We start from the raw sequence: 60,948 nt of genomic DNA on the forward strand, positions 1-60,948 counted from the left end.
TTTAAATTTTATTTTATTTTGCATCAATATTTGATTAGATTTTTAGTGTTCATGGATGAGCAGGTTTCATTTGGCACACAGTAAATACACATTTGATTTGCAACAGAATAAGTTTACATATGTAGTGTACATGGAGGAAGCATTTCACCACCATCACCCACCTCCCCACTCTACCCCTACCCCAGGTCCTACACCCCCAACCCCCAAGCACATTAATCAATTCAGAAAAATAAATAAATAAATGAATTAATAAATAATAATAATTGTAATGAAATCAGATGAAATATAATGAAGTAAAACAGATGCAAACAGCCATACTAAGACCTGCAGGTTTGAAATGTTTTTTATTATTCACACACAAAATAAGACATAAATAAAAGTATGTTTTTCTATTAATGATTCCACTGTGGATATGATCTATTCAACTATTAATAAGAAAATGAATGTGTCACTGGGACACTTCTGTAAAGATCTAAACCAGATCAATAATCTGAACTCATGTGCATTCACCTTTAGACTAGTGTCACACAGACCAACAGCTCCTCAGCTCAGTCTACTGTAAAGACCACAGACACAAGAGATGGACGGAGAGACACAGAGAGACAGAGAGAGAGAGACAGAGAGAGAGATGGATGGCGAGACAGAGAGAGAGAGAGAGACAGAGAGAGATGGACGGAGAGACACAGAGAGACAGAGAGAGAGAAACAGAGAGAGAGACAGAGAGAGATGGACTGAGAGACAGAGAGAGAGACAGAGAGAGATGGACAGAGAGAGACAGAGAGAGAGAGACAGAGAGAGAGATGGACTTAGAGACAGAGAGAGACAGAGATAGAGAGAGAGAGAGAAATGGACGGAGAGACAGAGAGAGACAGAGAAAGAGAGACAGAGAGAGAGATGGACGGAGAGACAGAGAGAGAGACACAGAGAGAGAGAGAGACAGAGAGAGAGAGATGGACTGAGAGACAGAGAGAGAGACAGAGAGAGACAGAGAGAGATGGACGGAGAGACACAGAGAGACAGAGAGAGAGAGAGAGATGGACGGAGAGACAGAGAGAGACAGAGAGAGAGATGGACGGAGAGACAGAGAGAGACAGAGAGAGACAGAGAGAGAGAGACAGAGAGAGAGATGGACGGAGAGACAGAGAGAGAGAGAGACACAGAGAGAGAGAGACAGAGAGAGAGAGATGGACTGAGAGACAGAGAGAGAGACAGAGAGAGATGGATGGAGAGACACAGAGAGACAGAGAGAGATGGACGGAGAGACACAGAGAGACAGAGAGAGAGAGAGAGATGGACGGAGAGACAGAGAGAGAGACAGAGAGAGAGAGATGGACTGAGAGACAGAGAGAGAGACAGAGAGATGGACGGAGAGACACAGAGAGACAGAGAGATATGGACTGAGAGACAGAGACACAGAGAGAGAGACAGAGAGAGATAGACTGCGAGACAGAGAGAGAGACAGAGAGAGATGGACTGAGAGACAGAGAGAGACAGAGAGAGATGGACTGAGAGACAGAGAGAGATGGACTGAGAGACAGAGAGAGAGAGATGGATGAGAGACACAGAGAGACATAGAGAGAGAGAAACAGAGAGACACTGAGAGAGAGAGAGAGAGAGAGAGAGATGGACTGAGAGACAGAGAGAGAGAGACAGAGAGAGATGGACAGAGAGATGGACAGAGAGACACGGAGAGACAGAGAGAGAGAGAGATGGACTGAGAGACAGAAAGAGACATAGAGAGAAGCAGAGAGACACAGAGAGACAGAGAGAGAGAGACGGAGAGAGATGGACTGAGTGACAGAGAGAGACATAGAGAGAGAGAGATCAGAGAGAGATGGACTGAGAGACAGAGAGAGAGACAGAGAGAGACATAGAGAGAGAGAGACATAGAGAGAGACAGAGAGAGAGAGAGAGAGACAGAGAGAGATGAACTGAGAGACAGAGAGAGGCACACAGATAGAGATGGACTGAGAGACAGAGAGACACAAAGAGAGATAGACTGAGAGACAGCAAGAGAGAGATGGACTGAGAGACAGAGAGAGAGAGACTTAGAGACAGAGAGAGACAGAGAGAGAGAGAGATGGACTTCGAGACAGAGAGAGAGAGACTTAGAGACAGAGAGAGAGGTAGAGACAAAGAGACAGAGAGAGAGAGAGAGTGAGAAGAAGAGGGAGACACAGAGAGAGAGAGAAGAAAAAGGAGATAAAGAGAGACAGAAAAGGGGGGAAGAGGGAGCGAGTGAGAGACAGATGTAGAAGTCTGGACCTGGTTTGGATTTGGACACACATGAAGTTTTCAACCGGTTTGGCCTCTGTGACCTCATCTCTTGTAAATCTGTTAACCTCACCCATTTAACCCTTTCACTACAACACTCTGAAGATAAACACTGAACAGACACCATCCCAAACAACAACGGGTTATCATGACGACATACACATTAGCCTTACTGCTGTGGTGCTAAATGTTGATAATAATATGTATATGGAGACAGGAATGTGTGTTGTGATGCTTGTAAATCATGTTAGAATATTTTAAATTGCAAAGATATACACTTACCTGCATTATGGCTGAATTTGTTGAGCTATTCACAATTAGGCCAATGTGGATATGAAACCAATGCATTTTGTTATTTATCCAATATAAGGAAAATATCTGTGCGACAGTGGCTCAGTTGGTAGAGCATTTGTTGGCAGTTGAAATCCTGCTCATCAGTAGAGCGGTCAGATCCATTGACCCACGGGTTGGCGGTACGATTTCAGCTCACACAGATGAATGCTGCTGTTGTGTCCTTCGGCAAGACATGTAACCCACCTCATCCTTAGTGTCTGCGTACACTGGTGTATGAATGTGTGTGTGAATAGGTGAGTGGTTCCTTGATGTAAAGCGCTTTGAGCATTGAAGTTGGAAAAGTGCTATATAAAAATGTGACCTTTTACTATTTTATGAAACCTTTAAGACTCTTTTTATTAATACATATTCTTGTGTGGGGTCCTGTTCAATATCTAGCTATACATATATTGAATTTATGCAAAGCAAAGCATCAGATCTGTTGTATCTGTTGCAGCTCTTGAGGTCAAAATAAGTCTGCTGTGCATCTAATTATGAAGCGTTTTATTGTCCGAGAATCAGGAAGTGCACTGTTAGCATACTAGTTGCTGTTAGCACTACAATATACACAGAGCATCACATTCTGAAAATCATGAAAACTGCCTATAAACTCATCATGGTGAATATTTAGGATGCTCTGAATGCATAAAGTAAGGTTTGGGAAAGGTAAGTTCTGTTTTTCATGTTTTTAAGACGGTAAAAATCAGGAAGAGTGCCTTTAATACTTTTACTGCCGTGACCTCGTAGTCTGAACAGGTCTTGAGACTTGACAAAGGTAAACACGAGGTCTGTAGTTGGGCGTTGTCCCTGAGCAGACCTCTATTGTCTTGCAGCTTATGGGCCTATACACTTCGGTCTGTTAATAGAGTGTTGACTTTCTACCTACATTTATTTAGAGGCGGGGCTACAATGACGAATAGAATAATCATAAATAACAAGTTGACTGTTTAAATCATTGTAAATGTGTTATGTGAATGTTTTATCTGGAATGTATGCACACTAAAACACGTAACAAATTAGTTTTTATAATGACGTCAATGGCATTAGGTCAAAATGTCCGTGTTTTAGTCTTTATTTGGTTAAAATTGTGTATTAAAAAAAATCTCACATACAATAGAAGTTATTCCAAAGACAATGTTATTCATGATTTTCTGTGGTATTCTTTCTATTCTTTTCACCAGTCAAAAGATACAATAGTTTGATTAGATTCATTAATTGCTATGGAAACAGGCCTAATTTTATGCATTGCCTATGTGAAAATGCCATCAAATCCCATTGGGATGGGACGATAATAATAATATGGTTTATCGTGATAAAAAGGCACAGCAATATATGACTGTGTTTGTAGCATAAGAATATTCATTCTATCAAAATATTTTTTTATTTATTTATATTTTTTTACTATTTGTCTGAGCAAATCCCATGCATAAAATTGGAATGAATAATGATCATTTTGCAGAGTAAATATACCACATACCATATCGTTCCATGCCTAAACCAAATACACCTGTGGTTTATTATTTTGTTGTTGGTTTTACAGAATTGACCTTTTGAGTTTTCTCACCTTTGACCTTTCATATTTTGTTTGGTAGTTTTTAGGTTCAGTGTTGTGTTTACATTCTGCTACCTTGACTTGGAAACTACTGAAAACTGTTATATCACTGCTAGTTCAGTAAACTTCATAAATCCAGCTGTTTCAGTCAGGCTTCCATTTGGGTTTAACTGATGTTTACTTTTAGCAATACCTTGACTTGACTTGGCAACTTTTGGAGATTGCAATTGTTTCATAAATACTTCTATTCTTATCTGCCACCTCTTCAGTAACCTTTTGACCTTTTGACCTTTGGAATTAATTTCAGTAGACCTGCTTTTTGAGATACATACACATCGCAATACTTTTTGCAATACTTTTTGCAATACTTTTTGCAATACTTTTTGCAACATTTTTCTCATAAGTCATCTAGGGCCAATCTCTTCAGTAGCCTACAGTTTTGATACCTTTGAAACGCCTAAACTTCGCACAATTCTGCTGTTTTGTCACCTTTGACCTTTCATATTTTAGTAGGGTTCTGCTTTTTGAGGCACACTTTTTAGGGTCAACTTGATCAGGCAAATTTTGAAGACGCAGGACTGATAAACATTGGTTATATCTATATACTAACCACGTTTGACCCATTGAAACAACTGTAGACTTTTTAAACTTTGGGGTCACCCACATCAGTCTCTGTTTGTTTTTTTGTTTTTTTCATCTTTGACCTTTCATATTTTAGTAGAACTACTTTTTGGGGTCATCTTGATTTGGCAACTTCTGGTGACTGCTGTTTTGACAAACATTGGTTATTCTATATACCAGCCTTTACAGTAAAGTTTTAACCCATTGAAACACCTGTAGACTTTGTAAACACTGGGGTCATCTGCACATCTCTTCTGTTTTTTCACCTTTGACTCTAGTAAAACTACTTTTTGAGTCCTCCTTTTTGTGGTCAGCTTGATTTGGCAACTCTTGGAGATTGCTGAATTGAAAAACATTGGTTTGTCTATATAAATCTTTACAGTAAAGTTTTGACTAATTGAAACACCTGTATACTTTGTATTTTTTGGGAATATGTCCTGCACCATTCTTAACTGACCTTTGACCTTTTGTATTTTAGTAGAAATACATTTTGGGCGCCACCTTCTTGGGGCCAACTTGATTTGGCAAATCTTTGAGATTGATTGATATACCAAACTCTACATTCTAGTCTACAGTAGTTTTACAGTAAAGTTTTGACCCATTGAAACATCTGTATACTTTGTAAACTTTGGGAATATGTCCTGCACCATTCTTAACTGACCTTTTGACCTTTTGTATTTTAGTAGAACTACATTCTGAGGGTCTTCTTTTTGGGGCCAACTTGATTTGGCAAATCTTGGAGATTGATTGGTTAATATACCAAACTCTATACTCTCGTCTATAGTAGTTTTACAGTAAAGTTTTGGCCCATTGAAACACTTGTAGACTTTGTAAACCTTGGGGTCATCTATACATCTCTTCTGTTTTCTCACCTTTGACCTTTTGTATTTTAGTAACAACTTTTTGGGGCCTCCTTTTTGTGGTCAATTTGATTTGGCAGCTCTTAGAGATTGCTAGATTGGCAGACATTGGTTATTTTACATACCAGCCTTTACAGTAAAGTTTTGACCCATTGAAACACCTGTAGACTTTGTAAACTTTGGGGTCACCTGCATCATTCTATGCATTTTTTTCACCTTTGACCTTTCAAAATGTCCAGGATCTCCTTTTTGGGGTCGTCTTGATTTGGTAAATTTGGGAGATTACTGGATTGGCAAACATTGATTATTCTGTATACCAGCCTTTACAGTAAAGTTTTGACCCATTGAAACACCTGTAGACTTTGTGAACTCTGGGGTCATCTACATCTCTCCTCTAAGATCATCCCATCACATTACTTCATCCATCCCTCATGTGGACTGTAGTTATGGCCGCTTGTATACAGTGCCCTGCGCGCGCATACATGTAAACTTACCAACCCAAGTCATGTGGCGCACACGCACGCACTGCGCACATGTGACGCCTCCTCTCTCTCCCTCTCTGCTGTATCTCTCATTTTGGAGTTATGCTTATTGTAGGATCTCTGTGTGGTGACTATTATGGGATGGCAGATCAAGGTGGGAGGGGCTCGTGGTGGTGCGCGTATCCATGGCAACCTTTGAGGGAGGGGGGGGCGCGCGCTGGAGGAATGGGGAAGAGAGTGTAGTGCGTGCACGAGGAAGGGGAGGGAGGGGGTGAGAGCTGATTATTATGGTCTGTACGGTGCAAGGTAAGTATGCAGAGTGGGGGAGGGGTGGCCGAGCGAGCGGAGGGGGGTATTATGGGATGTCTGCCCCCTGATCTCTTTGTGTGTGTGTGCGCGCGCACTGAGCGAGGGAAGAGAGACAGAGGAGACACGGCTAGTCGTGCACACACGCTACCACGCATAAAACACGGAAATATACGGATAATATTAACAAAAGCGGCAGCCGATAAGTATTGATTGATTGACAAAGTGAGGCTGGAGGAGTTACTGTCCCTGGAACCAAGTTGTAAGTACCTCAGTTTTGGGCTTTTGTTGTTGGAGTGCGCCGTGGTGGCCTGCTTGGATGCCGGGTTCTTGGCTCGCTTTCTCTTTACTGTCGATTAAACAATTCCCCATTTTTGTAGATTTTTTCACGCTTTTGGCCTCATTTTGTATGCTAAATTCGCTAACTCGTTTGCTAATGAAACGGGAACTAATCTGTGATGAGATGTCAGATTACAAACACCTCCACACTGCGCGTTTTTGAACTTGAAAACCTTATAAACTTAAAACAATTGCTCTTAAATCAACCGGGGCATAGTTCTAGTTTGATGTGACACGCTGTACTATTAGTTTTGAGACGAATTAACTGTTAAATATTCACTACTCTCATCCCGTCTTTTTGTTCTTGCTTCTTTTCCATAAACAGACTCAACAACTCTGGATTACACAAAGATTATCAACTTTATTTTGGTTAGCTGAAGTCTTCGGCTAACTAAAAAGTTGGGTGCTATGTCTGGAAGTGAGGATGATCGCGAGGACTACGGAGCCGCAGAGGATCGCTTAATGCACGGTAAGACGAGCCTCGTTTGTTAGCCTGAAGTTGCTAATGTGAGACTGGTTAAAAATGCTAGCCCGGGCAGATGTTTTGACGTTCATATCAATCATGTTTGGAGAGCGTGAGCAATGTGCCGGCTATGGACGCACTAAATCCAAGGCATTTCGACCGGGGGTGTGTCTTCTGAACCCTCCTACGTCTCACACTGCGCGCGCTCAGTTGAATACAAGTGTAAGGTTATGTTGAAATGAGCATCCTTAAGTTATTTAAAACTGTTTATTGATTGGTATATTTAGATTTTATGTTGCATATGATTTCGCATGAACAAATTTGATGCTCCCAATTGCCACTACCTGTGTGCAAGTAGTTTGTTCTATCATAATTAAACATTCTCTATTCTTAAATTAATTGATAATGCTGACAAATTTCGTTCAGATTTGGGATGGATATCCTTAACTGATTTATGTATTTTTTTTATTTGTTATGGAAATAATTACGATTTTTATTATTTATTTATTTATTTTTTGACTGATTATGTTTATGGTCAGGACTCTGTTAGGGTTGAATATCGAAGTTAAAGTTGAGGAATAGGGATAGATTTTGATAATTTACAGTACAAATAGTGCTAGTAACATTGCATGTCACATTTCCCTTGTTTACTGTCCTGAAAACAACAAATTGCTTAACTAAACACACTTTTATACCTTATTTTTACTCTGAGATCCAAATTTATCGTTTTAAATGTTTTTCCTCTAACAATAATAATCATCATAATCATAATATCATAATCATAATAATAATCTTAACACAAATTGCCAAAGAGTAGAGCGTGAGAGGTGACGCGAAGCCCCGCCTCGAATCAAATGCCTGGGATCTGGAATGCTACGTGCTAGGCTAACTGCCGGTATGCTAAATGCTAATGTTGGCGGCTACGTCAAACTCGCAGATTTCGTGGTTGCGCTGGACACGTTCTGGGCTATGTATGCTGGAATTAAATGGAATGAAAAGAAAAATACCCGAGTAGGTGTTATAGTAAGGAAGAATAAGGCAATTTACTCTGAAACCGGCTTTTTCCCGGGGCCTAGCGTTAGCAGCTACCGGTATATTTTACGTTGCCGATGACAAGATGGAGTCAGCCAGTTAGCTTTACGGACCGGAGGATGACGTTCACAATCTTATTATTTTTTCTATACAGTTTATTTTTTCCCGCTTTCCTATTGTGTATAGACCTTACAAACATCATCTACATTGTGGGTTCCGTTATATCACATTGTAGAGTTTGATAGAGTTGTGGTAGCTTGATGAAAAGTCCCGTAGCTTCGCGAGCCTGCGACCACGCGCTCGTGTTGTGAAGAAAGCCTAATACACAAAAGAGTGCACATTTTGTCAGACCACGGGAGAACTAGTTTTGTATTGTATAAAATGCGACAGTTCAAAGAGTGTTGTTTGAGAAAAAGCGTTTTTCCAAATCTCGCGTTGTTTATTGTTTGCATAATGAGCTCCTCGTGCACGCGCATCAAACAAGGCCAGACCGCAGAGAGAACAGATAGTCCTAAGAGTCTTCTCCAAGTGTTACAATGGGTTATCAATGCCTTGGGGAAAACAAATTGACAAAACAGTAGCCCTAGATGTGGCTTTAAGTCGCTTGTTTATTACTTGACGAAGTTTGTGACCCAAGAGTGATGCTAATGGACTTTATGTTCTTTAAATGAACTGTCGTGGAAATTAGGCTTTGGGCTGTCATACAGTATTGGGAAGTCACTGAATAAATGTACCGAAAATAGGAATTCTGAATGAGCAACTGTGTTCCGGTACAATTACTTTTTCATTTGGTGGTATTCAGAATGCAGTTACTTTTGTAAATCAAAGGAATACTTGGCGGTACTCTGCTGTTTTGACTTTAACTGCACAATTGATGAGGGAAAAAAAGAAAACACAGATCTTGCTGTGTGATTGTTCCTCTCTAATTAGACATAAATTACTGTATAACAAACAGTGGAACAATAATAAAGCAGTTTGTAATTACATGTCATGTTTTTTACACTGTAAGATTCAGAATACAGCACTGTGATGGGACCATGCAACCAAACACGCTACCAAATATATTTTAATTTGCAAGTGTACTTACAGAATACTAAATACCCAAAGTGTTCTTCTCATCAGTGTTCATAGATTTGTCCATAACTAAACATTGCCTATAATAGCATAAAATGTGTTTATAGTAATTCATATGTTGTTGTTCTAAAAGCATTTTGTTTCTTATATTTACATGTATTTGGAGGAAAGTTTCACATGGATTTTGTTCAGACCATGATGGCACTAATAATTTTCTTTCATACAATTTGTGACGTTCAAATGTCACTTAATGTTTGTATTTAATATTTACGCTTTTTGAACAGTGTAGTTGTTTTGTTATTTATGGAGTAACAAAGTAAGACTTTGTTATGCCGGTGTTTCGTGTGTTCTTTGTGGACTATGAGGAGGCCTCCATAGTCTATTCTGTCAAAAAGAAACACTACATATCATTACATCAGTTTTTGCTGTAATCTTAGTGTAGTTTAATTTCAGTGGAACTGTTTTGGAGCAGTGCTTGCCTGGCCCACTAGTAATGCCCCTGCTTCAACCATCCCCACTGTAGTTTGTCAATGTAAACCCTTATTTGCATTGGTTAAATAAAACAAAAGCATCCGACCCACAATTTTATATATACACAAACTCGGCAGTCTTCAACATGACCTAAAATCTATCCTAGGCTTCAAAGTTCGCGCTATTTTTGCACTGTTCTTTGAGTAAGTGCGTTGCATTATGGGTTATTATTGTATTTAATCAGTGGTAACTTTTATTTGTGCAGACGATGAAGAGGAGGATATTTCAGAAAATGAAACACCCAAAGTAAAAAAGAAGAAAAAGGCCAAGAAGAGCCGTGAGAGCAAAGGCGGCAAGAGGCGGTCGAGGCGAGAGGTGAGTGGGATCATGCTGTGATGCTAGCATAATGCTAAGATACAAATGTGTAGTGTTGAATGGGGCAATGAATGTTAGTGCACAGAGCACAGAGGTCTGCAACCATTAACAGCAAAAGAACCGCATTGGCACATTTCAGACCAAATGAAAGAGCCAGAAAGAAAGAGCAATGTTTTGTTTGGGTTTTTTTTAAGTGTTTTTAGGGGTTCTCGGGGTTTTGAGCAAATTACATTTAATTTCCTGTATTCTGGTGCATTTTATGTGTAAAATTTACTCTACAAAATTATCATTATTCTTTCTGATTTTATGCATGGAATTTGCTCAGACAAAAAAAAAAAAAAAATATATATATATATATATATATATATATATATATTAAATAAATAAATAAATTTAAACAAATCAATAGAATAAATACTCTTTGGCATGCTATAAACACTGTCAAATACAAACTTAATAAAGTATAGCCAAAAAATCCTAAAGTTTTTTTTCCTCAATCGAAGTGCAAAGAGCCTCCAGTGCAGTGGCTCTTTAGAGAGTAGTTGCAGACTCCTGTGCTAGCGTAATGTTAAGATAGGAATGTATAGTGTTGAGTGGGGCTGTAAACTGTATTCAGGAAAATGGAAGTTAATGGGAGAAAAGAAAATGCTAAACTAGTTCAAGTTCAATTGGTGTGGTCTGAAATTGGCTCTTACAAATGTATAAAACATGTCCAGGTTACTCTGGTCATCAGGGCACAGCATGTTTCAACAAACGGTCCAGTTTAATACTTGGCTGAGCCTCACACTTTTATTTTCTTATCTGGCTTTTCCAAACCACAAAAGTATCACAAAAATATAATCACGCATTAAAGTATATTACAACTTTCAACTGTCACCACTTCCCTGCTCACAAACTTTCGCAAACAGTATTACATTTTTATAATTTTACAGCTCAAAATAAAAGCTGATGTGACCTCAGAAATATTATACATCTGCACATTATTGTTGACATGAAAACCAGGGCAGTGTTTTTGCTTTTGCCAAGTTCCACATTACATCAGTTATGTGTTTTTATTGCTAAAAATACCCTGGGAACACATTCTTTTTGTGACTGGGGTTGTCTCTCCACAGTTCTGACCAGTAACTTTGCCTGGTTGCATCACCTTCTTATGTCCATGGCGATCGAAAAGTTAGTTAATTTAAAGGCGCTCTACCTGATCTTAAAAACGTGAAAAACAGAACTAGTTAATTTTAAACAGTTTGCAGTGGTCCGTTATTTCTCACTTACCTTATGCATTCAGAGCAGTCTAATTATTCACCACAATGAGTTTGTAAGCACTTTTCACAACTTTCAGAGTCCAAAGTGGTAATTTTAACAACTAGAATGCTAACTTGCCCTTTCTAATTATTGGACAATTCTTTAAAATTAGATGCAGACGGTGCATAGAAAACTTACATTGTATAAGCAACTGTTGAGGTCAAAATATGTGTACTGAGGCAATACATTTAGCTTAAAAGATTATAAATAACTCTGTCTCTTGTCCTTCAGGAGTTGGCCGTGAGTTCCCCAGAGCCCATGGACACGGTGGGGACAGAGGAGGCGGAGGACGGAGGCGCAGTTCAGCGATCGGACAGTGAGGGCAGCGATTACACTCCAGGACGCAAGAAAAAGAAACGCGGCAGCACGGGGAAAGAGAAGAAGAGAAGCAGCTCCAGTAACGACCGCAGCTCGAAGCGCAAAGACCCCGAACCGGAAGATGAGGAAGATGACGATGATTCGGTGAGAAAAATGGCCGACATAGCAGTTTGTAAAATCTCAGGATGTGAAAGTGAACCAGAGGTATTGAGTAACAGTAACAGTGATATCCATGGGGTTCAGAGTAATGAAGGAGATAGGACCATTACCATGGTGATTATCAATTTAAAACAAAATATATGCAACATTTGAGGACTTTTGCCCATTCAAATAGAGATAATGACAGGAAGCTTGAAGAATATATATACATGAATAGCTCTGCTTTATGTGATATAACACTATGATAATGGAGCTGTGGGTAAGAAATGTAGGGTAGAATTTGCCTTTTAAACTAACAATGTGCACAGCTGTTGACCTGGTTAATATCTTTGTGTCAGTTTTTGTTTCATGTCGATAAGCCCAATAATTACAAAGTTCAATGTCTTCTCTGTTGCTCTTTTGCTTGCTGCTGTGGCTGATAACTGATATTTACATATTGCGAGATTTAGCTTTTAAAATCTACAACTAGGCCCACATATGTATCTTAAGCTCAAACACTCTTCTATTTCCATTTTGAGTCATTGGTCTGTTCAAAAAGGGCACACAGAGAATGGAGCAATGCCAGAAATATTGGTTTCGAATATCAGTAATAATCTACAGGCCGATACAATATAGAAGAATTGGTATCGATATAGGATGCCTCCTGGACGCCTCCCTAGGGATGCTCTGGGCATGTCCCACTGGGAGGAGGCCCCAGGGAAGTCCCAGGACACGCTGGAGGGACTATGTCTCTCGGCTGGCCTGGGAACGCCTTGGGGTCCCACCAGAGGAGCTGGAGGACGTGTCTGGGGTGGGGGAAGTCTGGGAGTCCCTGCTTAGACTGCTGACGCGGCGACCTGGCCCCGGATAAGCGGAAGAAAATGGATGGATGGTATCGATATCGACCGATACATGAATCGATGCATCGCCAACCATAACCAAGTGTGAACAATGTCATATTTTATTCTTAATACTTAGTCTTTTCAATGGACAAGTTTATGGACTGAACACCAATTTGGATAAATGTGTAAAAACATCACCACATGTGTAACAATATCGACCTCACCAAAAAGTTTCATTATGTCATTGTGACATTTTGCAATTGTATGCCAAGCTCCAGAGCTGTTTGTGGCATTAACAGAGAAAACTACATGAACCACAATCCTTTGCTCTTGAAGTCCTGGCGTTACTTTTTGAAGATGTTAAAGTAGCTCCTTTTTTAGTTATTATTATTACTCCATAGGTACAGACCATTTTTATTTATTTTGTTCCCCACAACAAATATTAAAATTTAAAGGCATACTTCAATATTTGGAAATGTATCTATGTTGTTTTAAACAAGAATCTCCAGTGTCCCATACAAATTGATGGTTTTGGCAGTGTTCAAATCCTGTATACTCCGGGTTTAATCCTCTTCTTAACCACATAAAATCTTGCATTTTCATGACTGAGAAACCATTTTCCCTACAATTTTCATTTGAGATTTGGCTGCAATGCTCATTAATCAATAATACAGAAGACACCATTTCGCATTGCGTCCTCGCCTATTCTATTTTTAGCTCAAAATGGCCGTATTTCAAGCTTTTTTTTAAAACCTGCAAATTGTAACATTTCCAAAAAGCAGCAGAAAAGCCAAACAAAGCACTCCCTGCACCTTAAGTGCAGTCTTCTTACAGATATTACAGTTAACCATCAGTGCAGAGTGTGATATGCAGTTTCCATGACAACGCTGCACCACTTTTGCTGCTTTTGACCCCTTTTTTTACGATTACGTTTTGATTCATTCGTCTTGGATTAAAACGACAGCTAAGAATCTTGCAGTTGGTAGATGTTATAATGATTGGTAATGAATTGGGATTAAAATTATGGGATTAATTGGCTAAACATTGCATTATGTTTTGATTATTTGGTCTTGGATTTCAACATTTAAGGATCTTTACAATTGGTGAATAATGGCTGATAATGAAATGTGATTAGAACAAGGGTGTTTGCAATTGGCTGAAAATGCTATTTGAATCATTAAGCTTTTAGAACAGCTTTAACTACCTCTAAAAATAATAAAATATCTTCTCTCCATGCGGCCTTATTCTGTATAAAACCTACAATCTGGTTATGAAATGCATGGGGTGTTGCAGTGAGTTTAATAGTTAAATTTTCAGTATTTTTGCAAATGTTCAAGGGCTCAAATTACTCTATTTTCAGATTCCAATCTTGTGTCCTCATTGCAAACATACCTAGAGTTGTTTTGTTTCATTCACACATGTTTAACACACAAAGCCTGCATATTTAGGCTGAGTTCCTCTCTCAAACGGAAAACACTTTGTTCCACCTTGTGATGTCACTGTGTGTTAATGCAAGAAGTGCTTCACTGTGTTTTTAAACTCCAGACACCTTCACTAGAATCATTTGAATGATTTCAACTCCTGGATTTGCCGATCTCTACTGAACTAAATGTGAAGGGCTCTGTTAACTTAAACTACCACTTCATGACATTTCAAGGTGGAACAGAACATTTTGAGCTCTGGAGATGTAGACAGACTAATAATAAAGGGTGACTCAAACATGTGTTAATTAAGCAAAACACAACTCCAGGTCTGTTTTTGATGAGATAACAGCATTATAACATGACTAAAAACTCACAAGAGTCAGTTTTTGAATTTTAAGTCATCATGATGCATAGAAGTAAAAAAAAAAAAGGCATCTCTTACAACAGTATATGTGTGTTACTGTTGGGTCATATGACTGAAGTTTCTGATGACATAATTTTCTTGTGAGTATCAAATTTAAACTGAGCTGTTGACTCAAACTGCTAAACTGCGCTTACTGTAACATATCTAAAAAATGTACTTGAGTGGACAAAAAAATTAATCTTGTTGATGACTCTCAATTTTCCTTTTTATTTTGACTCAGTAGAGCAGTCAGACACAGTGACCCACACGTTGGCGGTGTGTTTCCAGCTCCTACAGATGGATAGTGTTGTTGTGTCCTTGGGCAAGACACTTAACCCACCTTGCCCCCAGTGTCTGTATATACGTGTGTGTGTGTGTGTGTGTGTGTGTGTGTGTGTGTGACAGCGCTTTAAGTGCCTTAAAGGTAGCAAAGTGCTATATAAAAAGTGTGTGTGTGACCATTAAAACAAATTAAAATATTTATTTTCTGAACATAAACGGTACAGACTTGTCATAACTTCCATTTTAAAAAACAAACGTATCCTGATATCTTAATCCAAAGTCTGAACTCTGCCCTAAACCACATGTTTCTACTGACAGAGGACTGACTGTGGACATCTCCATTAAAGACCAAAGTTGATCACTGGCAATTAGAAATGACTGAATCTTTATTGAAATTTGATTAGTAGCACATCCTTACATTACTTTGCTTCCCCCCGCAGTCTTTAAAATGGCCTTTTCCAGGTCAATGATGTAAATTTGGGTTAACATGTTTATTCTTGTGCTGTATTAAAGATAAGTACATAAGCGTCTCTGTGTGAGGCGTCCCATTATCCACTTCAAAATTCACCATTATAATGAACCAAGACCTGCTCTCAAATGCAGCTTGATTGCTCCATTTCACTAAAGGCTAAATGCGTCACGTCTACAGTTATAGTCGCTCTACAAAAACAGCCAAAAGAGAGGGGTTTTGGTCAAATGTGTTTATATTTATACCCTCCAAAATGCCCGACATTGCTTTTGTCAGCTCAGAAAATGTTATTGTTTAGCCCATGTATTTTTGGGAAAACTGAAATTTGAATTACTTTGTGTACAAATTGTGTACAAAGTGCTTTACAGAATAAGAAAAACATTAAAATCGCAATACAACAAATCAAAACATACAGAATCATAGTAAAATTAACTTCAAAGGAGAAAAGTGCAGAATAAAAACCTTTCAGTAACATGCATAGCTAATTTAAATTTTTTGTACTGTGACAACACCAATTAAAGCAAAAGTTCAGTATGCATTAATTAACCTGCCAAACTAAACCAAGATCTGAAGTTTTAGTCTCATAATTCCAAAGCCCATCTAGATTTGGGTTTGGGAATTATGAAACACTCTGGAAAAAGTCCTCAACGTTGCATATAACAAGATGCTGAAACCCATGAATAACTTGTAGACCAATTCTGGGTTTTAGTGTTGTTCCTATTATATATTATCTACTGTAGTCTTATGTGAGTTATGTGTCTTGTATTTTAGGAGCCTAAGACTTCCTCACAGCTGCTGGATGACTGGGGCATGGAGGACATTGACCACGTGTTTTCTGAGGAGGATTACCGCACACTCACAAACTACAAGGCCTTCAGTCAGTTTGTCAGGTAAATAATGCTATAAACCTGTGTGTAACACGTTCTGTGGTTTTGGTTCTGTTGATACTGTGAAATGTTTAAGGTGGAATGTTCAGCAGTTACCATGGTAACACAATCCACACATTAGTACACACTGACTAAACACATTTTGAATTTTTTCTTGAATTTTCACTCAATCTAAAAACTTTTTAAAGAGCACATTTTCAGGAGCCTGTGATCAATCTGAGCATTCATGGCCCTGTTTAGGAGTTTGATTTTCGAGGTGCAAGTGACTAACTGAAACTGTCTAATGCTAGCTAGTTTGTGAATTTGTGACTGTAATGTTATTTGAGAGGGACTTGTTTAACAGCACAAATCAGCTCACCTGTTGTAGTTCAGATAGGTCAGTTATTTATGGTCAGATTGTGTTAAAACAAAGCTCAGATTAAAGTCTAACTCCAGATAAAGCAGTGCCTACAGTTAGCATCCATCTGGGAATGGGCATCAAATGGAAATCAGCTGCAGAGTATCAATATAGAGTTTATGATGGTATCTCACAGAATTTTCAGTTGGCCTTATTTATAACCAATAGGGATTTTAGAATGCTAAATATTAAACTTGGCATTCATACAAAAGTGATCTGAAGGAACAAAAACATGATGATTTGTTGAATAGTGTTAAAGGTCCTATATTTCACAAAACTGACTATTATGATCTTTAAGCCATGTTATAATGTGAGAATGAAAGAAAACACAACTCCAGTTATGTTTTTGAGGACGTAACAACATGTTTGAGTAACCCTTTATCATTGGTCTGTTACATCTCCAAAGCTGAAAATGTTCTGTTCCACCTTGTGATGTCATGAAGCCGTAGTTTTCAAGTTAACAGCTACGTTTTAACTTTAGTTTAGCAGAGATGGGCAATTCCAGAGAAGGTGTATGGAATTTTAAAACACACTGGAGCACTTCCTGTATTACCACATGACATCATGAGGTGCAATGGAGTATTTTCTGTTTGAGAGAAGAACTCAGCCTAAATCTGCAGGGTTTTTGTTAAACATGTGTGAATGAAACAAAACACAACTCCAAGTATGTTTGTGATGTGGAAATAACATATCAGATCAGAAAATAGTGTAATATGGGCTCTTTTAATAAATACATTCCCAATCAGTTCTTCATGATTAGAGTTTGCCCAACCTGTTTAGCATTTAAAAACACAGTAACATGTCAATTTCAACTGCAAGGGAAGGATGACATCTAGGCAAGACTCTCAAAGAATGAAAAAATAATACAAAACTCTCTCTCTCCTCAGACCTCTTATTGCCGCAAAGAACCCAAAGATCGCCGTGTCGAAGATGATGATGGTTTTAGGGGCGAAGTGGCGCGAGTTCAGCACGAATAACCCTCTGAGGGGAGCGGCCGCGGTTAATGCTGCTCTGGCAACAGCTAACATCCCTTCCACTGTGGACAACATGGTGTCCGAGTCTGACCCTGCAACAGCGCCCCCTGCAGCCCCAGAGCAACCCGCCCCTCCACCTATACGCAAGGCCAAGACCAAGGAGGGCAAAGGTCAGTGTATTAAAGGATTAAAGGATGTTGGCATTGCATACTTCTGCGGTAGGCTAGCTTAGTTGGTACATTTGTTTTTCTATACCTCTGTACCTCTTCTAAAATGAGTCCTCATCAAAAACCCAATCCTCCTTCAGATAACTTCAGATTTATTTATTTTTTTTATTTTTTTAAGTTTCTAATAGCTTTGTCAAAAGTATAAAATCTGATACTAATTGATACTAAAACTAGTATCGAAACTAGATACTCATTTGAGCACGTTTCATTACTAAAAAAGTTACAGAACTAGATAAAATTTGATGTTTAACTTTGGTATAATAAACAAATGCTATTATATTGTGTTAAAAATTACAATATTGTCTAAAACCGGTATTGAGTCCTTTCTTAAAGGTCCTATATTGTGCAAAATTGACTCTTGTGAGCTTTAAGCCATAAAGCCATGTCACAATGTTGTTACTTCATCAAAAACATACCTGGAGTTGTGTTTTGTCTCATTCACACATGTTTTGAGATGTAGATAGACATACACACAAAGTAGTTTTCAAGTTAACAGCTCCTTTTACCTTTACTTCAGTAGATTGGCAATTCCAGATCTGAAATCATCCAAATGATTCTAGTGAAGGTGTGTGGAGTTTAAAAACACAGTGGAGCACTTCCTGTCTCACCACTCAATGACATCACAAGGTGGAACAAAGTGTTTTCTGTGAATAAAACATGTGTGAGTGAAACAAAACACAACTCCAGGTATGTTTGTGATGAGGAAACAACATGGATAAAAAAAAAGCGTAATATTGACGAAATAGTCACGATACTAGAATTTCAGCCCCTACTTCCTAATATTAATTTCAACACAGCAGATGGTTTAAAGCAGATCATCGATCACTTTAGCTCAGAAAACGGCCGAATTATTCAAGTTTTTGAAGATGGTATATTTAACCACCACTTCTACTGGTTTAAAATGTTTGTACAATCACAACTTGACAATGAGATGCCATCAGCTGCCCTAAGATGTTGAGGACACAAACCTGCTTCTTTTAGCTGTAGAATCTGGCAACCCAAAGGAGCTGCTAATTTCTTGATTTTATTAATGAATGTTTTTAAGAGACAAAACACAAAATGTAAACAAACACTCCCTTATTTCATACACTCCCTTTATAATATTTTTATTCTAACACAGTTTGAAGTTTTGTATAACGCTTTTATTGTCTGTTTCAGGACCAAATGCTCGTAAGAAATCCAAATCTGCTGCTAAACCTCAGGAGAAGAAAAGCAATGCCAAAACCAAGAAAGTGGCTCCGCTCAAAATCAAACTGGGAGGATTCAACAAGAGGAAACGCTCATCGGTACAGAAACAGATTCATGCACTTAAGATATTGTCTGTTACCATGGCCTTTCTCACAAATTATTTTTACCTTTCTGGCATTGATAATTGGATTATAGAATCACATTTTTGCAATTCATCTGAAATTTGCTTAAAAAGTTCCTGTAAATGTCTTGGTCCAGGTCCAAATATTGCAGAAAGTAAATGGACTATACTTTAAAAGTGCAGAAACATCAGCTGCTAGTTTCATTTTATTTTTAATTGGGTGTTTCGCAGCGTGTTTTTTATAGTCCACATACTTGATATTTTAATTTTGTTTTAATCTGGCCTCTTTCGGTCATGAAAGTTTTTTTATTTTTTATTTCTAGGGATGCATCGATCCAGTCTTTTTAGTTCTAATACCAATGTCAGCTTTGGCTTTTGGTCTGTCGATATCAGATAAAAACCAAACCAAATGGAGGGACTGAAAAAGGCATTTATTTATATTTAAACACAACTGTATAAATCCGGTAGTACATTAACTGTTAAGTTGGAGCCATATATGGGCCATTTTGGAGCCAAGTTGCATATTAGGAATTCCAACTGGGTATCATAGCAACCAAAGAGCCAATCTGGAGCAAGGCTGTGAATCAAACCTGTTGCTAACGCTAGCATGAGCGATCTCTGGGAAAGAAGGCACCTGATTCATCTGTTATTAATGTTCATATCCTGATTTACTGATACAATAGGGAAATAAACTGTTCTTATTAAGCCGCTCTACATGATTGTGGTATTTTTAAGACCACAATGATGTGAAAGTGAATTAGAGCCAGAGCTGATGGGGCCGAAAGCATGCCCATGAGCACTTCCTATTTAGAACACGGATAGCACGATGTCCATTTATATGTACAGTCTGTGTTGTTGTTCTTGTAACTGTTTGTGGTCACATACATTAACAACAAAAGGTGCCAAGCCTAAACTTAACACAAAATGTCACATAATTTAGCTATAGTCAGATATTAAGTAATAATGTAGTGAAGTGAACTATTACATATTTGAAGTAACTCAATTAAATGTATTTGTGTTGTTCTCGCCAGAGTGAGGAGGATGAGCCAGACGTGGAGAGTGACTTCGATGACCTCAGTATGAACAGTGTTTCTGTGTCTGAAGGATCCAACAGCCGCAGTGGCAGAAGCAAAAAGAAGCCTGCCAAGAACAAACCCAAGAGGAAGAAGGGTGAGGGGACGTTTACATCATCAGGATGTTATAATAGGGAAGGTTGTGTTTGAAGAAGGCATACTGTCATTGTTTCGTTGAGCAATACACTGGGATAGAAGGATCGGTTGTCATAGGGGCTGAATGCACAGATTGGCAGCCATGTTGTTCAACTCCAGGGCAACTGTGGCTAAAGAAATGGCTTACCTTTGAGAGTAGGGAGTAAAATATTAAAGCCTCACTTTGTATACTTTGTAAAAAAAAAAAAAAAAAAACACGTGTCCATAACCTGACTCTTACTTGGCCTGTAGGAGGGCCTTCACCTTCTTGTCTCCATGGAAATGTTGTTCCTTTGGCGATAATCTTCACCAGTGTGGCATAAAACGTATCTGTACTCATACATTGCAGTGACCTCACACTTGCAGCGTTCTACATGCATCTCTATGGTGCAATGTTCAGCACTTACCATGGTGACACAATGCACACATTGGCAAACACTGGGAAAAACTTGAGATCATCTGAAAACTCATGGAAAAAACACAGAAGTGATTTAAACAGCACAATCAGGAGCCTGTGATCAATATGAGAGTTCATGGTCCTGTTTAGAATTTTGATTTTCAAACAAAAAGGTGAGAGTGACTAACTGAAACCGTTGGTTAATGCTAGCTAGCGTATGACAGTAATATTATGTGTGAGAGGCTTGTCTAAGCACACAAATCAGCTCACCTGTTGTAGTTCCAACTTAGCCAGCTCTTTCTGGTCACATTGCGTAAATCTAAAGCTCCGATTAAAGTCTAATAGAGCTTCAGACAGAGCAGTGCCTAGAGTTAGCATCACACCCACAGGGAATGTTGAATGGCTTGTAATATTGCTTTAAGAAAGTGAGGTTTGCAGAATCTAATGTTGTGTATTTGTATGTTATTTAGACGCAGAGGATGGAGATGGTTATGAGACTGATCACCAGGACTACTGTGAGGTGTGCCAGCAAGGAGGAGAGATCATCCTGTGTGACACCTGCCCCAGAGCCTACCACATGGTGTGTGTGGACCCCGACATGGAGAAGGCCCCCGAGGGCACCTGGAGCTGCCCGCACTGTGTAAGATACTGCTAAATAATGCTTATATGGTACATTTAATGTTTTATACTTTTTAGTTGAACATTGGTAAGACTTTGTTTAATAAAGCTTAAAACAGGTTGTCCTGTCCATCCAACCTAATATTTAGTAAGACTTGTAGAAGCCCTGAATAAAAATGCTCAACTGCAATTAAATTATAAAAACACAGCAAGCTATTGGCTTAAATCTTCTTGCGTAATATAGGACCTTCAAACCCATGTTATAATATTGTTACTTCCTCAAAAACGTACTCGGAGTTGTTTAGTTTCATTCACACATGTTTGAATAACACTTTATTATTTGTCTGCCTACATCTCCAAAGCTCAAAATGTTACAGCTCAGTTTACCTTTTGTTCAGTAGAGATTGGCAATTTCAGGGCTGAAATCATCCAAATGATTCTAGAGAATGTGTATGGAGTTTAAAAACACAGTGAACCAGTTCCTGTATAACCACATGACATCACAAAGTGTTTTCTGTGCGAGAGAAGCTCCTAAATATGCAACTTTTAGTCTGTTTATGAAGAGGAAACATTAGAACAGAGATCGGAGAAGGGTATAGACTTTTTAAGGCTGTGAAAGAGTAGTTTAAAAGAGAAAGTGAAAATACTTTGTGTGTGTGTAACACACATACACATATACATACCGGTACATACATTTTTTTATCAACCAGTCAATTACTTCTATTATATATTGAGATTTTAAAGATTTTTAGCGAAACAGCTAGTATTTACAAATTACAGTGATACATTGCAGCCCTTTTTGTTTAATACCATATCTAACAATCTACCTTTTTGATAGAAGCTTGAAAGTGTGCCCATGGATTTCAAAATGATGAAAATTGAGGATGGCTACCATAGCAATTACTAATTTAAAACCAAATATATCTTTTGAATATTGAAAAAAGTCTTCAAAATGTGAGTGCTTCCCATAGATTTTGTTAAGATTATGATGGCACAAAATTTTCATTTGAATTACTCCTTCAGTTTGTGGAGTATAACTGTCACTTAGTTCCTCTTTTATCCAGGCATTTTGACCAGTGTAGTCTCTTTTTTTAAGTTTATGAAAATACACAGAGAGCAACAGGAGTCTAATTTTGTTATGTGATGTCATCTGAAACCCAGTCATACCGATATTCTGTGATATAATTCTCTGTACGCCCTTAAAATGGAAATAGAAGGGGATATATGGCTGTATTTTACACAAATATATAACAAATTATTTTATATAAATGCCTTTGAAATTGGTATCGGCAAATATTAGTTATTGGCTCAAAAAAATCAGTATTGTCCCATCCTTACATTCCTGTGTGTTTTAGGAGAAGGAGGGTATCCAGTGGGAGGCTCGTGAGGAGGCGTCTGAAGGAGAGGATGATAACGGAGAGGCTGGAGATCACGAGGAAGACGACCACCACATGGAATTCTGTCGCGTCTGTAAAGATGGAGGAGAGCTGCTGTGCTGTGACTCCTGCCCCTCGTCCTACCACATCCACTGCCTCAACCCCCCTCTGCCCGAGATCCCCAACGGAGAGTGGATCTGCCCGCGCTGCACGGTCTGTACACAGGACATGGTTCATGACTCAAACCTTTTTTTTTTTCTTTTTTTTTAAAGCATGAAGCTGTAAAAGGTCGAATTATCACTCTCTTCTCGCCTTTTTTTTTTTTTTTTTTTTTTTGGTGAAATTGATTGAACATAGGCAGCAGAAATGACATATTCCTGTATTTTTGTGCTTCTCTTTTTCCCACAAACTGATATAAAACTGTGATAAATATTTACCAACCTGCTAGTCTTTGTTAGCTTAACTGTGATGGTAATACAACTGAAAGTTGTGAAAAGCACTTATAAAACTTATAAATTCAATGCAGTGAGTAATTTGGGTGCTAGAGAGGAACTTTGAAACTAGTTCTGCTTTTAAGATGGTAAAAATTAAATATATCTACTTTTTGAATGACCAATCCAACTACCACAATGAGAATAATGTTGAATGTAATTGTTTTCAGCTGGTTAAAAATGGAACTTTCTCATGGTGAAAATACTTGTGGAAATGAATAGTTTGATACGGTTTGATTTTGTAAAAGATTATTATGACTTTATATATGAAGCATGATTTAGATATAGATGGAAGTGTAGGTGGAGACAGAAGACGTCAACACTCCGTACAAGTTGGTGTCATAGTTACAAAAATTGACATGATGTAGTTTTTTACTAAATAACTTTATGAAGCCTGATTGTTTTAACTGTTCCTATAACTGTTCCTTTAACTTCCTCTCTCCTGGCAGTGTCCGCCTCTGAAGGGTAAAGTGCAGAAGATCTTGACGTGGCGTTGGGGCGACCCTCCTCCTCCCACCATCGTGCCCCGCCCCCCTGATCTCGCTCCAGATGCCCCTGACCCTGCCCCCCTCGCCGGACGCCCCGAGAGAGAATTTTTCCTCAAGTGGTCCAACATGTCGTACTGGCACTGCTCCTGGGTCACAGAGCTTCAGGTAAACCATGGATTTCATATCAGCTCAAGCACAGAATTTAAATTTTTGTTGTTGTTTTTTTTTTAAATAGAGTGGTCTATAATGGATCTTTTGAGTATCCTTTGCTACATCTTCTGTCACACCATCTAACCTGTAGGCCATATTGTACAAAATAAAACAAATCAGTGTTTTTTTAGTTGCCAAAAAAAACTCTGACCGTCTGACCTCCTCCTCTGCATCCTCTGCTTCGTCTAACCCTCTCCTTTGCATCATCTGCTCCGTCTGACCCGCTCCTCTGCCCCATCTGACCTCCTCTCTTTGCGCCATCTGACCCTCTCCACTGTATCCTCTGCTCCCTCTGACCCTCATCTCTGCTCCCTCTGACCCTCTCTAGGCCTCCTGTTTCCCATCCCTCTACTCATATATTCATGTCCAAAAAAATTCAAAATCTGGAAACTTTATTCATAAAACATCTTGAACTGTCCTGTTTAATGCATTAAACCTTATCTTTCCTCACAATGAACAAAAAGAGCAAAATCAGTGCAACCCAACAATTTTCCCTTAAAACTGTATTAAACCAAAGTATTTTTCTATATTTCTAGCTGGAGCTGCACTGCCAGGCGAAGTTCAGAAACTACCAGAGGAAGACGGACATGGACGAGCCTCCACCCATAGACTTTGGAGAGGGAGAGGATGACAAAAGCTCCAAGAGGAAAAACAAAGACCCCATGTACGCTCAGCTTGAGGAGAGGTTCCTTCGATACGGCATCAAAATGGAATGGCTCATGATCCATCGAATCATCAACCACAGGTCACATTTTTACACATGTTTTTGTATTTAAACTTATAAAAAGATACTTGACTCACTTCAACAATACTTGCAATACAACAATCTACTTTTACTGCTAATTCTACTGTAATATTATGTATTTTTACTCCGTGTAAAGTCAATTTTTATTCATTTTCTTTTAATACAGATCATATTTTACTATTATTCACTGTTTTATGCTGCCAAAAATATAGCCAAAAGCATTCTTAGTTTGTGAATTTGTTCTCGATAAAGTTTGTCTGCTTCAATTTAAACCACAAGTGCACACTAGCAATCAAAAAAATCTTTCCACCATTTTACAGTTTAAATTGGATTCCTTGGGCTGGTTTTATATTGTCATTAAAAGCTGTATGAAGCCGTGTTCTTTTTGAGAGTTCAAACTTCACTGTGATTGGTTAACCTCTGTCTTGACCTGAATGAGTGAAAGGAAGACTTAAACTATGGGCAGAATGGATGAGGCAAAGTTATGATGTTTAAATGGTTAGCTATACATGCTACCTGATTCCTATTAAAATGTATTTGAACTGTGAATTTTTGTTCCATATTTTATGTCTCTAAAATCTCTTCCAATTGACTTTGATCTCTGGGATAAAACATAGTAACCACTCATAAACTACTTTTAAGAAATGAATATTTTTATTTTTATTTATTTTGCCAACTTTTAAAAAATATTTTTCAGTGTGGATAAGAAACACAATGTGCATTACCTGATCAAATGGAGGGAGCTGCCGTACGACCAGGCCACATGGGAGGCAGATGACATGAACGTGCCAGAGTTCGACCAGTACAAGCAGCAGTACTGGAACCACAGGTCAGAACTGTTTTCAAATGATTCTGTGTTAGGCAAAACTTATAATTTTGGAAGTGTTTTGGATGGAAGTGTCTCAGCACATACTTAGTACCTGCACAAAGCTCACATTCAGACTCATCCGGTTGTTGGAGGAGCTGTGGTGTTTAGGGAGCAAATCATTTTCACACAATACAGAATACAGTCTTCGGTCAGAGTTGAGAGTAATATTTTACAAATGTCTTTAAATTGGGGCAAATTATTATTTTCACTTTTAGATTCTGTGGACACAAGCACTGAGAGTAAAAGTTTGTTCGGTATGTTGAGTTTGTGCTATACAAATAAACTTGCCTTTCCTAATTTGTGCACAAAGTAATTCAAATTGCTTTATAGAATAAGAAAGACATTAGAATCACAATACACCAAATCAAAACAAATGAGCTCCCTAAAATGAACATAAAGAGAACATAAACAGTGCAGAATTAAACCCTAGCAGCACAAACTCAATTCTGGACGGCTGGTACAACCTGGTAAACTCAGTGTTTGACATGGGGAGGATTACAATGTACCATAGACTTCAAATGGATAGACACATTTGACAAGATATGAGAGAAACTGAAATCTGATCTTATGCTTAGAAGGACAGAATGCGTCTGATCATGTGACCTTTATTTTGTGTGACTGTAACTGTACACCCTTTGTTTGTTAAATGTTGTTGTGTTGGTACTTTTTTATGTACCGGTATGTAAAGGAAAATTATTGGAAACAACTTATAACTTTAAATTGAACCTGTTTATAATGTTGTTGTTTTTTTTTTTCATGAAAACGTGTTGCAGTTTATATCAACTGAGAAGATTGTGTTTAGATGGTTAAAGTGTTTTGTTCTCCATTCTACATAACTAATGTTCTGTCTTTTGCAGGGAGCTGATGATCGGAGAGGATGGAAAACCAGGAAAGAAAATCAAAGTTAAAGGAAAAGCAAAGAGACCAGACAGACCTCCAGAAAACCCAGTAATCGACGTAAGTTCATAGGTTTAAATTTGCAAACACCTGATCAATGCATGTTATGACCATAGACTGTATAAGAATTTTTATAATTTTTGCTATGCCCGTTTATATAAAGGAAAAAATATATATCATTTAAATTTACAAAAATATATTTAAACACAAGGCCAACAAAATGTAAACAGAGCAACAGAAGTGGAAGAAAAACCAGGAGACTTTGATTTACCCAATTATGGAACAGTAGCTCTGTTGCCATGGTGATTAACATTCTCAAACAAATAAATATATGCATAATTGAGGATTTTTTTTCCACAGTTCTGGGTAAAATAAAAAAAATGCCACAAGATTTTGCACAAGGTCATGTCTCATCCCTTCAAATAAAAGCTGGCTCCTTGATTCAGACAGTTCTAAGGCAGTGATTCTCCAGTGTCCGGCCAGAACCGGAAAAGGCTCTTGGGACAATCATTTTCAGAGTGAAGAATACATTTCACAACTCAATCAATTTTTCCTATTCAAAAGATATAAACAAGAAGCTAATGGGGCAGCTTTTTGATTAGGAGGTAAGATTAAAACCTGAAGTGAAATTCTAGTAATTCTTTGCTTCTCTCCTTTAGCCGACGATAAAGTTTGATCGACAGCCGGACTACCTGGACTGCACTGGGGGCACTCTGCACCCATACCAGCTCGAGGGGCTGAACTGGCTGCGTTTCTCGTGGGCTCAGGGCACAGACACCATCCTCGCAGACGAGATGGGACTGGGCAAGACTGTGCAGACGGCTACCTTCCTCTACTCGCTCTATAAAGAGGTGAGTTTGTGAAGGTTTAAAGGAGCCATATTACGCTATGTTCTGATCTATGTTATAATGTTGTTTCCTCACCACAAACATACCTGGAGTGTTTTGTTGCATTCACATATATTTGACATACAAACTGCATATTTAGGTAGAGTTCCTCTCTCAAACGGAAAACACTCTATTCCACCTTGTGATGTCATGTGGTAATACAGGAAGTGCTCCAGTGTGTTTTTAAATTCCATACACCTTCACTGGAATTGCCGATCTCTGCTGAACTAAAGTTAAAATGTAGCTGTTGTCATGAAGCCGTAGTTTTCAAGTTATCACAAGGTGGAACAGAACATTTTGAGCTTTGGAGATGTAAGACACTACAATCATCTGAATGATTCACTAGAATCATTTAGATGATTTCAGACATGGAATTGCCAATTTCTACTGAACTACAAGGTAAAAGGAGTTGTTAACTTAAACTACCGCTTCATGACATCACAAGTTGGAACAGAGCATTTTGAGTTTTGGAGATGTAGACTATGTGAACGAAACAAAACACAACTCCAGGTGTTGTTTCTGAGGAGGGAACAACATTAAATGTGTTATATTCACAGTTATTATTCTGAACGTTGGACATGGCAATAACGGGATCTCATCTATCTTATCCATTTCGCCTGGTATTTACAAGACTTGGACAAACTGTTGATTCACAAGGGAAATTACTCAGACACAGTAGCTCACATTTATAGAATACAAAATACAATATGTAATGCAATATAATAACAGATGTTTTTATAATGTGGGGTAATAAATAGCAAAATTGGTAAGATGCTTCAAATGAGGTACAGATGTGTAAAAATATATTTACTTTTTTTAAACTTTTATTCTATCAAGACTGTATACACGAGGTGGGATAAGGAGATATAATACAATTGAGAGCCAATTTTATTATCATTTAACATTTCATTGACCACAACTTTTTCAGTAATTCGTTGAATAGTTGCAATTGTTTTATTTCATTCAAATTTTTTATAACCAGTATCTCAATACAACCAGTGGAGGAAATTGGGAATCACTGAAAACACTTCAAGTCAAATCATGTTAAAGTATTTTTATTATTATGATTTTTTTATTGTTTTTTCTCATTAAGATAATTTGTTCTCTGACTACAATTTGGCAACAATGGCTTCAAAATGTGATCTTTTTTTATTTTTTTTTATGAACTGATTTAACAGAAAATTAATTCCAGTTTAAGGAGACTAAACAATTTATATATTTATTAAAACATTTTCCTACGACTTTTCCATGGCTTTAAAATATTCTACTCATTTTAAGCTATTTAAGTGTTTAGTACCTATACTAAAGTTTGTCTTGGTGCTCTCCTCCACAGGGTCACTCGAAGGGGCCGTTCCTGGTGGGTGCTCCGCTCTCGACCATCATAAACTGGGAGAGAGAGTTTGAGATGTGGGCTCCTGACATGTATGTGGTGACGTACGTGGGAGACAAGGACAGCAGAGCGGTCATCAGGGAGAACGAGTTTGCATTTGAAGACAATGCCATTCGAGGGGGAAAGAAGGCCTCGAGGATGAAGGTAAACGAGCTCTGCAAACTCTTTAATTTAGGTAGAGAAATATGATGTATTCTTTTAATAATTTTTTAACAGATTATTACATTTTAGATATTTTTTGTCATATTTTAATACAAATTATAAATACCGATCCTAAAGTGGCCATAATGGGTCTTACCCCAGTGCAGATGAATTGTAAAATCTGCTCTTAAAGTCAACACAAGTCTGCATCTCATTCTAAAGTGTTTTATTGTCTAAGAGCCAGGGATTAAGCTGTATGTTAGGCAGCATGCTGGTTGTTTTTTGAAGTACCGCAATGGCAAATCTCACTTCTAAACTCATCATGGTGAATAATTAGGATGTTCGGAATGTGTTTGCAGTGATCCAAATTTATTCCTCACTTAACAAAACTAGTTCATTTTAAACAGTTTGTATTCATATTTTTAAGACCAAAAAAATCAGGCACAGTGAGTTTTGTTAAATGCAATATAAATAGAATCTGATTTTGTATGGGTTTTTAATTTTATTTGGCAATGGCTTTACAGGCTCAATTTTGAAAGTTTTGGTAGTCAGACAACATGGATTTTGTTGTAAATTTTTGATTGAAATACTTATATTTTTGAAGGACAACTGGATTATCTACATCAAAAACTAGAACTGAAATGGTGGGAAAAAAGCTTTTGGTTATTTTTCTTCCCAAAAATGGAATACATTTCAAGGGCACGCATAACTGGATAGATTGGTGCCACTAATGCACTTGATAAACATTTATATTCACACCTGCTCCTGGCTTTAATGTTCGAAATTGACCTGTGTAGACATTTGGTTTGTTTGTTTTTTGTTTATCCTGTATTATGCAGAACTGACTCTTGTGAGCTTTTAGCCATATTCCAATGTTGTTCCCTCCTCAAAAATATATCTGGACTTGTGTTTTGTTTCATTCACAGTTTGAGTAACTCTTTATCATTAGTCTGTCTACATCTCCAAAGCTCAAAATGCTCTGTTCCACCTTGTGACATCATCAAGTAGTAGTTTTCAAGTTAACCTTTACTGTAGTTCAGTAGAGATGGTCAATTCCATGGCTGAAATCATCCTAATGATTCCAGTGAAGGTTTATGGAGTTTTAAAACCCAGTAGAGCACTTCCTGTATTACCACATGACATCACAAGGTGGAACAAAGTGTGCTCTGTCTGAGAGAAAAACTCAGCCTAAATATGCAAGGTTTGTTTGTTATAACTGGAGATTTGTTTCATTCACTTTTGTTTATGATGAGGAAACAGAATAAGGATCCGAGAATAGTGTAATATGGGCTCTATGGGCTCAAGAGTCTGGTGCTCTCATTTGGATCTCCCTAAAGAAATATATAAAGGAAAAATAGATAAATTCACTAAATTATTTTATCTTTTTTTTGCTCCCGCAGAAAGACTCCTCTCTGAAATTTCACGTGTTGCTGACGTCGTACGAGCTCATCACCATCGACATGGCCATTCTAGGCTCCATCGACTGGGCCTGTCTTGTGGTGGATGAGGCTCACAGGCTCAAGAACAACCAGTCCAAGGTATCAATGTCAAAGTATTCTCCAGAATACTCTCCAAAACATTCTTAAAACACTCGAGACTTGAATTAAGTCATTTGGGCAAATTTTTTTTTTTTTTTTTTTTTTTTTTTTTAAGAGTGAGTGCATTTTGCCATTCATCAAAGCAGATTCTTTAGTTCTGCTTTAGTTTTTTACTTTATTGAACTTAAGCATCATCTGTCCTTAGTCAACAACTTGGAAGTGTTGGTTTAGTTAAATCTTCAGATATACATGGCCATCTCGTGTCTCATTCAGTGTTTTTATTTTTACTACTTTCTACATTTTATAGACACATGGAAGACATCAGATATATAAAGTAAGATATATGGAATTATGTAGTAAAGGGAAAAAAGCAAATTAAAGCCGCAAGCGGCGATGATGGCCTTCGCCCCCCTCGCGACCGCCCGGGGCCAGCCACTACCCCCACACACCATTCCCCCCGCCGGCCACCCCCCGTCCGCTATCCACCACCCTTCAGAAAAATTTTATAAAATTGTAGTCGGAAAAATGTCCCATGCCCCGTGACTCGACGGTGCCACCTAAAATTTGACCCTTATGGGAGAGGATGCTGGTTAACTTTGGAATACACTCACAAAAATCAGAGCAGTGATAGGGCACAGTGAGACGAGCATAAAAATGAACTGAAACACTGCTCTATGATGGACAGGAAGTCGGCCATATTGGATTGAACTTGATTGCGTAAGTGGCGATGCCAATAATAACAACAAACCGCAGAAAGGCCTCTCACGAAGTGAGTGGCAAGTGCCAATTTGAGTGCCAATTACAGGAAATGCAACAGGCGAGGGCCAATAACCCTACCAAATATTTTTCGACAAAGCAAAAGGTGGCGACTTCAACGTGTGTTTAAAAGACCCATAATAATGCCCATTTTGTTCTTCTCTTGCAGTTTTTCCGAGTCCTGAACAACTACTCGCTCCAACACAAACTGCTGCTGACAGGGACACCCCTTCAGAACAACCTGGAGGAGCTGTTCCACCTGCTCAACTTCCTCACTCCAGAGAGGTTCAGGTGAGGAACCAGGAATACCAAGAAATCATCCCTCAATGGGGAAATTCCAGTGTTGCAACGCACAGTTTAAAGAGGGAATTATGCAAAATTGACAAAAATTTTGGAGATTTCTACTATGTTATATCGTTGTTCCCTCATAAAACTACTTCAGGCATGTTTTTTTATATGGCTTTCATGCATGTTTGAGTAATTTAGCAATCTCTCCCAGGCCCTATTCAAACCCTTCTTACAGTTAGCTGTAAGGTTCTGTCCAATGCTCCACCCACAAGCCCATGCTCCCACAGAACAATTCTTCATAAATATACAAAAACATGATACCAAACTGTACACAGCACACAGGTTTTAAATTCATCACCTGTTATGAAACAAAGGGCTGAGTGAAAGGGTGGATCTAAAGGTTTCAAAGCAGAAGCTGAAGTCTGCATCTATATTATATCTCCATAATCTAATTAAAAATAGCATTGTATTATAACTTAACTCAATATATTTGTGTTTCTTTAGTAATCTGGAGGGTTTCCTGGAGGAGTTTGCAGACATCGCTAAAGAGGATCAGATAAAGAAGCTTCATGACATGTTGGGTCCACACATGCTGCGGCGTCTGAAGGCAGACGTCTTCAAACACATGCCCTCCAAAACTGAGCTCATCGTCAGAGTGGAGCTCAGTCCCATGCAGAAGTAAGGGCTCCGGTGTTATATAAAACTGGAGAATATGGCACCAAAATAATGTACAATCATAGGGCTCAGGTTAATCACACATCAGTGCTGTGCTTGTCGATGCATTTATACTTGCACAGTCACCACTTCGTTAGACAAAAAAAAAATTCATAGAAGTATTAAGAGCTCTCAATTACTGGAGAATATCGATTAATTGTAGAATATGGCATTAAAGTGTAAAATGGGTAAGAATCAGAAGAGGTTTTATCGCCATTGTCCATGTACAAAAGTGACCAACTTGGGCTGTGCTTCGATGAGGTTGTGCAACAAACCTAACGTTTAATATTTTGACTCTGTCTGTAGAAAATACTACAAATACATTTTGACGAAAAACTTCGAGGCCTTGAACACAAAAGGAGGTGGAAACCAGTTTTCACTGCTCAATGTCGTCATGGATCTGAAGAAATGCTGCAACCATCCCTACCTCTTCCCTGTGGCTGCGATGGTACGTTTCAACTTGGATGGCTAAACTAGTAGACATTTTGGGTTTTATTATGAGGTTGTTGCTTCTTATATTTATTGTTTTTTTTAGTGACTTAAATATTGATTTTTTTTTAAATGTAATTCATATATGTTGAATGGAAGTGATCGGGTACGCAGTGGAAGAGTGGTTAACATACCCCATCCTCTTTCCACCAAAGCCTTGAATGTTAAAGGCGCACTATATAACTTTTCTGATAGAGTTCAGTCTGCCAGTCTCGATGGGAATGTTATTGCTTTCCTAGGAATGTTCCCAATGGCTTTAAACATATCCATCATCATCAAGACACTGTAGATACTACTAGGCCAAGTTAAAGGTTAGATCTGTGGGCTGGCAAGCCCACTCACAGTAAGAATGCATGTTTTCAGTGGCAATAAAAATGGCCATAATGGAATAAAATCTATAGACGAGGTAAATGTCTTATTGTGGAACATTTCAGGCACAGCATTAACATCTCCATGGAGACAAGCCAGTGACGTCTCCCTCACCAGAAAAGTTATCCATTTATTGTCATTAGATTCACTATGCAATTCATTCCCATGTTTTGTAATTTTTAAAAGTTTTTTTTTTTCCCCCTCCCAAACAGGAAGCCCCTCGTTTGCCGAATGGGATCTACGAGAACCAGGGTCTGATCAAAGCTTCAGGGAAACTTCTTTTACTGCAGAAAATGATGAGGAAACTGAAGGAGGGCGGACACAGGGTCCTCATCTTCTCTCAGGTAAAATATGGAGCAAAAGGAACACAAGGTTTGCAGTGATGTTGTCAGCAGCAAAAGAAAGCTAATGTGCCAACTACAGACACTACTTGTTGGAGTTAAAGGGCCACAGGCTCATTCATCATAAATGGGCTCTATTTTGTCCAGTTTACATAAAAGAGGGAACTTGAAATGTACAAAATGTGCTTTCTTTTTGAATGAAAGAGTTTCAGAATTGAATTTGGTATCGTTTTAGAATCAAGAATCTAAAATGAGAAAACGGTTTGCAGTGCTTGTTCATTTGCTTCTATTAACACTGATGAGCTTCACTAACAATGTCTGCTGTTTCAGATGACAAAGATGTTGGATCTTTTGGAGGACTTCTTAGAAAATGAGGGTTATAAATACGAGAGAATCGATGGAGGAATCACAGGAGGACTACGGCAGGAGGCCATCGATCGGTTCAACGGTGAGACCACGTTTATATTTAAAATACAGCCTCCTGCTTTTATTATAGTTATACAGGCCTCTCATGATCATTACTACTGACCTGTTGTGCTGTAGATTAAAAGTACTGAGCTGTTTGGATGACAACATTTTCTACAACAATTGTAAAGAATGGATAGTGTAGAGTAGTTTCAATATTATCGTTTATCGTACTTTCTCTGTAGCAATTTGTTTTCATAAAAGATCTAGAAAATGAAATGTTTTGTTTCTCTCCTCAGCTCCGGGCGCTCAGCAGTTTGCCTTCCTGTTGTCCACACGAGCTGGAGGTTTGGGCATTAACCTGGCAACCGCAGACACTGTGATCATCTATGACTCCGACTGGAACCCTCACAACGACATCCAGGTGAGTACCAGAGAACTCGTTTAAGTTCATTTTAAGTTTTAAGTTGAAGCTTAAGTTTCAAATGTTCTTGTTCTGTCCAGGCCTTCAGCAGAGCTCATCGAATAGGTCAAAATAAGAAGGTTATGATCTACCGTTTTGTCACCAAGGCCTCTGTGGAAGAGAGGATCACTCAGGTAAATTATGGAATCAACTTAGATTTTAAACTTGCTTTTTTGCTACATATCTTTTCAGTTTTTCTTGACATAAATTTTAAAAGATCGCAATTTATATTTCAATAGACTTAAGTTAACCTTTGGGGCGACAGTAGCTCAGTTGGTAGTGTTTTTCCACTGATCTGAAGGTTGACGGTAGAGTGGTCAGATCCACAGGTTGGCAGTGCAAATCCAACTCCCACAAATAAATACTGTTGTTGTGTCCTTGGGCAAGAGACTTGTGTATGAATGTGTGTGTGAATGGGTGAGTGATTCCTTGATGTTAAGCGTTTTGAGTGCCTTGAAGGTGGAAAAACTCTTTTACCATTTAAAAGCAATATAAATCTGCATCTGTGACTTCACTCTTTATCGTGATTGGTTAAATCCACCTCTCGCTCACCAATAGGAGAGGGTGGGTGTCTGTGTCCATGCATAACTTTAGAAAATTTCCTCCAGCCTCACAGCTCATCACAAGGCCATATAACAGTTTGATTTTACATTGGCACAACGCCCTTTTAGTCTCGTTTGTTCTAGATCTCTTTTATCAGTCAAACTAAACTTGTCTGTTATTTCACAGGTGGCTAAGAAGAAGATGATGCTGACTCACCTGGTGGTGCGTCCTGGTCTGGGCTCAAAGACCGGCTCCATGTCCAAACAGGAACTGGACGACATCCTCAAGTTTGGGACTGAAGAACTGTTCAAAGACGAGCAAGAAGGTGGTAGTTTTGGTTTCTGTTTTTAAAATATATGTTTTAGAATATTTACTACCGTAAATTTCGGATTATAAGCCGCTACTTTTTTTCCACGCTTTGAACCCTGCGGCTTTTACAGCAGTGCCGCTTATATATGGAATTTTACTGGATAACGGACCCTGGGGGGCGCTCTCTAGCTGTAAACGTAAAAGTGAGACAGACGTGGGGAAAGATTCTGCTCTGAAGAATTCACTAGTTTTGATTTTGAACGATCATTTTGCGCATCATGAAATGGATATGATGCAGTTTTTAAGATAAAGAAACAGAAAGGAAACGGAGCAGGGGTCGGCCTTTAACACGCAAAGAGCCATTTGGACCCACTTTCCACATAAAATAAAACACTGGGAGCCGCAAATACTTTTTGACATCTAAAATGAAGATAACACTGTATAATAACAATAATGTAACGGAATAATGTAGGTTTTACTTTCACGGACAAGCCTTCTACACGTGGCAGATAAATATGGCAAAAACAACTTAAGTGCATTAAAAAAATACAACTCACCAAACCGCTGCATCATGCATCGCGCTGATTATGTGATTATGTCTACTCTACTCCGCAGTTTCTTTAAAAAAACAACAACAAAAAAAACTCGTAGCGTATCGTTTAATCCCAGGTGCTTATTCTCCATGTGCCAAAGCAGTTTTGAAGGTTTCATTGCCTTATTTGCTTTTCCCGTATGTTACGCAGAGCGGACTCTGTGCGTGAGTCACCTGTAGCGACAAACCCAGATTTTAAGTAGGCATTGTCTGTTAAATTTATCTTTCTTTTTCTTGGAGGTCGTAGTCTCTTCTTCTGGCTCCTCAGTTGTCCTTTTCCCCTTTGTTAAAAAGATCTCCAAAGACTTTTGTTTTGGCTCATTTTCACTCGCTTGTGGCTCTACTTTTGTGCGTCGTGTCTGATGTGTTATACGTGATACGTCACCGCGGATACAAGAGCAGATAATATACTTGCTACTACATCAAATAGATTTCTGTGGCGATTTCCAGCAGGATTTTCATGATACATCTACGGACGAGCTTATTAGTGTGTCATTAGGGACGGGCCAAAGTTGCTCCTGACCCCTGTGCGCACAGCGTCTGAAAATCAGGGCTCTTTACGCAGGACTGAGCTGTGTCTGTGTCAGTTCCCAAGCCACGCAGAGCCGCAGTATAAGGCTGAAAGAGGCGCATACAGCTCCGGAGCCGCGAGTTGCCGACCCCTGAAATAGAGCCACTGCACGTGAGCTCGACATCAATGAATCCAACTTGGTCAATGTAAAAAGACGACAAAAGTTTTCAGAGGAAATAAAAGCAGATTTTCCGTGTTGGTGCAGCTTTATTTTCTAAACCTGCAGATGTGTTCATCCCGTGTTGTTGTCGTGTTGGTTCCAATTTTCAGGCACAGTTTAAAAAAAGCGTGTCGTGCACCGTCTTTCTGTGTAAATATCTCATGTTACAATATGAAAACCTGCGGCTTTTATTCAGGTGCGGCTTATATATGTACAAAATTGATTTTCTCTTCAAATTTAGCTGGTGCGGCTTATATCAAGGTGCGCTCTGTAGTCCGAAATTTACGGTATATCTGCAATACATTTGTCATCCATATATTTGAGTGCACTGAACAATAGAAACTAGTAAACTGTATTTGTAAAGGTAGAGCGCACACATTTAAATATATTTTTTTATTAGTTGACACAAATATCCAAACATGTAGTCATAGTTATAAACAATAATTTTATGTTTGTGTAATTTCATTATTAAATATGAAATAGATTTCTGAATGTTGGTGATATAGAGAACTTTATGAAATATTAAAATTATTTACTTTGATTTTGATATTCGTGCATTGACATATTCTTCTTCATTTATAACTAAAGTGTAGTCATTGAACTCAATTTGAACTTTTTCTAACCTGTGCAGGAGAGAATAAGGAGGAGGACAGCAGCGTTATCCACTACGACGACAAAGCCATCGAGGGACTGCTGAACCGAAACCAGGATGCGACGGACGACACGGAGCTGCAGAGCATGAACGAGTATCTGAGCTCCTTCAAAGTGGCTCAGTATGTGGTCAAAGACGAAGAGGAGGAGGTGAGATGGTTAACTATGTAGTGGAGTGAGGCGGGGGGGTGAGAGACTGAATACTTAAGTTACTCTCAAGTGTCACTCCCGTCAAAGTCTTCTATTTTCCAAAGTCACAATGATAAAATTGCTCTAAAAGTGTGAAAAAAGTTGAGTTGCATCCTCTCCAAAAAATTGGATTAAAAAAAAAATCATTTACAGCCACTTTATGTAAAATGTTGCTGTTAGCATGCTAGTTGTTGCAGGTACTTCCTCTGAAAGCTGTGAAAAGCACTTCTAAACTCATTATGGGGAATAATTAGAAGGTGAGAAATACGTTTGGACCTCTGCAAACAGTTTAAAATGAACTAGTTCTGTTTTTTGTTTTTAAATCTGTAAAAAAAATAAATTGGTACGGCTCCTTTTTTAAAGAACCAATAACTAATAATTTGAATCATAAGAGACACCACCAACTTGGTCTAGTCTCACACTCTGATGGAAAGCACTCTCTGGAGAAAGTCAATACACAAATTCATTTTAGGTTCATGGGAATACTGTATAGGTATATGAAATCTATGAAAATGTCATTACATCATTTGTCTTAAGCAAACAAACAAGTCAAGGTTGACGTATTAATAAAACACTACCTATTTACTATTATTGTTATGCTCACATCGTCTTAATATCTGCTAATATCTCCTGTGTTTTCTGTAGGAGGAGGAGGTGCAGAGGGAGATCATCAAACAGGAGGAGAGCGTAGACCCAGATTATTGGGAGAAACTTTTGCGTCATCATTATGAACAACAGCAGGAAGATTTGGCCCGAAACTTGGGAAAAGGCAAAAGAATCCGCAAACAGGTCAACTACAACGATGGATCGCAAGAGGACACAGGTAGAGGTCAATGAAACTTTTATTTTTCTCTTTACAAAGGAACAGTAGTAAACAGGGATGTGAGAGCCAAACGTCATGGGCTGTTTAAACTGATTCATAATGTGATGTCATCATTTCAGATGGAGGGAAGGGATCTAACCAGAGTGATAAATAATTGTTTATTGTCATAGCAACAGTACCAGTTAAACAACAGAACATTCTGTCTTTTGAATGGGGAGAAGTCCTCAGTGTTGCCTATAACAGGAAGCTGAAATACAGGCATATATAACTCTATGGGAGATTCACTGTCTCTTTATTAGTTTGGGATCAGCTCCACAAACTTGTCAGTTGAAAGGACTTTGAGCCATAAGATTAATCTGACAACAATCACGACTTAATAACTTCAGAACGTGGTGCCGTTATTCAGCTTTTGTGGGTAGGCCCAGTAATTACAGAGATATTAACCGTAAACCAGGTCATCACATGTGTAATCTGACAGTTACACAGTAAATTCCACCTTGAGATTCAGCTCTGTCTGCAGCTCAAGTTAAACTATGGAGATTCTAGACATTCTATTGATTGAATTACAAGCTCCTCGTCAAACTGCAGAGACCATAATGCACGGCTTTGTCTCTGTCGCCAGCGTAAATATTGAACTGGTATTTAACACTTCTTAAAATTGTTAATAGTTTCAAATATGAAAGTAACAGTAACAACACTAAAGGCTTATTGGGGGATTTCTAGAGGAAAAAGTAGCTATTCTATTTCCTACAATAATGCCATAAACATAACACCACGGTATTGTCCCATCAAGTTTGGTTATTCTTACATCCCTGGTAGAAAATGAATATGAAATAATGAATAATCTTATATAATCTGTATACATTTGTGTTTTGTCAAGCTAAAAATAATGTGATGTAGATTAAATGTCCTTTTACATAGTATACCTATTTAAATAAAAGCCTATAGGTGTGTCTATGAGCATCTATTTGTCTTTTGTTTTGAAAGATAGGGATTGAATGCTAACTGTCATAACCGCTAATTGCTAAAAACTTTTCAATAACTGGCTTGTTTTAGCATAACAAGAAATGTATTATAATATTTGCGTGTTTTCAGTCACAATTTCCAGAGGTGGGAAGTAATGAGCTGTATTTAAGTTTTGACTAGTTTTGTAGAGTCATTTTCATGTTTTGATTCTGTTGCAACTGTAAATTGGTTCATTATGTTGTCACTATAAACTGTAAATGTTTCTCTTTTTAGCTTCTTAAAGTTTAAATTTGAACATGAACTAAAAATGTAATTACAAGACTTGTTTAGTGTTTTGTATTTTTGAATAAAACTGAAAGTCTTGTATTTTAGTTTCTCAGCCCACCTCTGAGGATCGTGTGACAGCTGCTTCCAGGATCCTGTATTAAACATCTGTTGTGTTTGTGTTTACAGCTGATTGGCAGGATGACCAGTCTGATGGTCAGTCCGATTACTCTGTGGCTTCGGAGGAGGGAGATGAGGACTTCGATGAGCGATCAGAAGGTAGTTCACTGTTCCATGTTTTGTCACCTAGAATACATTTATTTATTTCATATATTTATTTATATGTATATAGTTGGCCTGAGAAGCAATGCAATATGATGATGAAAAAAAACATAAGTTGAAAGGCCTCAGCTCTGGACTAAACAGAATAAATAAATAAATAAATATATAAAAAAATATCAGATCATTACAATATTTAGTTTTTGTTTCAGCTGCCAACTCTCGCAGACCGGGCAGGAAGGGTCTACGGAACGACAAAGACAAGCCACTGCCCCCCCTGCTGGCCAGGGTCGGAGGCAACATCGAGGTTAGTCCATGCAGCTGCATTTGTGACTTTATCAAAGCAGCTCTTGTACAGTGGTATTTAGCAAAGTCCATAGACCAAAGTGATGATGTTTTCCTGTTTTGCAGGTCCTGGGGTTCAACTCACGTCAGAGAAAGGCCTTCCTGAATGCAGTGATGCGTTATGGGATGCCTCCTCAAGACGCTTTCACGACACAGTGGCTCGTACGAGATCTACGCGGCAAATCTGAGAAGGAGTTCAAGTGAGTTACAACTCAGACAATTACAAATGTATTTATTATTGTGAGTAACACTTTAATAGTGAAAGGTAGAATATCTAAAAACTATAATTAAGCACTTATTAACTGGTAACTAAAGTACTTTTTTAGTAACTTTTTTTAATCTAAGGCCACATTTTAAAAGTATTCAGCCCTTAACTATTTTCTTCCCATTAAAGTAGTGTTGATTACCAATTTCGCATTATTAGCAATGTTTGTAGATACTTAGTATTTACTAGTTAATTCTTATCAGGTGGAATAGCTGAATACCAACCAGCTTACAACTAGCAGATCAACTACAGCTTGGTTCATATGTGGTCCTTAAATAATTTTTTTCTTAAAAAAAAATTGAATATCAGTTTTATGTTTTTTAAAAATGTATATTGTGACCCTTGTCCTCCTCAGGGCGTACGTGTCCCTGTTCATGCGTCACCTGTGTGAGCCTGGAGCAGACGGAGCTGAGACTTTTGCAGACGGAGTCCCCAGAGAAGGACTGTCCAGACAACATGTCCTCACACGAATCGGAGTCATGTCCCTCATACGCAAGAAGGTATCTGTATACAACCAGATCTATCGTTAAATAGAGCAGGTAGTAGCTGTAGAACTTCTATGTAATTAAATGAGGACCAATGTTTAAAAACCAAAGCAGATATACGCCAATCCAGCTTTTGCTAATACTATGGTATCAGTTGATGTGGAGTATTAGCATACATAAAAGAGCAGAGACTGAAAACAAAAATAAAGACAAAGCTGATCCATATGTGTTGTCCAAAATGTAACTTTTATGTATCCGTCAAGTAACTACAGGATTTTGTATAAATAAAAAACACACAACAGCAGAAAGAGCTACCATTTGTAACAGGAAGTGGTGTTCACACTAGGATTTGGCTTTAGACTCTAACCTGTGCTTTGGGAGAGCTGAGAGGAGGGAGATTCCCACTGATACTTGATCTGGTTTTGAATGGTTTCTAAAAGTGTAATAAAGCACATCTACATGAATATAGAGCACAGTCACTTAAACACAAGGGGGGTGTGTACACACTATATTAAACTCCATGTGCTGTGTGTGTCTCAGGTGCAGGAGTTCGAGCACGTGAACGGTCAGTGGTCAATGCCGTGGATGGCGGAGCTGGAGGAAAACAAAAGGGCAGCGGCTCAACCAGAATCCCCAGGAAAGACCCCCTCGACTGGGACGCCCGCAGACACACAGCCCAACACGCCTGCTCCAGGTTGGGCTTCAGCAGCATTCAGAAGCATTCAACAGTAAACAGGGATACAAATATGTTTTTTATAGACTGCTTTCTGCAACAAAACAAAGTCCTTGACCTGCATCACAAAAAATTATTGTCTTTAGAATTTGATTAAGCTCTTTACTTTATGCTCTCGTCTGGTGATGTGTGTAACATTATTTTAAAGTAAATATTTGACCAGTCTCCCTATTGTCACTAATGGACTTAGACTAAAATTTACCAACTTGGAACTTTGTATACTAAAAAAATTGTGTAATATGGGACCTTTAACATAATTATTCAGATCTCTGTTCTAATCTTTCCTCATCACAAACATACATGGAGCTGTTTTGTTTCATTCACACATGTTTAGCACACAAATCCTCTATATTTAGGCTGAGTTCTCTCAAATGGAAAACTTTCTGTTCCACCTGGTGATGTCATGTGGTGATACAGGAAGTGCTCCGCTGTGTTTATAGTACACCTTCCCTAGAATCATTTGGATAATTTCAGGCCTGGAGTTGCCAATCTCTACTGAACTAAAGGTAAAAGGAGCTGTTAACTTAAACTACCATTTCATGACATCACAAGGTGGAACTGAGAATTTTTGACCTTTGGAGATGTAGACAGACTAATAAAAAAGTGTTACTACAACATGTGTAAATGAAACAAAACACAACTCCAGGTCTGTTTTTAAGGAGGTAACAACATTATAACATGACTTAAAGCTACAAGAGTCAATTTTGTATTATCTAAGTCCTTTAAAGTTGCATTACTATTTACTGTTTTTGAGCGACCGTCCCTACCTCTGTTTTTTTCTGTTGCTAAATGTGTTTATTTTTGCAGTTGATGACTCAAAAGCTGATGAAGCTTCTAAGGACGGAGAGAAAGACGTGAAGAAAGAGACTGAACTCGAAAAGAACGGCAAAGACTCAAAGAATGAGGTGAATAAATTAATATAAAAACATATAAAGGTGTGGTGAAATTCTCTGTGAATATAAACGCCCCTCTCTGTGTCTTCAGGTCATTTCAATCCCAGGCGACGATGAGAAGGAGAAAAAGACGGAGGAGAAGAATGGACAGGAACCTACAGTGGACAAAAAGCAAAACGGTGAAACTGCGACGACCAACGGCACCAAAGACCCAGAGGAGGCGAAAGAGAAAGAGGGAGAAGATGGGAAGAAGAGCCCACAGACCACAGAAGAAGAGAAGAGCTCCAATGAGAAGACAGAGGGGTCAGAGGTCAAGGCGGAGGACGCAGAAATGAAAGGTACAAGCTGTCACTTCCGGATGTGTGTCACTAATTTTACATTACATTAGGCAGTTACTTCCAGGGTGTTAATTCGCTGACTAAAAGAAAATAACATTAAAAACTATGATTAAAGATTTTTATGGGATTTTTATGTACTTTTAAACTATGACTGAACGACTGAAGCCTGACAACCCTTTTTAAATCAATTATACATTTGTTGTTTTACAGAAGAGAAAAAAGAAGAGAAGGTGGAAAAGATGGACACGACTCCAGCTCCCGAGGAGAAGAAGGAGGAGAAGTGTTCAGAGGATAAAGACGTGATCGAGGTGAAGGAGGTGAAACCGGAGGAGAAACTTCAGAATGGAAACTCCTCCAAAGACACAGCTGTGAGCGAAGACAAGAAGAAGGCCAAGTCCAGGTTTATGTTCAACATCGCAGACGGAGGCTTCACAGGTACATATAGTTTTATTTAAACTGCATAGGACAGTTTGTTGTTTCTCCAATTATGACTGTGGGTTTGGCGGAAAAATGTATCATAGTTTTACATTCAAGTAGGGGGTGTAAGAAGTATCAAAAATCAGATACTAATTGATACTATTCCTAATAAGTAGTATTGAAACTAGATATTTATTTGAGCATTTATCAACACTAAAAAAGTCCCACTGACAGGACGGAAACAAACCTTTCCTGAATAGCTTTAGGATGATGTTGAGCTGTATCAGAACAAGAATAAGACACGTAGACTAGTATACGCCCATGGAACCTACATGGACCACTGAGGAATTACACATGGGAATAGAAAACGAAGTACTACCATTTAATGTGGAAAATCGCATTCTATTGTCTAAAGAGTGTTTTAATTATCATTGTGGTATCAAAATCAGTATTGAGTATGGTCTATTCCTTAGTATTCAAATCATTCAAGTGGTAGAAAAGTTGGGAGAATATTTGAAATTGCAGTTGAAAACACAGTGACATCACACTAGGGAAACAGAAGGACCTGTACACATTGATTGAACACAACAGCATATACTTGTACTACTATTTTGTAGATTAGACGAGTTTTGCCCAGACTAGTTATTGGCTAGTGTGATGTGATAATTTTCAAACAGGAAGTAAAATTATAAACTATAATTCCCTAAACTGGAGTCAAATAGATAAAAACAAGGTAAAGGTATAAGTATGTTAATGTCCTTTTGTGAAATGAGTACTTGTGTCATATGCAAGTGATTCATTTGTTGTAAAGAGAAAGCAGTTATGATTTTTTTTAACATATATTTTGAACTTTTTTCTCTCCGTTTCCTCAGAGCTGCACTCCTTGTGGCAGAACGAGGAACGAGCCGCGACTGTGACCAAGAAAACCAACGAGATCTGGCACCGAAGACACGACTACTGGCTCCTGGCTGGAATTATACAGTATCCTTCAAAACAAAACTAAAATTACCATTTTTTAAATGTTTTTACTTTTTTTTATTTTAATGTGTTTTTATTGGGGCGATTTTAACTGAAGATTTAGATTCTATTTGTTTTACACAGAATTCCTTTTAGAGTGTCAGTTTAAAGGTGCAGTATGTGACTTTTCTGATTATCTCCATGGATTTTTCCAACGTGGGGCATTAAACCCATTTGTAGCTAACATCTCCATGGAGACGAGCCAGAAGAAAATGCTGCTTTTTAAAAACTTTACATATGTTTTTAGATTAAATTGTGGGATTTTATTTGTTTGGAATATTCATTCAAAATTCTAGCCTTTTGCTAGGAGTTAGCAACACATATAACAAACTAAAAATCTAGATTTAGTTATTTTATCATTTAAAGTAAATGGGATCATATATTTGTGAGTATTTTTTACCTTGACCCTGCCCCCCTCAGACACGGTTACGCTCGCTGGCAGGACATCCAGAACGATGTGAAGTTTGCGATTCTCAATGAACCATTCAAAGGAGAGATGAGCAGAGGCAACTTCTTAGAAATCAAAAACAAGTTCCTCGCCCGGCGCTTCAAGGTAAAATTTAAAATCACAACTTTGACAAATGATATCAGTGATGAGTGTCATCCAGTGCCACTGTCAGATGTGCTGAATATGTGAAAATGTGTCTGAATAGAAATCAAAGCCACCAGTACAAACGTTACTTTCAGTAGAGCTTCATGGGGACTTGATCATGCAAAATATCAGTTGACCGCTCACACTTTAGGGTTTTGACTAATGGCACATATTCTTTAAGGTTTCATTTATTTTCATCTCCCTATGGAGAAATTTGATTTGGAGCAAGGGTCAGTAGCATTAACATACGAACATGATGCGTCATAAAGGAACAGTTTTCCCTCCCAGAAGTTGGTTGGTCTTTAATGTAAAAAGTAGGATGTTTTAGTTTCAGTGTAGTTGTCTCCTTCCTTCAGACAGATATAAGCCAGTGACCTTGCAGTGACCTTGCAGTGACCTTGCAGTGACCTTGCAGTGACCTTGCAGTGACCTTGCAGTGAACTGTCAGAACTGAAGAAGCAGCTTGCATGAGCAGCGAAGCACCTTCACTCTTTTAAACACTTCTTTCTTTCTTTTTTTAAACAATTTCACAATATAATTGCCTGAACCCTTCTCTAAACCTGCTGTTTTCTCCTCTCTTTGCCTCAGTTGTTGGAGCAGGCTTTGGTGATCGAGGAGCAGTTGCGGAGGGCGGCGTATTTGAACATGTCTGAGGACCCCTCCCACCCCTCCATGGCTCTGAACACCCGCTTCAGTGAAGTCGAGTGTTTGGCCGAGTCTCATCAGCATCTGAGCAAAGAGTCGATGTCGGGGAATAAGCCCGCCAACGCAGTACTGCACAAAGGTGAGTTTAAATTAGTACTGCAGTAGTTTATATCTGTAATTAAATCACTCCTGTAGTAGTCCTAGAGTTTAGATTCTTGGACCTGGCCTCTTTGGTTCTTTGAGTCCACAGGCTTGAGTAGGCAGCAGTAGACTGAAAAAGTGGAGTGTGTCAATCGTTGAAAAGTCTTTTTTTTGTTCTTGTCCCCAGTGCTGAAACAGTTGGAGGAGTTGCTAAGCGACATGAAGGCTGATGTCACCCGTCTCCCAGCGACTATCGCCCGGATACCTCCTGTCGCTGTGAGACTGCAGATGTCCGAGAGGAACATCCTAAATCGACTGGCCAGCAGGGGGCCCGAGACTCACACACAGGCACAACAGGTAAACACCACAAGATCTGATAATGAGAAGACAGTGGCCCTCAGAGAAGCAAAGGACCCAGTCGCTCCTGTGGCTCTTGAGACTCGGGCGCCACAGTGAGCTCGGCCTCTTAGAGATGGGTCTGTCCAGAGGAGAGGGGTCAGGGATGTTAAATAAACACTTATAACAAAATTTAATATATTACTCTTTCCTCTCTCTCCTCCACAGATGTCTCAGCAGTAGACTGAAGCGCTTACCTCTTTTCCTTCGACATTCCTGAATCCTGATTGGTGCACAGCGACTGACGGATAGCTTGAAGCCATGCCCTCTTCTCCTCAAAATAATGGACATTTTACTGAGTGTTTCTGAAGGATTGCACTCCTTCACCCTCTTGAGGCTGTGGACACAAAAGCTATTTTATTTTATTTTTCTTAATTTTTTCAATTTCTGTATTAATATTATTGATATAATGTTATTATGATGTTTTTTGGGACCTAAATAAAGAATAAACTCAAAAATTTGGCCCATACATTTGTTCATGTCATTTTTAGTACAGAGAAGATGCCGCCAACCAACCTCCTACAGAGAGGAGAGATCAGGAGTCTAACCGTAGACTGTTTAAAGAAGTGGACTAAGTGAGCATGCCGTCACTCAGAGTCAAATGAAGCTCATCGAGTCTAGCAATTATAGGGGCCAATTTGGAGCTGAGTTCTATATTAGCACAGTTGTTGAAGGTAATGACCCTTTTTGCCTGCATTGCTGTTTTAGCAGGGACTGGGCACTTGGCAACGCTGTCATACCTGTTGCTAATGCTAGCGGGAGCGACCTCGGAGAAAGAGGGAAACTGATTTGTCTCTTAATGCTTATATCTTGAGTTACGGATTATGTAATAGTGAAATAAAAAATACCAGGATCATGTAGAGGTTACACAAACCTTGTAAGACCAAACAGCAGTAGGGGCCAATTTTAAAGTGAATTGGAGTCCAAGTCGATGGAGCTGGAAGCACGCCCATGATCACTGCCTATTTGGGAAAGTTGGCTATATCCATTTACAGTATTGTTCAAAATAATAGCAGTACAATGTGACTAACCAGAATTATCCAGGTTTTTATTATATTTTTATTTCTACATGGCAAACACGTTACCAGTAGGTGCAGTAGATTCTCAAAACAAACAAGACCCAGCATTCATGATATGCACGCCCTTAGGGCTGTGCCACTGGGCAACTAGTTGAAAAGAGTGTGTTCAAAAAAATAGCAGTGTGGCATCCAATCAGTGAGGTCATCAATTTTATGAAAAAAACAGGTGTGAATCAGGTGGCCCCAATTTAAGGATGAAGCCAGCACTTGTTGGACATGCATTTGAGAAAAATGGGTTGTTCAAGACATTGTTCAGAAGAATGGCAAACTTTGATTAAAAAGTTGATTGGAGAGGGGAAAGCCTATAAAGAGGTGCAAATTTATAGGCTGTTCAGCTAAAATGATCTCCAATGCCTTAAAATGGAAAGCAAAACCAGAGAGACGTGGAAGAAAACAAAAGACAACCATCAAAATGGATTGAAGAATAATCAGAATGGCAAAGGCTCAGCCAATGATCAGCTCCAGGATGATCAAAGACTCTAGTCTGGAGTTACCTGTAAGTTCTGTGACAGTTAGAAGACGTCTGTGTGAAGCTAATCTATTTTCAAGAATCCCCCGCAAAGTTCCTCTGTTAAAAAAAAGGCATGTGGAGAAGCGGTTACAATTTGCCAAAGAACACATCGACTGGCCTAAAGAGAAATGGAGGAATATTTTGTGGACTGATGAGTAAAATTGTTCTTTTTGGGTCCAAGGGCCACAGACAGTGTGCGAGACGACCCCCAAACTCTGAATTCAGAATCAGAATCAGAATCAGAATCAGAATCACTTTTATTGATCCCCGAAGGGAAATTCTCTTAGTTACAAGATGCCACAACCACGGGATAGAATTTAAGAATAAGAATAAAAAGTCATTTAAATAAGAATAAAATTTGTGCAATAAGAATAAAGTGTCATGCAATAAGAATAAAGTGTCAGTGTTAAACAAAATAAATAAATAGATCATCTCACAAAATCACACACTATTTACATCTATGTACAAAGTGGAATATTGGAGTATTGAAGTGTTTGGTTAGAGAACGGAGTTTAACAGTTTGATGGCGACAGGCAGGAAAGATTTCCTGTGTCTCTCAGTGGAGCAGCGTGGCAGTAACAGTCTGTGGCTGAACGAGCTCTTCAGATTGGCCAGCACCCCGTAGAGGGGGTGGAGGGGAGAGTCCAGAATAGTCCTGACTTTGGTCAACATCCTCCTGTCCGACACAACAGTCAGAGAGTCCAGCTCCTCCCCCACAACATGACCAGCCTTCCTGATGATCTTATTGAGTCTATTAGTGTCCCTCACGCGCAGACTGCTGCCCCAGCAGACCACAGCGTACATGATGGCACTGGCCACCATAGACTCATAGAACATCCTGAGCATCGTCCTGCAGATGTCAAAGGACCTCAGCCTCCTCAGGAAATAGAGGCGGCTCTGGCCCTTCTTATAGACTGCGTCCACGTTTCTGCTCCAGTCCAGTTTATTGTCCAAGTACACTCCCAAGTACTTGTACTCCTCCACCATGTCCACACTGACCCCATGGATGGAGATGGGAGTCACAGCCGCTTTGGTCCTCCTCAGGTCCACCACCAGTTCTTTTGTCTTGGTCACGTTGAGTTGAAGGTGGTTCTTCTCACTCCACGTGACAAAGTTGTCCACAACAGTCCTATACTCCCTCTCGTCACCACCGCTGATGCATCCCACCACTGCAGAGTCATCAGAAAACTTCTGAAGGTGGCAAGTCTCACTGCAGTAGCTGAAGTCCGTGGTGTAGAGAGTGAAGAGGAAGGGAGAGAGGACTGTCCCTTGTGGAGCCCCGGTGTTGCTGACCACTCTGTCTGACACACAGCCCTGTAAACGTACATACTGTGGTCTTCCAGTGAGATAGTCCACAATCCAGGACACCAGGGAGTCCTCCACCTGCATCACCGCCAGCTTCTCAGCCAGCAGAGCCGGCCTGATGGTGTCAAAGGCACTGGAGAAGTCAAAAAACATGACCCTCACAGTGGCAGCCGGTGTGTCCAGGTGGGGGTAGACTCTGTGGAGTAGGGTCAAGATGGCGTCATCTACTCCGAGATGGGGCTGGTAGGCGAACTGGAGGGGGTCCTGCAGATGTTGGACCCTAGGCCTCAGCTGCTCCAAGACGAGTCGTTCCAGAGTCTTCATGATGTGGGAGGTCAGTGCCACAGGCCTATAGTCCTTGGGGTCGCTGGGGTGCGGCGTCTTCGGGACAGGGACGAGGCACGATGTCTTCCACAGCAGGGGGACTCTCTGAAGACTCAGGCTCAGGTTGAAGATCAGGTGCAGGACACCACTTAGCTGAGGGGCACAGTTCTTTAAGACCCTGGGACTCACTCCATCAGGCCCTGGAGCTTTGCCAGCCCTGAGTCTCAGCAGCTGTCTCTTCACCTGCTCTTCAGTGACAGTCAGTGTGGAGGTGTCAGGAGGGGGAGGGGTGGAGCTGTCGGAGGTGTGAGCAGAGTCTTCCCCTGGAGATGGACGGGGGAGGGGGGTGGGGGAGGCTACTGGCTGGAGATGGTAGTTGCCTGCCAGTTCAAAGCGATTAAAGAAGATGTTGAACTCATTGGCTAAGTTCACATCCCCCTCAACGCCTCTCCCTCTGGTCGGCTTGTGTCCTGTGATGGCTCTCATGCCGCTCCAGACTTCCCTGATGTTCTTCTGTCGGAGTCTCCCCTCCAGCTTCCTCCCATGTCTCTGTTTGGCCTTCCTCAGCTTCACCTTCAGTTCCTTCTGAGCAGACCGGGCCTCCTCCTTGTTGCCAGCTCTGTAGGCCCTCCTCTTCCTGATTAGTATGGTTTTAATGTCCTTGGTTATCCACGGCTTGTTGTTTGGATAACATTTCACAGTTCTTGCTGGGACTATTGAGTCCTCACAGAAGTTGATGTAGCTGGTGATGCAGTCGTTCAGCCCGTCCAGGTCTTCTCCATGTGGCTCTGTTAGTACAGCCCAATCAGTCTCCTCAAAGCAGCACTGTAGCATCTCCATGCCCTCATCCGTCCATCTCCTCACAGTCCTTGTTGTTGGGGGGAGGCGCTTCACAAGAGGGAGGTAAGCTGCTTTGAGGTGAACCAGAATGTGATCAGACCCACCCAATGGGGGCAGTGGTGTGGCCAGGTATGCATTCCTGACATTAGCATAACAAAGGTCTAATGTCCTTTCCTCCCTGGTGGGACAGTTCACAAACTGGTGAAAATGGGAGAGAGTCTTGTCCAAACTAACATGGTTGAAGTCCCCAGAAATCACAATGAGAGCAGTAGGGTGAACCGTCTGTATCCGGGCCACAACTGCGTGAATGGCGTCACAGGCGCTGCGAGGGTTGGCTGAGGGGGGTGTGTAGACTCCAACAAAAACAACATGAGAGAACTCTCTCGGCAAATAATAGGGACGTAATCCAACAGTGCATAGTTCCACATCAGGGCTGCAGATCCGTTCCTTTACGGTGATGTGATTAGGACTGCACCAGCGGTGGTTGACGAGCAGAGCGAGGCCTCCCCCGCGGCTCTTACCGGTGCTGGCGCGGTCTCTGTCTGCCCTGACTGTAGAGAAGCCCGCGATGGTCACGTTGTCATCTGGGACGTCTTCATGCAGCCATGTCTCCGTAAAACACATCAGGCTGCACTCTCGATATTCCCTCTGACTCTGGGCTAGCGCTGTGAGTTCGTCCATCTTATTTGCGAGTGACCTCACGTTACCCATCACGATGGAGGGGAGACTCGGCTTGTACTTCTGTCTCTGTTGTTTTGCTGCAATCCTCCTCCGTCGTAGCTTTTTACTCCCTCTGCAGCCCCTGTGCGCTCGTCTTCTGCAGAACTCGGGGATAGCATGCCGGCTCTCGGTGTTTACAGCTGCTCCATTGTTTAGGCTGATCAGCTGATCTCGTGTGTACTGGAGACGCATGGCGACTTGTAAAGTTCCAGCAACTTGTAAAGGAGCTATCAAAGTCGCCAAAACCCACCAGTATGTGTTCAATATGGTTACGAATCAAGTGTCCAAAAGTGGGTAACAAGTAAAAACGTAAAACAATAAAAAGTAAGAAAAAAGCAAAGAAGTGGTCGGAGCGATCGTAACAGGCAGCACACGGCTCGCGCATGCCACAGTACACAGTGAAGACAGTGAAGCATGGTGGTGCAAGCATTATGATATGGGCAGGTTTCTCCTACTATGGCCGATTTATCGCATACCAGGGATCATGGATCAGTTTTCATATGTCAGAATACTTGAGGAGGTCATGTTGCCTTATGCCGAAGAGGACATGCCCTTGAAATGGGTGTTTCAACAAGACAATGACCCCAAACACACAAATAAATGAGTAAAGTCTTGGTTCCAAACCAACAAAATTAATGTTATGGAGTGGCCAGCCCAATCCCCGGACCTTAATCCAATCGAGAACTTGTGGGGTGATGTGAAAAATGCTTTTTATGAAGCAAAACCAAGAAATGTAAATAAATTGTGGAATGTTGTTAAAGGATCATGGAGTGGAATAACAGCTGAAAGGTGCCACGCAGATGTGAAGCAGTTATAAAAAACTGTGGTCATACAACTAAATGTTAGTTTAGTGATTCACAGGATTGCTAAATCCTACAAACAAAAATGTTTTTACAGAATATCATCAGTGTTGGGTCTTGTTTGTTTTCTGAGAATCTACTGCACCTACTGGTAACTTGTTTGCCATGTAGAAATAAACAATATAAAAATCCTGGATTATTCTAGTTATTCACATTGTACTGCTATTAGTTTGAACAAGACTGTATATATACAGTCTGGCAAAAGACAAAGTTTAAATCTGCCAACTGAACAAGTCGTTGTAGGAGTGAAGACATTTTGCTGTTCATCCAAGCTGCTTCTTCAGTTCTGGTCAGATTGCTGGTGCCCACTGCCTTAAACTTTGTTTTCTGCTATGGGTCAGACCTGGACGACTCAGGGTTTACACAGATATTTTATACAGTCTATGACTAACCCACAACCTCAGAGACAGAGACACAGGGAGAACATGCACACTCCACTCAGAGGGATCAGGAGTCTAACCCCCAACCTCCTTTACCATTTTATCAATGAAATGACTACTACAGATCAATGCATTTTATTCAATTAACACATTCACACAAAATGAGAATAAGCATCATACATCATGAGCAATACAATATTTAACAGTGGGTGGAGTTAACACGGTGACAGCTAGGGGGCAGCATTTATGACAGGTAAAGAAACAAAGTCTTATTGCCTACACTGTATTTGGGATTAGTTACACATTAGATAACTCTGGTTTTCATCATTTCTATACATATTCAGTGAGTTGGTTGATCTGTAAAACTAATTCATATTATAATATATTTAGATAATTTATGCTTAGAGATTTGTGATAAAGGTGCATTGTGGAACTTTTCTGGAGTAGGTCATGGAGATGTTAATGCTTTGCCTAGAATGCTCCACAGTATGGCATTAAACCTATATGTGTGGAGATGACTTACAGGTCAGATCTATGGAAAGGCAAGCCCGCATACAGTTTTTTTAAGCAATATTTTTAAAAAAATCTGTACTTAAATACATTATGGAGAGTAGTGTCATACTTGGGAACTTTCTTGGCAAAGCACTCCAGAGAAAAGTCCCATAATGTGTCTTTAATAAAATGATTCTTGGTTGAAGCTGGGCCCATTTGAAAGTATATTTTAGGTGCAGCTCATAAAGACGTTTGCAGATCCTGGAGGATTTTGAGAGGATGGTTTTGGGTGCAGAACAGCTCAGTAGAAGAAATACACTGAAGGGAAGAAAGAATTGGTTATTTGCTTTTGTGTTTTTAATTAACAATAGAATTAAAACATGGTGGTACTCACAGAAAATAACAGCAAAAAATATTACTCCTACAATGGCCATTATGATCATCATCTGAGAACAGAGAGGGGACAGAAAGAGGGGTTAGCTTTAGAGCATCAATACAACTCATCATACCTGTGTCAGTTCTGGATTGTGTGTGTGTGTGTGTGTGTGTGTGTGTGTGTATGTATGTATATATATATATATATATATATATATATATATATATATATATATATATATATATATATATATATATATATATATATATATAGACAATAAAATATACTTTATTTTATTGTTGTTTTTTTAAATGTATTTATATTTTTTATTATTTCTTATTTATTTATTTATTTTGTTTAGACCCTGAGGGGACCCTCCCCCATAGCTCCCTCAAAGATTTCTGCTCCATTTTCATAGCACATTTAATCTCAACAAAAAATGTTCAAATGGCAACTACCATATTTTCCGAACTATAAATCGCACTTTTGTTCATAGTTTGGCCGGAGGTCACATATAAGTTGCACGTGAGTTTATAATTAATAATGTTTGTTGTTGTCACACTGACAAATGTGCGAGGGCACTCTAAACTTGTGTACCAGTATTTACTACTCTAGTACCATTGAAAACTTCAAATTTCAACATTACAGTAATTTAAAAGACATCTGAGAAAGACTGAACTTTTGTTCATGCCCCCTAAAAGAAAATCCTATTCTGCTGAGTCTGATGACAGCCATGCGGAAGAGGAAAGCGGGTACTTCCTCCGGAGTTGGCGAAATTGTTCAGAAGCCACACTGAGGATGAAGAATTCAATGGGTTTAATGATTTGGAGTGAGAAGTAAACTTGTTAGCTTGTTTTTTATGCTTTAGTTATCTGATTAACTGTAAATATATTACGTTAACATACCAATACACATACCAATAACACCAATGTGTTACGTTAGCGTGTTGTACTGATATTCAGCCTGTTGTTCTCTATTTTATTGTTATTATTATAACTTGCCTTTAAAGATAAAATGTCTGTTATTGGTCTCGGATTTTGTAAAATAAATTTCCCCCAAAAATGCGACTTATAGTCCAGTGCGACTTATATACTGTACCTAAAATGTATATTTAAGTAGTAGTACTTTACAACTTGTACTTTGTTATATTCCTTCACTGTCATTCAAAGATATATTTTGTTTTGAACTGTTGCAAAAGTGTTTCCTTTCTTCAGTCTAAACCCCCATGGATGAGCCAATCAGAAACGCAGAGCTCTTCAAAGTTCTCAACAACATATTTACAGGACAAGTCTATTGGACAGTGCTGAGCTAAAACTACTTTATACTAATACAGTCCCAGCCAAAGTGAAAGCACAAGAGCACTGCATACTGCACTAATGAACTCAGATACAAGCCGTAGTTATCAGTGCTGTCATGATACTAACATTTCAAACTTGATTTCAATACTAAGGAACAGATACTCTCCTTCTTTAAACAATAGATTGTGATTTTCCACGTTAAATCGTAGTACTTTCTTTTCTATTCCCATGTGTCCTTATATCTGTGTAATCCCTCAGTGTCCAGTAGGTTCATAGTGGTCCATGGGTGTATACTAGTCTATGTGGTGTTATACTTGTGCTGATACAGCTCAACATCATTCTAAAACTATTCAGAAAAGGTTCATTTCTGTCCTATGAATGGGACTCTTTAAGTATCGATACCTGCTCAAATGAGTATCTAGTTTTGATACTAGTTTTAATTCATTTGTCTTCTATTGTTAAAGGTTTGTCTGATAAAAGCAGTTGTTTTAGTGTGGACCACATCTGTACTGATAATCCCTCACTCTATAATCCAGATTGGGATTTTTCTCACTTCCTGTTCCTCATAAATCCCGCCTCTTTTACGTTTATCCTCTGGTTCTGACGTCTGACATGGGCGGGAACCTATTAGATGATTGAGGAGGCTGACACGGGGATGGTAGTGATGTTTTTTGTGTTTTTTCCCATGAGTTTGTTTGTTATTAGTCAGGGTTGTAGTCGAATTACAATTGTAATTCAATAACAATTGTATCTGACCCAAACAGCACTCATAAGACTACACCTGCAGGGGGAGTTCATGCAAAACTATTCATGCAGAAAAAAGTGCTAGGAAACAGTGTACAGTATTTATGTAAAAACTGATTAAACTTGTGAATCATGAGTTTAATGACTGACATTTTACATATAAATATAAAAAAAATAAGCAGTCGTAGTATTAGTATTAAAAGTACCTTTCACGAGTACTTGTTCTTGAGTTTGTAGTAGTAGTAGTAGTAGTATAAAAAGTACCTTGCAGTTCTTCCACCAGTACTTGTTCTTGAGTTTGGCGGCGCTGCTCTCAAACTGCGATGCTCCCGCCTGGAGAGCGTCCGCTCGGTCGTCCAGCTCCGACAGCTTCTGGTCTCTCTCCAGAACTTTGTCCACATTTACACGCATGATGTCCACCACCTACAGGAAGGACAGGGAATATATAGTACAATATCAGACACCAAATACTGCCACCTACAGGAAGGACAGGGAATATACAGTACAATATCAGACACCAAGTACCGCCACCTACAGGAAGGACAGGGAATATACAGTACAATATCAGACACCAAGTACCGCCACCTACAGGAAGGACAGGGAATATACAGAACAATATCTGACACCAAGTACCAGGGAAGTCAACAGGGAAGGGGGGGCAAAGGGGTCTGTTGTCCCAGGTCCCAGAAATGAACCCTCATCCTATTAGAAGGGGGTCCATGTGAGGCTTTTTGCCCCAGGCCCCCAAATTGCCTGCCAAGTACCTACAGCAGAAGAAAGGGAATATATAGTACAACAGCAGCAGTACTGGGAGGTAACTGAATACATGTACCAAAAATACATATTCTGAATACTAACTTTGAGTAAATGTATTCTGGTACAGTTACTCTTTCATTTGGTCATATTCAGAATACAGTTACTTTACTAAATTAAAGGGAATACATGATGGTACTTCATCTGTCATTTTGGCTTTAACTGCACAGTATTAACTCAGTGTAAAAGTATTCTAAATATCCAGAATCCAGTACTCTGGTTGGACCATGTAACTGAATATGTTACAAAATACATTTCAATCAGAGTATTCAGTATTCTGTAAATAAATACATTTTCAAAGTATTCTTCCCATCACTGAATATCAGACACCGAGTACTATCCAAAACAGTCATTCCCAAACTGGGGGTCAGAACCCTAATTCCTCTGAGGAAGTCCCCAGAGGTCCTGCTTAGAAAAGAGGTCCAAATGAGACGAGGAATTACCTGTTAATTGCTTCTATAGAGTATTTTATAATCATTTCTGTTCTATCACACTTTCAAGGTTCAAGGGTCAAGGGTCATGTTTACTCTGTTTGTCTCACCCTTGAGAAAAATGTAGTTTGGGCTGATTCTGTTGCACACACACATCATAAACAAACAGAACAAAACACACTACACACATAGGAGTCTATAAAAGTGCATTATGTTCTCTCTCCCCATACATAGTCTACATTCTCACACCACACCTCCTAAAACTGTTTAATATTTAGTCAACCAAAAATAATTATCCCTAATTGGTTGCTAACGTACCCTCAGGTAAAAAAAGGGTTGCTATGACAAAAATCTAAAACCCACATATCCATGTAATGAGATTAAGTATATTCATACTAAGGGTCAATGCCACCTGCTGGTCTTGTCAGGAACAACCTCAATGCAGCCAGGATCTTTGGAAGTTTGGCATTTAAATCCTGCTCCGGCAAAACTCATTCATACCGGTTCACACTGGTTCACACTTGTTCACACTGGTTCATGCTGGTTCACACTAGTTCACATTCGTTCACACAGGTTCATACTGGTTCACACTGGTTCATATTGGCTTGTACTGGTTTGTACTGGTTTATACTGGTTCACATTCATTCACACTGGTTCACACTGGTTTACACTGGTTTACACTGGTTCATATTGGTTCAAACTGGTTTGTACTGGTTCACACTGATTCATACTGGTTCACATTGGTTCATACTGGTCACATTGGTTCATATTGGTTCACCATGGTTCATACTGGTTCACATTGGTTCAAACTGGTTTGTACTGGTTCACACTGATTAATACTGGTTCACATCGGTTCATACTGGTTCACATTTGTTCACGCTGGTTCACACTGATTCATACTGGTTCACATTAGTTCACACTGGTTCACACTTGTTCACACTGGTTCATGCTGGTTCACACTGGTTCACATTCATTCACACAGGTTCATACTGGTTCACACTGGTTCATATTGGCTTGTACTGGTTTGTACCGGTTTATACTGGTTCACATTCGTTCACACTGGTTCACACTGGTTCACACTGGTTCATACTGGTTCACTTTGGTTCACACTGATTCATACTGGTTCACACTGGTTCATACCGGTTCATACTGGTTCATACTGGTTCACACTGGTTCACACTGATTCATACTGGTTCACCATTGTTCATACTGGTTCATATTGGTTCACCATGGTTCATACTGATTCATACTGGTTCATACTGGTTCACACTGGTTCATACTTGTTCACACTGGTTCATACTGGTTCACTTTGGTTCACACTGGTTCATACTGGTTCACACTGGTTCACACTGATTCATACTGGTTCACCATAGTTCATACTGGTTCATACTGGTTCATATTGGTTCACCATGGTTCATACTGATTCATACTGGTTCATACTGGTTCACACTGGTTCATACTGTTTCATACTGGTTCACACTGATTCATACTGGTTCACACTGGTTCAACATGGTTCATACTGGTTCATATGGGTTCATACTGGTTCATATTGGTTCACCATGGTTCATACTGATTCATACTGGTTCATATTGGTTCACCATGGTTCATACTGATTCATACTGGTTCATACTGGTTCACAATGGTTCATACTGGTTCACACTGGTTCATACTGGTTCACTTTGGTTCACACTGGTTCACACTGATTCATACTGGTTCAACATGGTTCATACTGGTTCATACTGGTTCATACTGGTTCATACTGGTTCATACTGATTCATACTGGTTCATACTGGTTCACACTGGTTCACACTGGGTCATACTGGTTCACTTTGGTTCACACTGGTTCATACTGGTTCATACTGGTTCACACTGGTTCATACTGGTTCACACTGATTCATACTGGTTCACACTGGTTCACACTGGTTCATACTGGTTCATACTGGTTCATACTGGTTCACACTGGTTCACACTGGTTCATACTGGTTCACTTTGGTTCACACTGGTTCATACTGGTTCATACTGGTTCATACTGGTTCATACTGGTTCACACTGGTTCACACTGGTTCATACTGGTTCATACTGGTTCACACTGATTCATACTGGTTCACCATAGTTCATACTGGTTCATACTGGTTCATATTGGTTCACCATGGTTCATACTGATTCATACTGGTTCATACTGGTTCATACTGGCTCACACTGGTTCATACTGGTTCATACTGGTTCACACTGGTTCACACTGGTTCACACTCCTATGCCCTGAGACTGCTCCTCTGGCTCAACTCATCTGGCCACGCCCTCAGCCGACTGCTACAATGAACTTAAGAACAATTTGCACATATTTACTGTAACCTAAATAAACACACCAGCAGAGACCTTTAACCTTTTGAAGCCGTGTCTGCCACCTTCCTTTGCTGAGGTCAAAAGAGGTGGGTTTGATTACTTACTCCACATATTTATCATTTTAAACTGTAAACTAAAATACTAATGCTACAGTACAAAAGTGCAGTTTATGTGTTAATAGAATCTGTGTTTTTAGCCTCTCAACGTCCTGACCTGGGATTTGGGTTTTCCACTACAGTTTCTCTAAAATGTGTAGAAGGGAGGAATAACTGTTGACCTGTTGTTGCAGAATATATTTGGCCTCTCTTCTTCCTGTAGAAATGTTTAAATTTAGTTTGGACAGTACTGTGTATCTCTTTCAGTCTCCTTCCTCGTCGACTTCAGTTTTGATAGTTGTTGTTATTATAAGTGAATGTGTGTGTATTTGTTGTATATTTGACCTTGTAGTCTTTTGCATATTTGTCTAACCTCGTCGACTTGAGCCTGTGTCTGCTGCAGTCGTCTGTTACTGGTCAGGTTTGGAGCTGCAGCTGGAGGTCCGTCTGAGTCTGTGGGCCCTGGAGCCCCGGGAGCGCCCTCTGGTGTTGACCTGAGAGAAAGCAAGAAGAAAAGCAGACTTTATTCATGTCTGTGGTTATGTTCATATGCACTCCACAAATCTGAGCATTATCTGATTTCTAGAGTAATCAGATTATGTAAATGTCATGTGAACAGTTATGTTAAATGTGAGTAATCTGATTTCAGCCTGGTTGTTCAGACATGTGCAGATCATAAAAAACTACTGTGGCAAAGACAAAAATGAAATAGAAAATATTAAAGACTTATTTTAATTGTTATTTTTATTTTATTTTATTATTATTATTATTATTTTTAAAACAGCAGTTAGTCTAAAGTATCTCTGCTCATGAACAAGTCTTTCTATGGCCTAGCACCACAGTACATCTCCCACATGTTCGTGCCATATGAACCATTTCAGGGACCAGCCTCCTGCTGTAGTCCTGGTTTAGTCCTGGTTTGATCCTGGTTTAAACCAGGACTAAACCTGGACTAAAGCAGGATTAAAACAGGTCTAAACTAGAACTAATCCAGGACTAAAAATGGAATAATCCAGGACTAAACCAGGACTAAATCAGAAATAAACCAGGGTAAAAATGGACTTAACTAGGACTAAACCAGAACTAGACCAGGACTAAACCAGGACTGAACCAGGACTGAATCAGGACTGAACCAGCGGAACCAGCATTTCAGTTTTCTGCAGCTAAAACCTGGACAATGTGACACACCTCGACTTTGACAATGTTTAAATCCAGGCTCCAAAGAGTTCTGTTTATCTGTGCATACAACTGAAAGGTTTTAATTCTGCCTCTTCTCTTTTAAGGCTAATTTTATGATGATTATTTATGTTTTGATTTGTTTATATTCTGATTTTAATGTCATTCCTATTCTGTAAAGCACTTTGAATTACTTTTTGTACTGAAGGCTATGCTAAGTAACAAAGCTTCTTAGTTGCATCACATATACATATATCAAAATACTGAATGCATATGAGTCCGTATAAAGCTTTTTAGATGCATTATATAATTCATATATCATATCAAAACATAATAATTCATATATCCTTTGAATATTGGCATGTAATCACCATTTTTATACTGAATGCATATATTGTTTGAATGCTGTATCCTTTTGAAGGTTGTTTAACAAGCACTAACTATTCACTCATTATAACAGCCTCTCTTTAAAGGCAACATTGTGTGATATGAATTATGGGAAACTGTTGGGGTTGTGTAGACACTCCTTTACAGAGATAAGGCTGCCGGAGGAGACTCAAGGCCGAAAAACAGACCGGTGCAGCCCGGAGAGGTGAACGAGGCCGGAAGGAGGGATCAAGGCGTCTACCTTCTCAACATAATATTTGCATATTCATGTTGCATGTTACATTTTTATCTTTGGGGCCAGGGAAAGGCAGACAGACCGCCTGCTGCACATTCGAGGGATAGATCATATGACCCCAAGTGCTGTATTAGATTGTAACTGTCAGGGAAATAAACTTTTGAGATTTGAATTGACCGAATCCAGTCGTCATTTTGATAGAACACGCCTAACAGTACCTTATGTGCTATACAAATACATTTACCTAAAACTTCATTGATTCACAGTTACATGAGATGTTTTTGATGATCAGATGTATTTGAACACACATGGTATATTTAAACTGATATTTTTGAGGTTATAATAAAAAGTCTTAATATTAAACCACTGGATTAACTAATTATATTTCATCAGAGCAGACAGAGAACAATGCACAGTCAGTCAGAAGTAGTTATAGTAAAGTTTTGTGGGTAATATTGAGTTATATCTAAAATGGATCCTGACCTGTACATTCACTGTTTAGTATTCCTGCCATATCGATTCTGTTTGTGACGAACCTCTTACAGAAACATGACTCACCAAAAAAAAACCTAAATAATGAACCATTAGAAGTATTATACTGCAGTGGTGCGTCCACTACATAGACTGTATATATAAATGGATAAAGCTAACCTGCTAGCCGCCGTGTTCCAAACAGGGAGCGATCATGGGCGCAC

At 39.2% G+C, this 60,948-nt stretch overlaps 2 protein-coding genes across 6 annotated transcripts; one reads left to right on the top strand and one right to left on the bottom strand.

Annotated features, from left to right (window-relative positions):
* Positions 1-6,344: 6,344 nt before the first annotated feature.
* On the top strand, positions 6,345-46,313 carry chd4a (chromodomain helicase DNA binding protein 4a). 5 transcript variants are annotated; one of them, XM_055225354.1, is made up of 40 exons: positions 6,345-6,428; positions 7,093-7,236; positions 10,073-10,182; positions 11,713-11,943; positions 16,129-16,247; positions 17,529-17,785; positions 19,001-19,128; positions 20,183-20,321; positions 21,227-21,396; positions 22,730-22,963; positions 23,691-23,894; positions 24,476-24,684; positions 25,382-25,513; positions 26,410-26,509; positions 27,109-27,300; positions 28,670-28,870; positions 30,268-30,405; positions 31,331-31,452; positions 31,954-32,127; positions 32,470-32,611; positions 33,234-33,365; positions 33,693-33,810; positions 34,067-34,191; positions 34,272-34,364; positions 34,960-35,101; positions 37,037-37,206; positions 37,891-38,074; positions 39,488-39,577; positions 39,790-39,884; positions 39,989-40,122; positions 40,543-40,687; positions 41,213-41,366; positions 42,213-42,310; positions 42,390-42,636; positions 42,847-43,071; positions 43,926-44,034; positions 44,491-44,623; positions 45,251-45,446; positions 45,636-45,805; positions 46,013-46,313. In XM_055225354.1, the coding sequence occupies exons 2-40, from the start codon at positions 7,176-7,178 to the stop codon at positions 46,025-46,027; spliced, it is 5,838 nt and encodes a 1,945-aa protein (XP_055081329.1). In that variant the 5' UTR covers positions 6,345-6,428; positions 7,093-7,175; the 3' UTR covers positions 46,028-46,313. The 5 variants fall into 5 exon arrangements, with proteins under 5 accessions (XP_055081329.1, XP_055081330.1, XP_055081328.1 ...); XM_055225355.1 differs by lacking the exon at positions 6,345-6,428 and adding an exon at positions 6,480-6,690 and having other exon boundaries at positions 37,891-38,068; XM_055225353.1 differs by lacking the exon at positions 6,345-6,428 and adding an exon at positions 6,481-6,690.
* An 8,483-nt stretch (positions 46,314-54,796) lies between these two features.
* On the bottom strand, positions 54,797-59,311 carry LOC117378312 (vesicle-associated membrane protein 3-like). Its single transcript, XM_055225500.1, has 4 exons — positions 59,301-59,311; positions 58,829-58,976; positions 54,980-55,196; positions 54,797-54,810 (listed from the first exon to the last, which is right to left on the bottom strand). Exons 1-4 carry the CDS (start codon positions 59,309-59,311, stop codon positions 54,797-54,799), a joined length of 390 nt encoding a protein of 129 aa, XP_055081475.1.
* Between the last annotated feature and the right edge of the window lie 1,637 nt (positions 59,312-60,948).

Source organism: Periophthalmus magnuspinnatus, chromosome 11 (assembly GCF_009829125.3).
Source record: "Periophthalmus magnuspinnatus isolate fPerMag1 chromosome 11, fPerMag1.2.pri, whole genome shotgun sequence".
NCBI lineage: Eukaryota > Metazoa > Chordata > Actinopteri > Gobiiformes > Gobiidae > Periophthalmus > Periophthalmus magnuspinnatus.

What these genes read in the sequence shown, in the direction of transcription:
- chd4a (XM_055225354.1), top strand. Translation starts at nt 7,176, where the DNA reads ATGTCTGGAAGTGAGGATGATCGCGAGGACTACGGAGCCGCAGAGGAT. An exon ending in GAGCTCAGTCCCATGCAGAA is followed by an intron (nt 32,128 to 32,469) that starts GTAAGGGCTCCG and finishes CTCTGTCTGTAG; the next exon opens with AAAATACTACAAATACATTT. An exon ending in GCAAAGACTCAAAGAATGAG is followed by an intron (nt 42,311 to 42,389) that starts GTGAATAAATTA and finishes CTGTGTCTTCAG; the next exon opens with GTCATTTCAATCCCAGGCGA.
- LOC117378312 (XM_055225500.1), bottom strand. An exon ending in CACAGGCTCAAGTCGACGAG is followed by an intron (nt 55,197 to 58,828) that starts GTTAGACAAATA and finishes TCCTTCCTGTAG; the next exon opens with GTGGTGGACATCATGCGTGT.